Source organism: Podarcis filfolensis (assembly GCF_964270895.1).
Source record: "Podarcis filfolensis genome assembly, chromosome: 12".
In the NCBI taxonomy this organism is placed as follows: Eukaryota; Metazoa; Chordata; class Lepidosauria; order Squamata; family Lacertidae; genus Podarcis; species Podarcis filfolensis.
This window is the reverse complement of record NC_139614.1, coordinates 30,213,854-30,285,379: the sequence shown is the minus strand read 5'-3', so window position 1 is coordinate 30,285,379 and position 71,526 is coordinate 30,213,854. Positions and strand designations below refer to the sequence as shown.

The 71,526-nt window shown below is 42.3% G+C and overlaps 1 protein-coding gene across 2 annotated transcripts; it reads left to right on the top strand.

Annotated features, from left to right (window-relative positions):
- Positions 1 to 12,309: 12,309 nt before the first annotated feature.
- Positions 12,310 to 38,139, top strand: SDHAF3 (succinate dehydrogenase complex assembly factor 3). 2 transcript variants are annotated; one of them, XM_083578963.1, is made up of 3 exons: positions 12,310 to 12,447; positions 15,093 to 15,349; positions 37,816 to 38,139. In XM_083578963.1, the coding sequence occupies exons 2-3, from the start codon at positions 15,167 to 15,169 to the stop codon at positions 38,017 to 38,019; spliced, it is 387 nt and encodes a 128-aa protein (XP_083435089.1). In that variant the 5' UTR covers positions 12,310 to 12,447; positions 15,093 to 15,166; the 3' UTR covers positions 38,020 to 38,139. The 2 variants fall into 2 exon arrangements, with proteins under 2 accessions (XP_083435089.1, XP_083435090.1); XM_083578964.1 differs by having other exon boundaries at positions 12,383 to 12,650.
- The last annotated feature ends 33,387 nt before the right edge of the window (positions 38,140 to 71,526 follow it).

Below are 71,526 nucleotides of genomic sequence, written 5' to 3'. Positions count from 1 at the left end.
ACCGAGTTTGGGGATACCTGCTTAGGGCCTCATCACACCTAAATCCGGCCCTGCCCACCCCTTTCTAAATACATTCCATAGTAAGTGGAGATTTACTTTCAGGAAAATGTGCATTACACTGTGCTGCAAAGGTTGAGATGATTTCAAAGGGTCAATTTTAATCTGTGGGGAAAAGACGATACAGGCACATTTGAGGGCAACCTCATTTTTTGAGGTTATGCTGCTTCTGGTGTGTTACTGCAGCTACATAGCCCTCACAATACAACATGCAACTATTTTTTTTTAAAATGATATTTATTCAAAGTTTCAAAAATACATAGGTATGGGGGAAAAAAGAACAGAAAAATACAACAGAAAAATATATCAAAAAGAAAGTACAAAAAGAAAAAACAAGAAAAAAAAGAATAGAAATCCCATATTGCATCTTTTCATTGGTTGTTCCTTGGACCTCCTCACACCTCCCTTTCTGTATTCTAGCTTACTTCGTTGTTTCAGCAAATTCTTCCCATATTTCTCAATTTTTGTTTAAATAAATTATCTTAACAATCTATCTTATTTTTTAACTCAACATATCCTTTCCATCTTTTACTATATTCTATTGTTCAATTTACATTAATTTCTTTAACCTTATCTTGCCTTAAAAATCTTAAAATTCAAATTTTAAACCATATTTCTACATAACTCCTTAAATCCTTTTTACTAAAGCCAATTGGTTCCATTCCAGCATAATCCCTGATATTTCATTAGTGTTACACTAATTCCAAAAATAGGAAAAAAAAAGATTTTCCTTTTTATAGACTTTTTCTTTTTCTCTAGTTTTTATCCAACGTCCCTTCTTCCTGGTCTCGGGTTATGTCAGTCCTTTCTAACCATTGCATCCAGTCCATCAATCTGGTGATCTTATGTCCGAGGCCCTTAAGTCTCTTCTATGCCCCTTCTGCAGATTTTCTTGTTCTTGTTTGTGCTTACTTTCTTCCTCGTCTTTTGTTGGTTTCTTTCGTAGTTTCCTTCCTTTCTCCTTGGGGAGTGGGTCTCCGGGGAATTCCAGCCGGTAATAATCTCCATTTTCCTTCATCAAACTAGCCCATTCCCCGCAGTCCCACTCCCCGTCATCGTCATTGTAATCCAAAAAGTGGTTATCCGAAAGATAATTATCAACCTGTTTCATAGTCCCACCAGAATTAAGAGCTTCCTTGACTCCAGACGCTTCCAGCCACACTCCAAGTTCAATCTTCCAAAGCAGCGGCTTTTGCTCCTGCAGGACTTTAGGTCTCACCATTTGTGTTGCTTGGGGTACAGTCGCAGCCTCTTCCGTCTTCATCTGCCCTTGGACTTGCCCTGTCGAACCAGTTTCCTGAATTGGTCTCTGTATAGTTTCTTTATCCTTGTTTCCTGTTAAATCATATTCACTGGCTACAGCAGTCATCAAGTCCAATTTTTCATTCATCAAGTTCATCTTCGCATGCAACTGCTCCAGCAATGCATTTGTCCTGCCAAGGGCAGACACCAAAACTTCCTCCCAGCACATTTCTGTTCAAGGTCAAACGACTGGTCCCACGATCTCTATCTCGCAGCTGTAAAGTCACCGAATAAACTGCAACAGCAAACTGACAGGCTCCCTCTAGGGGACACAATTTCTATTTGTATCCATCTTTAAAAACGTATCCAACAAAAGAAAATTACTTTCGATTTTGAAATACTTTGTTTCTTTAAAATGCAGAAATGCAGAAAGCAGCGTTGAAGTTAGTTTGTTTCTCTTTTTTTTAAACTATCTGTCAAAGTGCTCCACTTTTAATCAATGGACGTCTCTGACGATTTCTGTCCTGACACCCCGTTCCCAGGTTTGGGACGATGGAAATTTATATTCCTTTACTCTCTCTACTGCAGGCTTAAACAGTCAAATCCCCCCCCCCTTTTCTCCTGCTTCCAAGAGGGTTTTATTGGTAGTAGATGCAGGAAATTTCAATCTTTAAGACAACTTTCCAGGCTATTAGATTGCAAGGTTTTTGCTTCAGTCTGTTTACAAAAAGCAGAAGGCGGACTTCCTGTTTAAGCCTTCCCGCTTCAGAGCCTAATTCACAAATTTCTTAATCCAATTTTCCGTTTTTACTCACGGGTACTTTGTTTAGAGTCCAATTGTCATCAGGAAAAAGTCAGCGCTCTCCAACGATGGCTGTGCGGCTTCCCTCCGTGAAAGTAGCAATCGGTTCGCTGCACCGCACTGCTCACACCACTTCGCTCCGGAGCCCCAAGGAGGGGGTTTCCCTGCGAGTAGGAGAGGCGCTCTTGGTGCTCTGCCGAACCCCACGTTCCCAGGCTCCTCCGCCTGGGATTTATAGCGGGTCCCCGCCTTTGCCGCGGCGGGAAGACCTAATTTCCACGGAGCCCATTCCTCCGGTCGGAGGAACTCCGCCATTCGTCGATGGCGCTGACCCGGAAGTCAATACAACATGCAACTAAAGACACTCCAGCTAAAAAGACATTTGAGTGGTTAAAAAAACCCTAAGGTTCCAGGATCATAAGGAAGAATTATCAACTGGGCTTCCAGATAGAGGCTTAATACTGTCAATGCGTAGTTCAGATATCTTAAACGAGTTTTTGGCCACAGTTGTTTTTTTTAAATTACCATTTTTAATTAATATTTTGTTAAGAAAGTTTCATTTATAAGTAGAGTGAGAAAAAAGAAAGAAAAGAGTGAATGAAAAAGAAAAACCTCCAATACTGTTACCTTACTTAATATACAGATGCGCATATTCCTATTATCCTAATATACATATACTTTTCAATAAGCTAATATATTCTGTGTAAAGTCATTCCAGATAGCATTGCATTTATCCAAATAAAGTCTGCATCTATAAGTTGTCCATTCATATGTTGCCAATGTTGTAATGTTGACAAGCCATTGATTAAAGCAACTCGTATCTCTGTTCTTCCGGTTACAGATTTCTAAAAATTACTGGGTTTCCTCCAGAAAGGATAAATCTGGATAACGTGGGGGGCAGGGACATGGAATGGCAGTTTGATGCCAATGATGTCACTGATGTCACTGGGAGAGCTATGATGTCAGAGGGGAGGGCTGGAGGGCTGCATTTGGCCTCCAAGTCTGAGTTTCCCCATCCCTGGTCTAGGGTGGCCAAGAAATGCTGTTTAAGACAGAGCTATATGCGGGGACGTGGGTGGCGCTGTGGGTTAAACTACAGAGCCTAGGACTTGCTGATCAGAAGGTCGGCGGTTCGAATCGCCGTGACGGGGTGAGCTCCTGTTGCTCGGTCCCTGCTCCTGCCAACCTAGCAGTTCAAAAGCACATCCAAGTGCAAGTAGATAAATAGGAACCGCTCCGGCGGGAAGGTAAACAGCATTTCCGTGCGCTGTTCTGGTTCGCCAGAAGCGGCTTAGTCATGCTGCCCACATGACCCGGAAGCTGTCTGCGGACAAACACCAGCTCCCTCGGCCCATAGAGCGAGATGAGCGCCGCAACCCCAGAGTCGGTCATAACTGGACCTAATGGTCAGGGGTACCTTTACCTTTTTATATGCAGGCTGCAATCTGGGATGAACTGAAAGGAAGCAAAACGGAATTCTTTCTTGACAATAGGATCACCAGGTTTTGTAAATGTTGTTCTAAAGGTACTACACTATGATCCATGGCCAGCACCAAAAACAAGTTCCAGTTAAAAATCAACAAAATACTCTTTTGCTGCTATAATAAAGAATGTCCACTAGGCGGCAAAAGTGGTTCTGCAGAGAAAGAATGGCTTTCTTCCCAGGAAATAAGTCTTTTGAATGCTTTTGTTGTTATGTAAACATTGGCACTTGTCTTCACTGGAAATGTATCACGATGATAGGAAGCTGCTAAGTTGACTTTTGATCCATCTCACAGCTGATCTTTAAACTCAACCAAGAGTTTTGTGCCAAGTTAAAGAATAACAAGATTTATCCCCGCATCAGCTTTCATGGAGTGGATTCCACTGTCATAAGTTGCAATGGCTAAGCCTGTTAAGCCCTTAAGGTGCTACTGATCTTGAGAAAACTCTATTGAGGATTGGTGCACGGACCACCTGAAATTGTACTGGCCTAACTCATACAGTGCTGTACTGACGAGAGAGGCTAAGGCTCTGCTACAATTTGAGGCAATGCAATAAATGGGTGAGCAAATATAGAAACAAAGGGAACCTAAATGTCTCATAGTTGGCTGTGCAAAGGAGAGGTTAGCCTGTTTTTATGTCCTCCCTCTTTCCACTGACGATGCTTGCATCTCAAAATCCCATCACTCCCGACAGCATAAGGGATGATAGGAATTGTAGTCCAACATCAAGAGGGCCCCACATTGGCTACCTCTATATTATGCTTTAAGGTGTGGGGTGAGGCCTTTTATAGCCTCAACCCAACATTTTGCCAAATGATAAAATGTATAATATCAGACCATCAAAGTGTCCCTATTTTCCAGGGACGTCCCTGATTTAGAGAAGCCGTCCCGGTTTCTGATGTGATCCCGGAATGTCCCACATTTCCTTAGGATGTCCCTATTTTCACTGGAGAAATGTTGGAGGGGATGGAATTATCTGACCCCCAAGCTGTCTGAAGGCAATCCTGTTTAGAGAAGTTTTTAAAAAAATGTTTAATGCTTTATTATGTTTGCATATATGCAAACTGCCGCTCAGTTGTGGCTGAGGCAACCCAGTTAGACGTGCAGGGTTATAAATAGTAAAATTATCATTATGGAATGGGACATCGCTATTTTCATCAGAGGAGAAACGGAGGGTATGCAATATTATATTTTATTCTTTATGAATATGCGAGGCGTCTTCTCCATACGTGTCAACGCGATCTGCAAACATATAATAAAAACAGCTGAAAATAGTTTTAGGATGGTTGTGATGAATTTTTGGCACAGGGTGACAAATTGCTGGGCAAACGCAGGGTTCGCTTTGAATTGAACATCGGTGCGTGTGCTGAGAATAGGTGGATGTTAAGCATGACTCTTGTTTACAAACGGAGCAGGGTAAATTTTCAGGTTCGCATCCATGGCCTTTGAAAATGTGTGCAGGCTGGATGTGCAGTTTGATCACTGAAGCAAATTGTATTTGGTGGAGTGGAGTTCAGCTGAGGGCGGTGTGTGGGAGGCCAGCCGAATGCAAGGGCAATGCGGTGGGCAAAACAAGCCAGATCCAGTTTCCATCTGCCCCGAAAGGTAAATAAATGAAATGTAAATATAGAAGTGTCAGCTGCGTGAAAATGCAAAGCCAGCATTCCACATTGTTCCCTGGTGTCACAGTACAAGCACTCTTCTGGCTACTGGCAGTAAAATAATTAAAATCAAACCATAACGGTAACTTCTGATATTTACCGTATTGGCCCGAATATAAGCCGCACGTGAATATAAACAGCACCTGTAAAATTGGGGGGGGGGGGAAATACCCGAATATAAGCCGCTCCATTCCTTGCTGCTCCTGGCTGCATACTGGGGGGTGGGATGGGAAGGGAGGCATGCTGCGTTGCCAGCAGCCATTCCCAGTCTTCGCTCTCTCCCTTCCTGGCCTTGGCGGAGAGGTTGGGGGACTATGTGTGGGGCGGGCGCCGCTATGCCGCGCTCCTGGCTGCACACTGTAAGGTCATGAATGTAAGCCACATTTTAACTTTTCACTGTCAGAATTGGGGGGGGGGTGAGGCTTATATTCAGGCCAATACAGTACTATACAGTGCAAACCTTGTACAGAAGCTGACCGTGAAGAGTCTGAGGGGGGAAAGAGAGAGGGCGACTGGTTAGTCTTCAAAATAACAGAAGAGGGTTTTTCATGTGTCACATTCTTCGCAAATCTGGGTCAAGAGATTCTGCTGCCCCCAAGTGACAGCAGGACGTAATCTTGGTGTGCCAAGAGATCTATCTATCTATCTATCTATCTATCTATCTATCTATCTATCTATCATCTATCAGGCCTCCTTCTGTGTGGCCAACATTGTCACACTGATCCATGCAAAGGGCTTAGAGCAAGAATCTGATGCAGAGAAACTTCAAATTCAGGTTACGCCCTCTGATGTTGCCAGATAAAACACCATGTTTGTACTAAACACACAGTGCTCTCGTGCTCTTGCAAAACATTACCTACTTAGCATGTGATTAAAAGTCACATGTCAAAATGGGAAATGAATTGTACAGGTAGAATAGAAGTATACTGCTGGCACCATAAATGACCAAATGTCTCATGATGGTGGTTTTAAGCTTATGTAGTGTACCCAACTTCACCCTGCTGCTTTGTGCAAATGTTTCACCATCCCTTCTTACATATCCAATCCCATGTGCCAGGCAGAGGGAAGATAGAGCTTTTAGGGAGGAGAGGATATTCCCTTGCTCATTTCTGTCCATTTCAAAAGATGCAAAGTGAAATGGACAAAATTATTATCCTGCATCTCTCCACTCAGTGGAGATGAGTGTTGCATTGCTGGAGTAAGTGGAACACAGAGAATTCAAATAACTAAGTGCAGAATTCAGTTTTCTTTTGTTAAAAAAAAGTGTGTGTGTGTGTGTGTGTGTTTGTGAAGGGAAGAGGGTCCATGAAATGATGTGGGGGGCAGATGCAGGAATACTTCATACATTGCCTCATTAATTTATGGAACTCACTGCCTCAAGATGTGGCAATTGATAGCTATTAAATTTCCTTGCAACATTTAAAATACGCTTTTCCCCAAACAGAAGGTGGAAGTACATCCATAAATAAAACAATTTCATATCAGATCTAAAATACACAGCATCATAAAATGTTATGAGTGATTTCTGTTGAAATATAAAAGCGATATGCAAGTTAGATAAATGGAAATGTGTTTTTTTCATGCGTTTTATTAGTTTTCTTACTTGATAAACTAATACATACAATAAAGTAACAACAATAATAAAATGACAACAACAAAAAAAACAAAACATAGAACCATAAATCTATAAATTCTTACACACAGCATTATGTCACCATAATCTTTATTCCCAATTCCTTTTCTTCTCTGATAGACTTCTGTCTTCCTCAAAGCGGGTCTGTTTTGTCTATTTGTTAAATTGCTTCTTTTATCATTTCATCATTTCTACTGTTTTCCACATACTATACTTATAATCCATTTTTTTTAATAATAATATTTATTAAAATTTCAGAGGAAATACAAAAATATGAAAAAGAGGAGAAGAAAAAAAAGAAAAAAATTAAGAAAAAGAAGACAAAGAGATACAAAATACAAAAAAATAAAAACAGTTAAAAACAAATCAGTCATTCCATATCCTATCTTTCATCTGCCTATTTCCCCGACTTCCTCACACCTCCCTCTTCTTGTATCCTGATTCAATCATTGTTTCAGCAAATCCTTTCAATATTTTAGCTTATAACCAATTAATTAACTCTATATATCCTATCCATCTTTCACCATATTCTGTTATTCAATTTACCTTACTTTATTTAACCTTATCTTACCATAAAATACCTTAACCTTATCTTACCATAAAATACCATAAAATACCTTAAAACCTAAATAACTTAATACTTATTTATCCTTATATCATTTCTGCTAAAGCCAGACAATTTCATTCCAACATTCTCCCTAATATTCATTAATTTTACACTAATTCCCAAAATAAAAAATTTTCTTTATAGACTCTTCCAATTTTCATCCAACGTCCCTTCTTTCTGGTCTCGGGTTATGTCGGTCCTTGCTATCCATTCCATCTAGTCCATCAACCTGGTTGTCTGATATCCGAGGCTCTTAAGTCTCTTCCATGCCCCTTCTGCAGATCTTTTTCTTCTTGTTTATTTTTGCACTTTTCCTTGTCTTTTGTTGGTCTCTTTCTTAGTTTCTTTCCTTTCTCCTTAGGGAGTAGGTCTCCAGGGAATTTCCACCCATACTCATGTCCATCTCCCCGCATCAGACCAGCCCATTCCCCACAGTCCCACTCCCCACAGTCATCAATATAATCCAAAAGATCTTTAACAGCATATTTCAAAATCTCTCCAAAGTTGAGAGCCTCCTCAGCTCCAAACTCCCTCTGGCCTAATTCAAGTTCATTCTTCCAAAACAGTGGCTTATGCTCCTGCAGGGCCTCAGGTCTCTCCATTTGTGTTGCTTGAGGTAGCACCGTAGCTTCCTTCATTATTATCTGTCCTTGCATTTGCCCAGTCGAACCAGTTTCCTGGATTGGTCCCTGTATGATTTCAATGTCAGTATTCCCTACTTGTCCACATTCACTGATTACAACAGTCATCAAATCCAACTTCTCGTTCATCAAATCCACCTTCTCATGCAACTGCTCCAACAAAGCACTTGTCTTGCAAAAAGCAAGCACCAGGACTTCTTCCAAACACATTTTTATTCAAGGTCACAGTCTGGTCCCACGATGTTAATCTCGCAGCTGTGAAATCTACAAGTGAACTGCACCAACAATTTGACAAGCTCCCTCTAGAGGATACAATTTCTATTTGTGTCCATCTTTTTAAATCATGTCCAACAAAAGAAAGTTACATTCAATTTTCGAATATTTTGTTTCTTTAAAATGCAACAGGCAACATTGGAGTCAACTTGTTTCTCTTTTTTCTTACTATCTGTCAAAATATTCCGTTCACAGTCAATGGACGTCTCCGATAATTTCTGTCTCTGACACCCTGTTCCCAGGTTTGAGACGGTGGAAACTTATTCTCCTTTACTCCCTCTCCAGCAGGCTTGAACAGTTTAATCCCCCCCCCTTTTCTCCTGCTTCCAAGGGGGTTTTAATGGTTATAAATGAAGGAAATGTCGACCTTTGTAAAGCGACTTTCCAGGCTATTAGCTTACAATATTTTTGCTTCAGTCTATTTACAGAAAGCGGAAGGCGGACTTCCTGTTTTGAACCTTTCCGCTTCGATGCCAAATTAAGATATTTCTTGATCCAATTTTCCGTTTCTACTCACGGGTACTTGTTTAGAGTCCAATTGTCGACAGGAAAAAGTCAGCGCTCTCCGGCAATGACAATGCGGCTTCCCTCCGTGAAAATAGCAGTCAGTTCGCAGCACCGTGCCAATCACCCTACTTCACTCCGGAGTCCCCAAAAGGGGTCCCCCGCGAGTAGGGGAGGCGCTCCTGGTGCTCTGCCGAACCCCACGTTCTCAGGCTTCTTCCACTTGGGATTTCTAGTGGGTCCCCACCTTCGCCGTGGTGGGCAGACCCAGTTTCCACGGAGCCAGTTCCTCCAACTGGAGGAACTCCGCCATTTCGCCGTTGGCGCTAACCCGGAAGTCCTATACTTTTATATATATATATATATATATATATATATATATATATATATATATAATGATATTTTATTCAAATTTCAAAAAAAGAGTTTACAAAAATAATAAGATAATAAAGAAAGAAAACAAACAATAAAAAATACAGAGTAGAAAAAAAGAAAATAGAAAAAACAGTAAAATAATGAGTCCATCTTTCAATGTCTTATTTTTCCTTCACTTGTTTCCCTGACCTCCTCTCACCTCCCTTTTTTGTATTCCATTTCGAATGGTTAATTCAGCAAATCCTTTCCCTCTTTGTTTTTATCTTAGTTCTTTATCTTAACATATTACAACCTTATAATTTCATCTATTTAATAAATCAATTTTTCATACTCCTTTTTAACATTATTACTAAGACCGCTTCATTTCATTCCAGCATCATTTTAACATTCATTAATTTTGCAATGTTTCTGTAAATAGTCCTTAAATTTCTTCCAGTCTTCTTCCACCGACTCCTCTCCCTGGTCTCGGATTCTGCCAGTCATTTCCATCAATTCCATATAGTCCATCACTTTCATCTGCCATTCTTCCAAAGCCGAAAGGACGCTCAGCTGCGGATATGCATGGAAGCGAAAGGAAAGTCCAATGCTGTAAAGATAAATACTGCATAGGAACCTGGAATGTAAGAACCATGAACCTGGGTAAGTTGGATGTGGTCAAAAATGAGATGGCAAGAATAAATATTGACATCCTGGGCATCAGTGAACTAAAATGGACGGGAATGGGCGAATTCAGTTCGGATGACTATCATATCTACTACTGTGGGCAAGAAACCCGTAAAAGAAATGGAATGGCCCTCATAGTCAACAAAAGAGTGGCGACAGCTGTACTGGGATGCAATCTCAAAAATGATAGAATGATCTCGATACGAATCCAAGGCAGACCTTTTAACATCACAGTAATCCAAGTTTATGCACCAACTACTGGTGCTGAAGAAACTGAAATTGACCAATTCTATGAAGACTTACAAGACCTTATAGAAGTGACACCAAAGAAGGATGTTCTTCTCATTATAGGGGATTGGAATGCTAAAGTAGGGAATCAAGAGATAAAAGAAACAACTGGCAAGTTTGGCCTTGGAGATCAAAACGAAGCAGGGCAAAGGCTAATAGAGTTCTGTCAAGAGAACAAGCTGGTCATCACAAACACGCTTTCCCAACAACACAAGAGACGACTCTACACATGGACATCACCAGATGGGCAACATCGAAATCAGATTGATTATATTCTCTGCAGCCAAAGATGGAGAAGCTCTATACAGTCAGCAAAAACAAGACTTGGAGCTGACTGTGGCTCAGATCATCAGCTTCTTATAGCAAAATTCAAGCTTAAACTGAAGAAAGTAGGAAAAACCACTGGGCCGGTAAGATACAATCTAAACCAAATCCCTTATGAATACACAGTGGAAGTGAGGAACAGGTTTAAGGATTTAGATTTGCTGGACAGAGTGCCTGAAGAACTATGGGTGGAGGCTCGCAACATTATACAGGAGGCAGCAACTAAAACCATCCCAATGAAAAAGAAATGCAAGAAAGCAAAGTGGCTGTCCAACGAGGCCTTACAAATATCGGGGGAGAGAAGGCAAGCAAAATGCGAGGGAGATAGTGAAAGATACAGGAAATTGAACACAGATTTCCAAAGAATAACAAGGAGAGACAAGAAGGCCTTCTTAAATGAGCAATGCAAAGAAATAGAGGAAAACAACAGAATGGGAAGAACCAGAGATCTGTTCAAGAAAATCGGAAATTTGAAAGGAACATTTCGTACAAAGATTACCATAATAAAAGACAAAAGTGGTAAGGACCTAACAGAAGCAGAAGACATCAAGAAGAGGTGGCAAGAATACACAGAGGAATTATACCAGAAAGATATGGATGTCTCGTACACCCCAGGTAGTGTGGTTGCTGACCTTGAGCCAGACATCCTGGAGAGTGAAGTCAAATGGGCCTTAGAAAGCACTGCAAATAACAAGGCCAGTGGAAGTGATGGTATTCCAGCTGAACTATTTAAAATTTTAAAAGATGATGCTGTTAAGGTGCTACACTCAATATGCCAGCAAGTTTGGAAAACTCAGCAGTGGCCAGAGGATTGGAGAAGATCAGTGTACATCCCAATCCCAAAGAAGGGCAGTGCCAAAGAATGCTCCAACTACCGCACAATTGCACTCATTTCACACGCTAGCAAGGTTATGCTTAAAATTCTACAAGGAAGGCTCAAGCAGTATGTGGACCGAGAACTCCCAGAAGTGCAAGCTGGATTTAGAAGAGGCAGAGGAACCAGAGACCAAATTGCAAACATGCGCTGGATTACGGAGAAAGCTAGAGAGTTCCAGAAAGACATCTACTTCTGCTTCATTGACTATGCAAAAGCCTTTGACTGTGTGGACCACAGCAAACTATGGCAAGTTCTTAAAGAAATGGGAGTGCCTGATCACCTCATCTGTCTCCTGAGAAATCTCTATGTGGGACAAGAAGCTACAGTTAGAACTGGATATGGGACAACTGATTGATTCAAAATTGGGAAAGGAGTACGACAAGGCTGCATATTGTCTCCCTGCTTATTTAACTTATTCATCATGCGAAAGGCTGGACTGGATGAATCCGAAGCCGGAATTAAGATTGCTGGAAGGGCACAAGGAGAAGGGGACGACAGAGGACGAGATGGTTGGACAGTGTTCTCGAAGCTACCAGCATGAGTTTGACCAAACTGCGGGAGGCAGTGGAAGACAGGAGTGCCTGGCGTGCTCTGGTCCATGGGGTCACGAAGAATCGGACACGACTAAACAACAAACAACATGAGCACAAGTAGTTAACCTTGCCTAGGGCGCAAAAAAGCCTGGCTCCTCCCTCTTGCAGGCGTGAGCGGATGCTGCCCTTTGGGGAACGCAATAAGGTGCAAGCGTCCTGATACCCAGCGCGGCACAGAGCTTTAGGATGGGTCCTTCTCTCTTTAAAAAAAGAAACTTACTCACAGCTCCCTCGGTCTCCCCTCCACCTCTGTCCCTCAAAGCGCAACGCAGAGGGCGGAGACGTCCTGCTCAGCCCTGCCCTCCTCCGAGGCGGAGCTAAGGCGCGATGCCGCCCCCCGGTGCTGCAGACTGACTGCGCCGGCTCCGAGCCACCCGACCCGGCTGCTCCTTCTCCGGCCTGCCCTTGGGAAGCGCCTTGCGGGTAACGAACTCGCGGCCCCGGGATCCCCCCGAAGGCGACGGCCTTCGCAGACCCGGCGGTCTCAGGATCTGGGGCTGCGAGTCTGCGACGCCCGCCCTTTCCTTGCGCGCGTTTTAGGATTGCTTCCACCCCTCCCGGCTGCGCGCCTTCCGATCTCTTCTGGATCCCCGCCGTTTGGTGTCCATAGCGGCGTCTGATCCGGAGTAAGCGCCCCACAGTTCAGTCTGCTGCTCCAGGGGCTCCTTGGAAACACGCTCTCCCGCAGCCCACTCGTGGTTTTGGATACGTTTGCTCGGGAGTAAGCCCCACCGTGATCCGTAGGGCTCACTCCTGAATCGGCCGCCCCTCGTTACGCAGCCATCTGCCCCACGCTTGCTTGGTAGTAAGTCCCGCTGGAGGTTGCTCCTAGGTAAGGGGTGTGCAGGATCGCAGCCTTCCATTGACCCGGGTGTCAGAAGGTAGAGTGAGAGGGAAGCATGGGTTTCTCTGAAGGGCATCCAAGTGATGTTGGACTCCAAGTCCCATTAGCCCCTCCCAGCGTGGCCAGTGGTGTGGGATGCTGGGAGTTGTAGTCCAGCAGCATCTGGAAAGCTGCAGATCCCCTGTCCTTCCACTAGGGGGTGGTATTAATTGCTGTTTAATCCACCCAAGCTATAGTTAAAACTGAGCAAAGGACAAACTTCCACCACTGCTTGATCAAACTCTGCTTAAGGATTATATATACGAAAGTGTGGTTAGAGTTCCCATTCTGCACATAGGAAACTGCCTTATATGGAGCCAGATGATTGGCAGGAACAAACTTGGTACCAACTGTGCTGAGTAAGTTCCCTTGAATAAAATTGGGGCTTACTTCTGAGGAGACATATATAGGATTGCCACCCTGAAACCTCTCAGATGTGACTGGGTTGGCACACAGCAAACCAAGGCACTTATTTCACAGGGTTTTGTGAGAAACTGTTCAGACCACACGAAAACCTAGTTCTCGGGAACAACAAGTGGAGGACAGTCAAACCTTGGTTCCCGAACAGCTCCGTTTTGGAACGTTTCGGCTCCTGAATGCCAAAAACCTGGAAGTAAATGCTTTTTCAGAAGCCTAATGTCCAGCGCAGCTTCCACTTGAGTGCAGGAACCAATACGTTTGGCAACCGAGGTTTGACTGTAGCAAAATGTGTTCATCTGCTCTGTACTAGGCCAAATTCACACCATACTTTTAAAGCACTATGGTGCCATTTGAAACAGTCTTGGCCTCCCTCAAAGAATTCTGGGAATGTGGATTGTTAAGGGCACTGACAGTTGTTAGGAAGCCTCTGTTCCCCTCAGCTATATTTCTCAGTGTGGTTTAACAAGCAATCCCACTGCACAGGGAGTTCTGGGAATTGTAGCTCTGCAAGCCCTAACAACACTCCACATCTTTTAACAAACTGTGGCTGGAAAAACCCTTCACTTAAAAACAAAGCCAAACCACCTCCTATTCACAGAGAACCAGCCTGATGCTTCTCCCTAACATGCTAGCTTTCTGTGTACAGGGATTTTGTTTTAATTTTGTGCAGAGACAAGCAGCCAAACACTTCATTCCGCCTTCTTACTCTCTCTCCACCCCACTGACAGCCTGAAGTGCTCCAGTCCGGACACAGGTTTCCACGTCATCCCTAGGCCTCTCCAGGCATTAAGAATGTGGGGGAATAACCATGCGGGGACAATGCAGTTATGGACACGAGCTCCGCCTCCTTCATTTTAATCACATTCTGAAGTGGCAAACCTCTTGCATCTAGGGGACTCCCTGAGCATTTTGGAGAGAAAGTAGATAGCAGTATCCTATCACTTTAAGCAGCCATGACCCCCCCCCCATTAATCCTGGGCACTGTAGTTTGTTAAAGGTGCTGAGAGTTGTCAGGAGACTCCTATTCCCCTTAAAGGTAAAGGTGAAGGGGCCCCTGACCGTTAGGTCCAGTCATGACTGAGTCTGGGGTTGCGGCGCTCATCTCGCTTTATTGGCCAAGGGAGCCCGCGTACAGCTTCCAGGTCATGTGGCCAGCAGGACTAAGCCAGAGCTGCGCCTGGAAATGCCATTTACCTTCCCGCCAGAGCGGTACCTATTTATCTACTTGCACCTGGACGTGCTTTCGAACTGCTAGGTTGGCAGGAGCAGGGACCGAGCAACAGAAGCTCACCCCGTTGCGGGGATTCGAACCGCCGACCTTCTGATCGGCAAACCCTAGGCTCTGTGGTTTAACCCACAGTGCCACCTGCGTCCCCCTATTCCCCTTACAGAGCTGCAATTCCCAGAATGGTTCAACAGTCAATCCATTTCCCAGAGTAGTGGAAAGGTCCCTGGCTTAGTGAGAGAGCATCTCCTTTTTTCCAGGTTCAATCTTCCACATCTCCAGTTAGAGCTGGGGAAAAAAATCCCTGTCTGAAAGCCTGGAGAGTTATTCAAAAGGATGGCTGGTTTCAGTTTGTATGTTGTTTCAGAAAGTGCAACTTAGATTTACCTTTTAAATGCAAACTCAAATCTAATTTCTCCCCTACCATCCCTAATTGTACCTTTAACACTTTCACCCCCAAGTTCAGCAGCGGACATTTAACAAAGCTGCCCCTTCTCTCTCCTTCATCCAACTTACTGGTCTTTGAAATTATTTCCCCAGGGCAAACATTGGCCCAGACGCAACCAGCAACACCCCCATAGTCCTGTTTAGCCTGGTGGCATTTCTCAGCGGTTATGCCAGGCAGCCTAAACCATCATGTATCCCGGGTAAGGACTTTGTACAGGAAGATCCTGCAGTTGCACCGAGCATTGCCACTGGAGTTGAAGACCCTGGGAGACCAGTATGTGAAAGATGAGTTCAGGAGACACAGATCTGTTGGTCCTGAAGAAGCTCAGTGCTTCCTGCGGGAATGGGAGGCAAGTATCTTTTCATCTTCTGCTGCCCTTCTTCAGTTTTTGGAGATGTGATTTGGGTCTGTCTAAGCCAAATCATGGTGTAGTGTGAATGCTTAAACATGCGGGCTCCCAGAGAGGAGGTTGCAGTTGCTTTGCTACCCCAGCAGTCCTTTTCGCACAGTGTGATGTGGCAGCCAGGTCAAGGTCCAGCTTAGTTCATCATCCAAACCCAGCTTCATTATTAAGCACTCTCCTCTTTAACCATAAGCTGTAGACAAAGCTTACTGTGTCATGTGAACCAGGCCAGTGTCTGCTGGCCTTTTGAATACTCCTGTGTTAGAAGTGCATCTGCTGACATTATTATTTATCTACACTTCAGGTGTTGTTTTGCCAATGAACTGCAAAGGATATTTGGTAGTCAATATAGGAGGGAAAATATATTTTTATTTGAACGGACTAGGAAAACCTCCTCCATTAGCAGCAACAATAAAAACCCCTCAAACAGTAAACCTTCTTACAACGAGAAATAACCCCAAAGGAACAATTCCAAAGGAACAATTCCCCACCAGACCTTCGCCCACATACAATACCAGATCCAGCCATAGACAGCCTCAACAGCATTTGATCCATCATCTTCTTCCTACTTGACCACATTGTCCTGCACTATTTGTACCTGCCTTAACCAGGTGGGGCTGGATGTCTCCACAGCCGCTACCTGTCTTGATTAGGGCTCCTAATCTGGGCAGTCAAACCCCAGCTGGGCTACCCTCAAGGGTAGGAGTGCTCCTGCAAGGACTCACAGGAAGGGTTGGCTGCGTAAGGCCAAACCTGCACCTCTTTGATTTTTTTCCTTCTGCTTTTTCCACTACAGGTGTGTAGAAAGCTATAGAACCACTATTCATTTTCAGATACGTCACTACTAATGACGCAAAGTCCTGGAAAGAAACCCAGAAAAATAAGGGAAAACTAGTCCCCCCCCCCAATTTCTCCTTCTCATTTTTAGTCACTGCTTATCCTGTCGAACTTATCCAGGGCCAACTAGGGAGTTTATGGCGGTGGGTGAGATTTGAACTCAGATCTCCAAGCCCAGTGCTTTCTTTCCTTTGGTTTTGCCATATGAATGTTAGAGGTTTCTATGCCTCTCTCTAGCAGTGTTGGAAACTGAGATATGAAAGCTAGGAGCTAAATGGCACCTTAAAACCAGGTTATGGGCGCAACAACAGAATGTCTAGGTGTGCTTTTTTATGATGAGAATACAAAGCTGAAAAGGAATGAACTGCAGCTAAAATATTATGTTCATTTTTCACATGGTCTAGTCCTTCCCTCTCCCACCGCGCTAATATTCTTAAGAGGGTCTCTTCTCTGGTCTTCAGAGTGTAACTGGAAGTGGGGAGGCAGAAAAAGGCCCTCCTTTCCTTCCACTCTGCAGTTTTAATCTGAAATCTTAGGCGCAGTGCTGCGCCCAGAGCTCAGAAACTGCTCGCGCTAATGAAATTCCCTGTTGCAAAATGCGCCTAGAACAATGGGAGTTTCGAACACTGCTCTCTAGCCAGGCAAGCAAAGGACATTTTTATAGTTCAAAGACACATTCTGGCTAGGCAAAAACACTCGCAGAGGGCACAAAGCATTGCATACCCTTCCTCCCAGCCTTGATTTTTTTGGTGTGTGGTTGTTTTTAGCTTTGAAATAGCCGGGAGTCTTGGTTAGCAGGCTTATTTTTTATGTTTTCAGGCTTGCTTTCAGATTAATGGGTCCTATCTTGAAAGCCACAGGGAAGTATTCATGCCAGAGGGAGGTGTACAAACAAAGTATTGTTTGTTTATGAGGAAATACTGCTCTTCAGGTAGATCCAATCAGCGGCATCTATTATTAGCACATCCTTCTTCCGATATAATACATGCTTACTTTTTAATTAAAATAATTGGCACTCTTTACAAAGAGGCAGTTGGCATGCGTGACTTGATCGTGGCTATTACCCAAGAGTGTTACTGAATTAACGTTGATAAGTCATGCAGCCCATAAGTCATGCAAAGCCCTGTGTGTGATAACTGCGTTTTGTTCAGAAATTAATGATAATGATTAAAAGTAATACTTAATTCTCTATGGCTCTGGTTTATCCTGACAGAGATGAGCACAGGCAAGACTTCGACTTGTGCGCTTCCCCTTCTCCCCATTTTTCTGGCATGGCCACTTTCGCTTTCATTTTTGACCAGCTATGGTTTAGCATTGCTTTTGATCCCTAGATTGTGGTTGGTTGTTAACTGTGGTTCATAAACCATAGCTTGGCAGATTTGGAAGACACGGCTAACCAAAGAATGTGCACAACCATTTTGAAGTTCAAAGGGGAGATTGTGCGGTTGTTGCTATAGTGATCTGCCCTGGCTTGATTTCTGAGTCAACATTTCTTCATCTGTGCAAGCCTTTACAGCAGGGATGGCCAAACTCGGCCCTCCAGCTGCTTTGGGACTACAACTCCCATCACCCCTAGCTAACAGGACCAGTGGTCAGGGGTGATGGGAATTGTAGTCCCAAAACAGCTGGAGGGCTAAGTTTGGCCATCACTGCTTTACAGGGTAAGAAAGTTAGATTGCTTTTTTGCCTGCATACTTTTGTTTCTTACCACTCCAAGCTGAAAATTCAATTGTTTTGCAGAAAAAGGACACTATGTAAGATAGAGTTGGCTAAAGTAGGCATGATGCAAAAGTGAGTGTACTGCCTGGAATTCTGTAGCCAGAGCCTCAACTTACATATTTAATAGAAATTATGCTGACTGGTCCATTGGTCCATGTGCATCCATATACAGTGGTACCTCAGGTTAAGTACTTAATTCGTTCCGGAGGTCCGTACTTAACCTGAAACTGTTCTTAACCTGAAGCACCACTTTAGCTCATGGGGCCTCCTGCTGCCGCCACACCGCCAAAGCACGATTTCTGTTCTCATCCTGAAGCAAAGTTCTTAACCTGACGCACTATTTCTGGGTTAGCGGAGTCTGTAATCTGAAGCGTCTGTAACCTGAGGTACCACTGTAGGTTCTATGCATTATTTCCTTTGCAAAAGGAACTGGGAGTTACTTAATATACTCCAGGATTTGTGCTGAGTGAAGAAATACCAGCCCCACTAAAGACAAGAAGCATTGCTCAGGTTTCCTTTTGTTTCTAAGAATTTTATGAAACTGGACACATATTTCCGTGGTTTTCTATGAAACAATAAGTTATACAATCCCCACCTTTTAAAATAGTCTCAGATCTCTTGTCGTGGAGGCTATCTTTAGACACTTTATTGTACACCTACAAGTTGTAATTATGTTATTCTTGCTCTCTTACTCAGCACTAAATGCTGAAAATGTGGAAATGGAAATGAGAACACTTTATTTGTTTCTGGATCATAGGTAGGCCCAAGAGAGGTTCCTGAAGGGGGGAAAAGGGAGGCGTTAATCGGCGGATGGAGTATCTGACAAGATAGCAGGCGGAAACCAATGTGGTACCCTCCAAATGTTGTGGACTCCAACTCTCATCTTCCTTGGCCGGTGGCCATTCGAGCTGAGACTGTTGGGAGTTGGAGTCCAGCAACATCTGTGTGCCTTCTCACATTGGCTTCTCCTGCCATTGAGGCTATCAGTCGTCATGCTTTACTGCGGTAGTCTTCAACTTTTTCAGATCCAGGACTTGCCTTTGACTCAAAGATGCATTTGGGAAGCCACTACTTAATTATTATTTTTACCACATATATATGAATAGTTGTAGTGCTGCTGTTGCAGTCAGGCTGTGACACCCAAGTAAGTAGATCCTGACCCACCTGTTGAAGGTCAGTGTTTGCTGCGCTGCAAACCCCAACACCCCTGACCATTAGGAAAGCCTAGGGCTTGCCGATTGGAGGTCAGCAGTTCGAATCCCTGTGACGGAGTGAGCTCCCGTTGCTCGGTTCCTGCTCCTGCCAACCTAGCAGTTCGAAAACACTCAAAGTGCAAGTAGATAAATAGGTACCGCTACGGCGGGAAGGTAAACGGCATTTCCGTGCGCTGCTCTGGTTCACCAGAAGCGGCTTAGTCATGCTGGCCACATGACCCGGAAGCTGTACGCTGGCTCCCTTGGCCAATAAAGCGAGATGAGCGCCGCAACCCCAGAGTCGGCCACGACTGGACCTAATGGTCAGGGTTCCCTTTACCTTTACCTTAGTCTAATAACATCTGAGGTCCCAAGGTTGAAGAGCCCAGGGGGTCAAAGCAAGGGAACAAAACACTGGAAAGGCATGGGAGTAATTTTTCTTGTGGTTCTGGTCCGGGAGCGATCACTTTCTGTTTCCTTAGACCAGGGTTTCCCAAACTTAGGTCTCCAGCTAGTCCAAAAACAGCTGGAGACCCAAGTTTGGGAAGCCCTGCCTTAGACAAACATAGGAAGCTGCCTTGATGCTATTGGTCCATCTTTCTCAGTAGTGCCTACACTGACTGGCAGTGGCTTTCCAGGGTTTCAGGCATGAGTCTTTCCCAGATTTACCTGCAGATGCCACTGGGGATTGAACCTGAGAAATTCTGCTTGCCAGGCAGATGCTTTACCACTGAACTACGGTCTGTTCCCAAGGCAGTGGGTGTTCCGAGGTCCCTAGAGATTAAAGAAAAGGACTTAGATTAGGACCGGCCCTGGGAGATGACAACCCCAGCTCCTGAACAACAGGAGAGTGGGCTTTTTAAAATGGCAGCTATGCCACCAAAACCAATTGACCAGTTTCTGCTAATGAAATGATGGGTCTTTAGCGGTGATGTTGTCCAATCATTGTGCTGTTCCTGGAGCTTTCCACACGGTGGCACCAACAGTCTTTGCCAGGCGTTTCACAGCGCTCATGAGTTGCTGGGACAGATGTGGCCAAGGCGGGTCACGGCAACAGCTGCTCTGGCCTGTCATCATGATCCGTAGCCCGGTGGGGTTGATTAGCACTGTTTTTGACCTGAAAAGCAAGCATTGCCAGATGCTTTGTTGTTCCAGCATCACCCAAAGGCTTCCATAAACGCGGAAACACTGGGATCTGCCTTCGACCAGATCAGACTTCCTGTCTGTTGTCTCCTCTGATCGGCAGGGACTCTCTCTCAGGCAGAGAGCCTTTCCCATTATCTATGATGCCAGGAGCAGAGAACCTGTTGCACTGACAGGTAGCACAGAGCTGAGTGAGGAACCCGCAGCAATCCAGATGCTTGTGGACTCCCAACTCCCATCCACCCCAGCCAACATGGCCAGTGGTCAAGGATGTGGGAGTTGTAGTTCCTCACCTTTGTGCTACTTGATCCTTTTAACAGGAGACACTGGGGATTGAACCTGAGACTTTCTGCATGCCAGGCATATGCTGTGCTACTGAGCTATGGCCCATCCCTATACCTTTTAGCTGTGATTCCTGCATTATAGGGAGTTGAACTAGATGACTCTTTGGGTCCCTTCCAACTCAACATTTCTTGGTTTCTGTGATTTTTAGATGCCCTTTAAAATAAATAAATAAATGAGTTGGCTCTTAGTATAGGCTTCTGTATGCAAGCATGTGTTCTTCCTCTGAACTATAGTTTTTTCCCTTATACAGTGACGCCTCGGGTTAAGAACTTAATTCGTTCTGGAGGTCCGTTCTTAACCTGAAACTGTTCTTAACCTGAGGTACCACTTTAGCTAATGGGGCCTCTCATCCTGAAGCAAAGTTCTTAACCCAAGGTAATATTTCTGGGTTAGCGGAGTCTGTAACCTGAAGTGCCTGTAACCTGAAGAGTCTGTAACCCAAGGTACCACTGTAACTGCAGCAGTCTTTTCATTTGAATACAGTTCGTTATAATAGGAATTAGGATGGAAGCAACGAAGCTAGGGTTTCAACATATGGCTTTTCCTAAGCACTTCGGAGGCTAAATAATGGCCATCATAGCTTTACCATGGTGCTAGTGTGTGTGTGTCTGTGAAAGAATTTTCCCTCTGGGAGATGTTTTTAAAAAGCTTTCTGATAGAGAAGGCTCCAAGGCGTCATGAAAAGGTCTCATTGTGATTTCAGTGACATGGTGGAAAATTCGGTTGCACCTCTGAGTGTACATGCCTAATATATATTTAGGATACAATAAGTTTCTTTACGCAGCATGGGCTCCATTTTGCTGCGGTAACTTTCATCATTTATTTCCTTTGTTTCGCTTCTCCCTTTTTCTGATTTTGCCATTATTAGAATAATGAGCCATTATTAGGTCTCTTGGGAATGAGTCTTCTTGATTTAAATCAGTTTTGAGCTGGGCTTATATCATTACACTTCATGGAAGAAAACTTTTTATTTATTTAGGATCAGACCTGTATTGCTTAATTTGCAGTTTCAGAGAGAGAGGGAAAGACAAAATGAATGTAATTAAATAATTTAGCCAATTACATTTTTTCTTTTAAAGAAATAATCTGTCAGTGTTCAGTTACTTTATGTATCATTTACGAAAAGAGATGTTTGGTTCAGTTTTCTTTTCACACGCACCTATTTGACTAAGAGTCTAGAACTCAAAAAGGATTCCTCTCAGCCCCATAGTGAGCGTGATGGAACACTAAGTACAATTTTCCTTGATATATTGCTGAAGGATTCACATGCCTTTGGTCAAAATAAAGACAGTAAGGGGGTGGATGTGGACATGGGACAAGTCTTGCACTTTAGAAGAAAACAATTGCTACAGTGGTGCCTCGCAAGACGAAATTAATTCGTTCCGCGAGTCTTTCCGTCTTGCGAGTTTTTCGTCTTGCGAAGCACGGTCAAGTCGCAACTGCACCTCTTCAAGCGGTTTTAAGAAAAAGGAAACAAACTCGCAAGACGTTTTCGTCTTGCAAAGCAAGCCCATAGGGAAATTCGTTTTGTGAGGCAACTCAAAAAACGAAAAACTCTTTCGTCTTGCGAGTTTTTCGTCTTCCGAGGCATTCGTCTTGCGAGGTACCACTGTATCTGCCTAGCTAATATATTTTATTGCAAAAAGTGATTCTAGTGGTCTTGAAAACTCAAAGCTGGGGACATGGGTGTGTGATCTATAGGTGGGATCCAGAGTGTCCCATCTGTGGAAGTAGGAGGACTCCCATTGGAGAGACAAGGAGCCATTTTTTTGCAGATTCTCCTTCCTCTGATAGCCACCCCCCTTGCAGCACCTCTAATACTGTTTTGGTGCCCCCTGCCCAACCCTCTGAAGCAGCTTTTCAGGGAGAAGACATACTTGAAGTTTAAATAAAATAAATACGTTATTTTATTTTTAATTGGATCCTTTTTCTGCTTATGTGTTTGCTTTCCTGTGCCCTCTTCAGAAGGAAGGGCAGGATATTATTATAAATGACGATGAATTGTCAGAAATCACCCCCTCCCCTACCCGGCACACAACATCCTTCCTCTAAGCAGGGGCATGATCCTGATTTAGTGGTCTGGGTCCAAGTTGGTGTAAACTACCGGCGAAACATATTACGATCCAAAGACGAACTATTTTCTTATCTGAGCATTAAAAGGATAATTGCTTCAATCCTTCACCTCTGATGTGTTTATGAGAATGCTTCAGTTCTTGTGTCTGTACCGGAGTCTTAGCAATATGCAAGCGCTTAGGGAAGAAAAAGCCTTCTGATTCAAAGGCAGCCGCTCTGCCAAAATTGGACTCCCCCCCTCCTCACAATCAGTGTCACAACTAGGTTTCAGTGATGGTATAAGAATTTAGTTGTCGGCTCTGTATCCCATTTTCTCAGATGCTCCTATCTATTCTCTTCCTTGCCTTGCGCTATCAAGTTCTCAAGAGCTGTCACTTTTACGTAGCCGTCTTCAGATTAGGGAGTGCTCTCTGTGGAATCTGAACGCAGTTCTAAAAGCTTTAATAGATACCTCTTTCTGAACTTTCTCCTCTGGTGTCAGGCTGTTTCCTGACTATTAGAGAAGTAGCCCTGCAATCCATTACCTTAGCAAAAAATAAAATAAAAAATAAGAGGATCTCCAAGCAGGACAGTCTAGCTATTACAGAGAGAATAACTCTTGACTATTCCATAGAGACAGCTGCTCCCCACTCTTCCTCACCACCGTATTAAGGACTGTGATTGAACGGCTCTTTTCAAGAGAATTCATGTGTTCTGTGCAGCATCAGAAACCCCAATTGCTTCTGGTGACAAGTAAATGTAATGGGAGAGCATTTAATTTGAACCGTCGAGTTTCACTTCAGTTGCATTAAATTCAGACGCCCAACATGGTACTACTGCATGGCAGGGAGGTCAATGGGAAAGGAAGCCTAGTATACGCCGAGATTATATTTTGGATGAAAAAGAACACTATTTGGATGAGGAAGACATTATTAGACCAGTGGTCCATCCAGCCAAACTTCCCCATCATTGGCTCCAACATGGGAGAAGAACATAGAGTTCCGCAGTTGTTTTTGGACTTCAGCCTCCATCACTCATGAACGTTGGTCATGCTGGTTGGGGATTATAGTCCCAACAACATTTAGGGACCCAAAGTTGCGGGAAGTCCGATCTATTCCATATGAATACATGAAGGTGCCTGGTCTCACAATGGCCAAGCAGGTGCCTATGGGAAGTAACAGCACATAGGTTGGCCAACACCTAGTATGCAGAGGCATGCTGCTTCCAAGAGTAAGGTAGAAAATAGTCACTTGTACTGATTGATCGCCTTATCGTCCTTGAATTTGTCTCTTGCCAAACTGGAACAGAGAAATCTTTTTTTAAAAAAAACTTTTTAAAACCCCATATATAAAAACTTGGCAATTCCTTATTAGACTAGAGAAAGACATAATGGATTGACACATTAATTGTTCCCTTGGCGGAGAATAAATATTTAATTTGATAGAGAATTAAACACATTTTCTCTCGCTTGGCACTTTGAAATAGATGATGCCATGTTGGATATTATTCATTTTGGGTTTAATTCATAGGTTTGAACGTGTTTGCATTTTATTTTTTTTAAGATAAAGAATAGCATTATATCGCTGCGTGTTTGACAGAAATAGCTTGTACAGGCACACACACCCCCGACTTATGCGCGGTTGACCTACGCATACATGCGGCGCTGGGAAAAAAATACATAAATTCCGAGCTGAAATGGCGGGAGAGGGCTGGGAAGTCCTTGTGGCTTGCGAGGAGACCATCCCCAGAGCCCAAAGACGACGCCAGTGAGCCAAAAAAGACTCGCAAGGCCTCCCCAATGGTGTGCAGGAGCTCTTGTTGCTGCCACACTACCCCGCTCAACAGCTGTTGGGCGGGAAGCTGCACGCTTACACGCATTTCACTCATGCACGCAGAGACCCGGAACGTAACCCTCCTGTAAGCGAGGAGTCACCTGTGCTACAAAGGTAAGTAGCAAAAGGCAAGATCACAGCAACATCACACAGACAACTCCCCCATCTGATGCAGTTTATGCAACACTCCTGATTGCCTACACTTGGTCAGGGGAGGGCAACCCGTGTTCCTCAAGATGTGTTTGGACTCCGACTGCCAGCATGGCCAGGGGTCAGGGATGATGGGCTCTGTAGTGCTGGCAGCATCTAAATGGCCACCAGTTCCCTCCCACTGCTCCACTCTGGGATTTTTTTTGGGGGGGGGACAAGGTCTTCATTCAAGAACCTATCCTCGCAACACTGACGCAAAAACTCCGCACATAGAGGAAGAAGAAGAAGAGGAAAATTTTGGACTTGATATCCCGCTTTATCACTACCCCAAGGAGTCTCAAAGCGGCTAACAATCTCCTTTTCCCTTCCTTCCCCACAACAAACACTCTGTGAGGTGAGTGGGGCTGAGAGACTTCAAAGAAGTGTGACTAGCCCAAGGTCACTCAGCAGCTACATGTGGAGGAGCAGGGAATCGAACCCTGTTCACCAGATTACGAGACTACCGCTTTTAACCACTACACCACACTGGCTCTAAGTACACTAAGCAAAAGAATGAAAGACCACTGCCCACTTCTTTCTTCCCCCACCTCTCTCCCCTGATTTTCTCCCCACCAACCTAACAGTGTCTGTGACAGCAGCGTCTCACACTGACCTGTAGAAAGGACTCTCTGAACTGGAAACAGATATGTCGTATGTTGCCTTGTTAGAAGTTGTACCAGGGCCAGGATTGTGCCTGTTTTCCCTGATCCTGACCTTTGCCATCTTTCTCATCTTCTGATCCGAGTCTATGTATACACGTGTTAGATTTCTGTGTGGTTCATGGCTGCTATTTTCCTATGTGCATAACTCTTTGGATCTGGACATGCATCTATCAGGGGAGATATTTTGTAGATGTTGCTTTATAGAATCCATTAGCAACTGAATTAATAACAAAGAACTGCATGTGAGCTTAATTGGTGGAAAACCGATAATAGTGTGTAATGGGTTTTAATTGCTGTGTGAATAGGTGCTTAGAATTTGGTTTGTGGTCTCTGCTTAGTGCCTTTGTTCTTTTGCCCCATCAAATGTGTTCAGAGTCAGCTCCACAGTTGGCGTCGTCATGCTCTTCTCCTAATTAGTCTATCCCATTGGTTAATTAAAGCTTCCCAGAGTGTAGTATGCCTTGCAGTGCCTGCCAGCCTCTATAAACATACCAGGTACATTCCCCCCCCCCACAATGTATGCATTTGTTTGCATTTCTGTCCAGATAGCATCGAAACAGTTCCTTAGAAACTGGAACGAAGGAGGTAATTCTGAGAGCGGTAGTGGTAAACATTTCTCCAGGAAGATAATAAAATTCCAAATTGATGACACTTTGGCTTTTTAGATAAAATTGTTTTGCAGATATTGTGTGCAAGAAAAACAAGTAGTCATATTTCTGCTTGTGTATGTGTGAATACATTACTAAAATTAATTCCCTGCAACTGTGTGTGAGTAGATATATATATACAAAACAGAAAAAACAAAAGTAATAACTAATTTCTTGTGCATAAAGGAGTAACCCAGAGGACTAGGTCTGCAGCATTCTGAGGCACATTAATTACACACACACATACCCCCTTGTGCAAGTTAATTGAAACAAAGCATGTTTTCTATCTTGCTCGTAATCCTGTACTCAAAACAAACACAAAAAGTCAGTTGATCCTTATGGTGTCGGAAGCCTGCAGCCAATGGAACGAATGATGCGCTTGCCACAATATATTGAGGTTCTACGAAAGAGAGTTATTCCAGAGCTGGAAAAGAGGTATCCTGGCGGTACTGGGATATTGCAGCAGGACCTAGCCCCCTGTCACACATTGAAATTGGTGAAGAAATTAATGACAGAGCAGCAAATACAGGTACTTGATTGGCCAGAGAATTCCCCAGACGTAAATCCCATTGAGAATTTGTGGGCTATATGCAAAAGTCGCCTCCATTCTGTAGACTATGGAGAAGCTCCTTCAGGCGCTGATTCAAGTGTGGTACAGGGATCCGAAAATCAACAGTGACTGTTGGAAACTAGTAGACTCTATGCCAAACCGTGTTAAAATGCTGCTTAAAAATAGCAGAGGTCATATCGGTTAATAATGTATGCATATGTGAGTTTGGTACATGTATATGTGTGTTTTGAACAATAAACTACATTGTTTCGATTAATTTGCACAAGGGGGTATGTAGAATTTGTTTCCTTGGAAGTAAGCGCCATTGATAGCAGTGGAAAGACTGATCACAGTCTTTCAAGGATTTGTGCTTGGAGTCAGTCCCTAACACCCCGTCAATCCTATGCACATTTACTTTGAAGGAAGAGGAAGTGGTTTAAAGTGCTGGAAGAAGCACATTTCCCGATGGGGAAGTTCTTCGTGCAGCCAATCCCAAGGGGCTCCCTGTCAGCGCTGCCAGGGAGCTCTGTTTTCAAAGGAACACCCAGGAGCTCCCTTTAACTGTAGTTGTGTCCATACCTGCCCCACACCTGGTGTCACCTGATGTCAGGTGTGGGGAGGTGTGTGGGGCAGGTGGGCATGGTTTATGTGCTGGGCCAACTAGGCTGCAGACCAGAGGTCCCCTACCCTTGCTATAAAGGTAAAGGTAAAGGGACCCCTGACCATTAGGTCCAGTTGTGGCCGACTGGGGTTGCGGCGCTCATCTTGCTTTACAGGCCGAGGGAGCCGACGTTTGTCCGCAGACAGTTTTTCCGGGTCATGTGGCCAGCAGGACTAAGTCGCTTCTGGCGAACCAGAGCAGCGCACGGAAACTCCGTTTACCTTCCCGCCAGAGCGGTACCTATTTATCTACTTGCACTTTGACGTGCTTTTGAACTGCTAGGTTGGCAGGAGCAGGGACCGAGCAACGGGAGCTCACCCCGTCGCGGGGATTCGAACCGCCAACCTTCTGATCGGCAAGCCCAAGAGGCTCAGTGGTTTAACCCACAGCGCCACCCGTGTTCCTACCCTTGCTATAGGCTATAACCAAAATGTTGGTATATCTAAGTGAATCAAAACTCATTAATATGACACGCCGCGCTTAACTTTTCTTAGTTCAGGGCTGCAAAGGTAGAGAACGCTTCATTGTATGAGAGTAAGTCACGTTGCTATGGCAGCTAAGGCAGAGGAGAAGAAGCTGAGATTTCTGTTTTATTTCTAAGAAGGTGTATTCATTTTAAACACTCCTTTATTTGCAGCTTCCAGAGCTACATAGTTTTTCAGGAGGCAGGGCTCGCACATTGTTTGATTGCTGTCAAGAGCTTAAAGAGTATTTGAAAGCTTTTCCTTTCTCGAAACCTAAGGGGGGGGCAGGCTTAACCTTACAACTTTGTATTGAAATCCAGGCGTGACGAATGGCCTCCTGCATATAAATGAATTAACATTTGCATAACATTTTATCTCTTTTGAGCTCTTCTGTGCTTCTTCCTAACGAGTAGTCATTATTGTGTTTCCTGTATATTAAGTTGGAAATTAGAAATATTCAGTATTTAACAGCATAATTTGTGTGTGTTTCACTTGGAAATGTTCAGTGGGGGTCCTGGCAGGGAAGGTGGGCTATAAATCTAATAATAAATAAATAACACATAGAGAAGAATGCTGCTTTGCTTCCCCAACGGGAAATCTATTGGGAAAGTGCAGGATGCTTGGAAAGGCAAATGATGTTTTGAATTGCTATTTCATTGTGTATGGCAGAGATGGATAATCTCTACAGATGTTGGATGACAACTCCCATCATCCCTGCCCATTGCCTACATAGGTTGGGGGTCTAAAGGGAGTTGGTGTTCAACAGTAGCTGGACGGTCACATATTCCCCATCCTTGGGGTAGATAAGTAGGGTTGACACATAACAACCTGGGTGCTGGACATACAGCCAGTGATGCAGTAGATGAGATAGCTGCATCTGCTTCCACCTGGCCCCTCCCTGGTCCATTCATCTGTCTCTTTCATCTTCATCTACTTTGTGTCTCTTGGCAAGTTAGGCAGAGGGATAGGTAGCAAGCCCAAAGAGGGAGTACATAGGAGTTGCTACAGCAGCTCATATCCTCCCGCATCAGAAATCTACAGGTGCCTAGGTAGGCATGCTATACAAAGCTCAAAATATTTGGCAATCCTATTTTTCTTTAATACAATGCTTTAAGAATACTTTAGACCAGAGCTTTGCAAATCGTTCATGTTGGTGACACACTTTATCGACATGCATCATTTTGCAACACAGTAATTCAGTTTTACTAGCAAACCGGAGGTTAAACTTAACTCCTTTCCAGCCCCAGGAGGAGCACGGCGAGCGTTTGTGCGACACACCTATACAATGCAGCTGACACACTAACGTGTCGTGACACCGAATTTGGAAAGCTCTGCTTAGGGGCAATCCCTTGGATGTGCACGTTGCAACAAAAATGTAACACACTTATTGGGTTTCTGTAGTCAGTAGGATTTATTTTTTTCATACTGTCCTAAAAAAAAGTCAGTGTTGCAATTTGATTAGATATCCTTCCCTGCAATCATTTCTCATGCATCTGGCCTCTCCCTGCAATGAATCTTTGTGACAGTAAAAGCAGAACTCAATTCTCTGTGGAAATAAAAGATTTGTTCTTGACAAGAGTGAGACTGAATACCGAGTCAAAGTAATATATGGATTATATGAGTTGAAAGTGCCATCTAGAATCAGTAATGTTTATATTTTGGATCTGGCAACTGGGAAGTAAGTAGTGTTGGCTTGGAAGCAGTATTTTCTTGGCACATTTAAAAACATACTGGAATAGGAGCAAGGGGTCCAAGTGCATACTGATAAATTTAAGTTTGGCCAGTTTAGGTATTCTAGTACAACAAACCTACTTGGGAAAAAAAGAAACCATCTTTTTGCGGTTAGGAAAGTGATGGGGAAATCCATTGAAATGTGTGGTATGAACAACCAACCAACCAACAGGAAGACTCAGTGCAAAACAAGATTTTACACAGGAGATGCAGGAATTGTCTTCCTGATCACAGGAAGCTGTGGTCATTCCTCCCCTTCTCAAGCAAAAGACCATCACGCAACATTAAAACAGTGTGCATATTTGCATGAAACGTGTAGTTAGACTTCAGCTGAAAACAAGGTGGTCAAAACAGTTTCAGTAGATCCCAAGTTAAATTTTAAAGGAAGCTCTCCTATTCTTTTTGCCAGTGCTTGTTGTGTACAGTGGAAATATTTTCACATGATTTGGGAAAGTTCTTTTACCCAATAAGCATGTGCTTATTTCTTTGGGTGAACACTCCCACAGGGTTTTCTGTCTGACTTGTTCAGTATTCTGGCGAGAGACAACTCAGCTGCTGTGTGTTCTTTGGCATTAGCATGTGGAATACTTTGAAATACCCAGAGTGCGGAAGTGATGCTTTTCAAAGCTCCAAATGTCTTTGAACTGCGCAAGCCTTTCTATCAATTGAATTTTTAAAAGGATCCCCAAATTAGTACAGTACTAGATTCATTCCCCCCCCCCCCCCCAATGGACTGGGAGCATCCAATTCCCTTTTGGTTTCTTTGAACATCCCAGCCTACAAGGATGCCATTCTTGCTGTTTCAGGTTGGAGAGCTTCATACCTGGCCTTACTTCTTGACTATGGAACACTGAGAACTAAGTTTCCTTCAGTACTTAGTTGTCATTGACTTCAGTTGCTCAAAGACTGAAAGTAAGAAACCTGATCATAACCCTTCTAGGCACCAGCAATCCTTTACAAGCAGTGGAACGAGAATTTGTTTGATACTTGAATTTCTGGGCAGATCCACACATTTTTTCTCACCCGACTCCTTGGAGGTATTGGTGGATTCAGACAACCTTCCCCACTTCCCCAATATATACTGATTTCTGTAGTTTCCTATGGGCAGGAGTCAAGTGGAGTTAGGTTGTCTGAAAGGCTCCCATAAGTAATGGAATCCATAGGTGCCAGAAAATGAAATAATACCTCAATTTACACCAGCTTGCGGTTGCAAGGTTAACGCTCATTTTCAAAATCATCTGTGATTTTATTCACAATTTTCAGAAGCGGCTTGACTGGAGGAGAACAGTGTTACTTACCGGGAGGCACAAGATGCTGGGCATGAGACCATCTATTTTTGTCCCTGCCAATTCATTTGCACTGCACTGACCTCCTGCCATTTCCATGCCCCATCTCTCTCCTAGTAAGCAGTAGCTACCCATCTGTCAGAAAAGTGGCACAGCAGTACTTGTGATAATTTTATCTGTACTCATGATGCAGATTAACCATAACTTGTTGGGCTCATTTAATCAAAACTGGAAGCAAAATGATCTGCATTGGACAAAGAGGAACTAGGATGGAGTACATGAGGGAGACTGGAGCTCATCTCTTCTATACCCTTGTTTGTGTTGAATGAGAAAGTGGTATTAAGTAGTCTCCCCCTTCCCATCATGCCGCATTGCTGATTCTCATAAGAAATAGTGTCCACGTATTTTCCCATGCGGTGTTGACTGATGCTGCTAAGGATCAAGGAATCAACAACGACACTTGTGACATGGTTTGATAAAGACTGTCTAAATGTGATGAGACAATCAACGTGGTTGGCAAATATCCACAGTGGGTGGATGGAGTGTGGTCCTTGTTTACTTAAAAGCAAAGGAAATAAACACACAGAAAAGCATTCCATCCTTTGCCAAAAGGGGGGGAGGGAACCCACTCACCCCGTGATACGTTTAATAGATTCATTTCACTAACAAAGGCAGCCTGAAATAACCTGATGATAAATTGCTGTTGGTGACTTGGTACAGGAGTTCAAATTGAAAAGCAAAGTAACTGTCAGTTCAAATTAGCTTCATTAATTGATTCTATAATTTGATCTACTTAAGTGTTTCTTTTGAAATCTTAATACATCCCTTTAAATTGCTTACGGAGTGTGGGCTGCTGTGAAGTTGTAGCCACTCCAAAAGTGAAAAGAAAATATAGCAAGTTAACCTGACGGGCTGGTAATGTTTCTAGCGTTTACTGTTATCAAAATACATCAGTAAGATGAAGGGCAATGAGGCTTATGAAGATTACAGAGGAATAACTTTGTTTGAAACAATTGCTTCAGAATGCATCTATTGACAGGATATATGATTAGTTTAAAAAGACAAGAGAATCAACATCGTTGGAAAGAAAGCTGCTAATAAAATTTCTTAAAGGTGCATCTTAAGAAAGTATTAGCCGAGCATACAATTATATAAAGGATATGATGAATGTATTCTTAAAATTTCTGGTGTCTTAGAGTAGCTGGGGAAACCCAGCCAGATGGGCAGGGTATAAATATTATTATTATTATTATTATTATTATTATTATTATTATTATTATTATTAGACTGGGATGGGGAAGAATTTTCAGGCTGAGGACAAGCTTCTGAGAACCACATGACCATGGTGGGTGATACCACTGGCAAAATTAATGTAGGGCAATGAATAGGACCATTGTCCACTCCACCCTCAAATCTCTCTGTCCAGACAAGCAAGAGGCGTTATCATTGTTCAAGGTCAGAGCCAGGCAAAACCATTTGATTAGGGAGTGGAGGAGGGCTGGGAAGCCGTGTGGCCATAAGAGAGTCACATAGACCAGTTAAAAAAGAACTGGATGGCCACATTTGGCCCCAGGCCCGAGGTTCCCGACCTCTGCTGTAATCTGTATGCTGGTATTTTTTATTTGCATTGATAGGAAGGATGTATCTTTATCATCTTCTTCCGCTTCACATACTTAAGTTACAGTATAAGTAAGTTAGCCAAAATTCAGACCACAGTTAGTTACGCACACATGCACAGAATAGAAAATAAAGAAGCAATGGGACGTAAGTGTGCATAACTGTGTGTGAGTTAATGGGGTTTATTGGTAAATATATACATCATGACTAGGGATTTAAGACTGATCCAGAATGGGTTTGGATAGAATACTTCGGGAATCAAACTGAACATACCAAAATGTAGTTTGCAGCCGATGGCCAACTACAGGTTTCTATAAACATTGATGCTTCTCTACCACCCATCATGTTTTAACTACCTGAAGTGTGAAGCTGTTTTCAACATGGGAAACAGCAGCAGATAAATAAATATATAAGGGGGGATAAACCATTACAAACTTTCGATAAATTATCTGTGAAAATAGTCAATAGTTCCTGCTTTTTAAATAAAACAAGTCCCTCGTTATCTCAATTGCTTCATGGCTACCATGGCAACAAACAGGAATATAAACAGAAGACCCTGCCATACTGCAATTATAACGCCATGTCTGTTCAATGCCACCATTACATATCCCCCTTAATAAATTCTGCTCTAATATTAGAAGCTGCTGGAGCAAAATACACAACTGCTTCTGTGTATAGGACACAAATATCACCAAGGAAATAAAGAATCATATGGACAAAGGTCAGATCTTGCCTAATTGACCTCAAGATAGGAGGAGAGAATATCAGGTAATGCAAAAGATGTCACACTCCCCCACACTTATAAATAAACTTAATTGAGTTTATTTAAAGATAATTATGAAAAATGTTGGTCAGAGATTAAGAGAGACTTGGATAGTTGGTCAAGATTAAAACTTTCATTGCTAGGCCGAATAGCTGCCATCAAGATGAATGTATTGCCAAAAATGTTATTTTTGTTTCAGACACTGCAGATTGTAGACAAGACAGAGTGCTTCCGGAAGTGGCAGAAAGATATCTCTAAATTTGTCTGGCAGGGCAAAAAGCCCAGAATCAAATTTAAAATATTAACAGATGCGAAAGAAAGAGGGGGCTTTGCCCTGCCAGACTTAAAGTTGTATTATGAAGCTGCAGCTTTCTGCTGGTTAAAAGATTGGTTACTTCTTGAAGATACGGATGTCTTGGATTTGGAAGGTTTTAATAATGCGTTTGGATGGCATGCATATTTATGGTATGATAAAGCTAAGATAAATAAGGCCTTCAAGAACCATATTGTCAGAAAATCAGTTTTTAATGTCTGGACAAAATATAAAGACTTACTGGAGAATAAAACTCCGAGGTGGCTGTCACCCCTGGAGGCTAAGGCTCGGAAAAGAGCCAATATGGAGGCCAATTGGCCAAAATATTGGGAGATAATAGAAAAGGATGGTGACAACTGGAAATTGCAGAGTTTAGAAAAGATGAGAGACAAAGTGCGAGACTGGTTACACTATGCTCAGATTAAAGAAGTGTTTAAAAACGACAAAAAGTTAGGATTCCAAGTGGAAAAGTCAAAGTTAGAAACTGAACTGTTAGAACCTAAGACTAAGGTACTTTCAAGAATGTATAACTTGCTGCTGAAATGGAACACACATGACGAAATGGTAAAATCAACAATGATAAAATGGGCGCAGGATATTGGGTATAATATTATGTTTGAAGATTGGGAAAGGTTGTGGACCTCTGGGCTGAACTTCACTGCATGTAATGCGTTGAAGGAAAATGTGATGAAAATGATGTATAGATGGTACATGACCCCTGTCAAACTGGCTAAAATATACCATTCGTCTGATAGCAAATGTTGGAAGTGTAAGGAAAATGAAGGAACATTTTTTCACCTCTGGTGGACCTGCCCTAGAGTGAAGGCCTTTTGGGAGAAAATATATAATGAATTAAAAAAGGTGTTTAAATACACCTTTACTAAGAAAGCAGAGGCCTTTCTCCTGGGTATTGTCGGCCAGAGTGTGTTAAAAGAGGACAGAACATTCTTTTTGTACGCAACAACAGCAGCAAGAATATTAATTGCCAAGAATTGGAAAACTCAGGAGCTACCCACTGTGGAAGAATGGCAGATGCAACTGATGGACTATATGCAACTAGCCGAGATGACCGGCAGAATTCGAGACCAGGGAGAAGAAAGGATGGAAGAAGACTGGAGGAAATTTAAGACTTATTTACAAAAATATTGTAATCTGGCTGAGTGCTGAATAGGATGCCAGTGCAGACAATTGTCTACCATTAAAATAGATTTAAAGTCGAATTATATGTCAAACCAAATTAAGATTATTAATTAAGATGAGTTAAATGATAATTTGCTTGAAAATAATTTAATAATGATGTAAGTGTATGCGGGAGGTGTGGGGGAGTCCCATGTAACAATTGAAAGATGTTAAATGGACAACGATAAGTGCTTATTTGATATATGTTTTATTTGAAAACTTTAATAAATATATTATAAAAAAAAAAAAATATAAATAAACTTAATTGGCTGGCATCGTGACCATCAAACACTGAGTGCAAAAGTAGTGGTTGTTAAGACTTTCTTCTCCTTCATGGAGCACTTGAAAAATTGCTGAGGGACTTGAAGGACTACTTAAATGATTTTTCTGCCTGTTGTAGCAATTGTAATGCGCTGGGCAAGAGCCTGCATGACATTCAATTGTATTTATATTGCTTCTTTTATTGATTGTATATTGTACTTTATTGTATTACCATTTGAATTCCTCAGACTTCAAATTATAGCACAATAAAATGCAATATAACAAATAAAAGAACCAGTAAAAGTGCAATTAAATATCAATATGAATATTTAATGCAAGGAATGTGCCATCTCCCGTCTTTGTCCACAAATCCATAGACACGTTGCAGATCATCTAAATAAAAAAGAGGTCCACGGACCAGTTTGGGAACCTAAAGGGTTTATTTTTATTTTTTAAAAGCCAGCTATTTGGTTTTTTTATTGAATTATATACTGCCCCATACCCAGAGGTCTCAGGGCGGTTCACAGAACAAAATCAAAATATAAAACCACAAAATATATAATCAAAATAAAACAACCCAATAACCCCCCCCCCAAAAAAAAACCCAACCCAACCCACCACATTTTAAAAGGGCATAGGATGTCAATCAAATCAACCAAAGGCCTGGTTAAAAAGGAGCATTTTTGCCTGGTCCCTAAAGGTGTATAATGAAGGCACCAGGCGAACTTCCCTGGGGAGAGCATTCCACAGATGGGGAGCCACTGCAGAGAAGGCCCATTCTCATGTTGCCACCCTCTGGACCTCTCAAGGAGGAGGCACATGAAGGAGGGCCTCAGAAGATGATCTCAGGGTCTGGGTAGGTGCATATGGAAAGAGGCGGTCCTTGAGGTATTGTGGTCCTGAGCCTTTTTATAGGTCAAAACCAGCACTTTGAATTGGGCCCAGAAACGTAATTGGTAGCCTGTGCGGTCGGACCGGGATCAGTGTAATATGCTCAAAATGTGTTGCTCTGGTGAGCAACCTGGCTGCTGAATTCTGCAATAGCTGAAGTTTCCAAGCCATATTCAGAGGCAGCCCTGCATATAACACATTGCAGTAATATAACCTTGAGGTTACCAGAGCATAGACAACAGTAGCTAGGCTATCCCTGTCCAGGTAGGGATGTAGCTGATGGAAGGCACTCTGGGCCACTGAGGCCACCTGAGACTCGAGCAGCAGCAAAGGATCCAGGAGTACCCCCAAGCTACGAACCTGCTCCTTCAGAGGAAGTGTAACCCCATCAAGAGCAGGCAATCTCCCACCCATCTGGTCTAGGGAACCACCCACTAACAGTGCCTGAGTCTTACCTGGATTGAGCTTCAATTTGTTGGCTCTTATCTAGTCCATTACCGAGGCAAGACACTGGTCCAGCATGTCCACTGCCTCACCTGCAGATGTAAAGGAGAAATAGAGCTGAGTGTTATCAGCATACTGCTGATAACACCTCTGGATAACCCCACCTAACGGGGTGTTAAACAATGTGGGGGATAGGATTGAGCCCTGCGGAACCCCACATTGAAGGTTCGATGGTGCTGAAAAACATTCCCCAAGCAACACCCTCTGGGAACGACAATCCAAGTGGGACTGGTACCACCGCAACGCTATAGGTTGTATGTGTGGAAAGGATGTTAAATGCATAGAGCCATTTAAAACAAAACAACAACAAACCTAGGGTGGTCCATGGTCTTGGATTTCCAGTGCTAAATTGAAAAGCTATTTCTGAATTGCAGGACCATAATGGCTTGCTTGAGCCCTGCATCTTTAAGGCCCCATTTTCCCCTCATGAGAAGTTTCATTTCTACTTTGGCTTTGGCAGTGGCGTAGCGTGGGGGGTGCAGGGGGGGCCGGCCGCATCGGGCGCAACATCTGGGGTTAGGGCAAATCCATGGGTTAGGGGGCGCAAATCCATGGGTTAGGGGGCGCAAATCCACGGGTTAGGGGGCGCAAATTACTTGCCTTGCCCCGGGTGCTGACAACCCACGCTACGCCACTGGGCTTTGGCAAAGTAATGAAACAATCCACAGATCTCATCAATGTTGCTCTGATACATTCATTCTAGGTTCAGCTTCAAGGGGGAATTTTTGCTTTTCATCTATACAGTGTTATTTGACTACAGTATGAGTTCACTTCATATTCTTTAAAAAAAATATTATTGACCTACATTGTTATTTTCACTATCAATATTTACTGTTTCTTATATTGTTTGGGGGTCCTGTTGATCTGGTTTATGGATTCTGAGACCCATTTTCCTGCCATTATATATGGTCTTGACAGCATGAATAGTGATCACAACTCAATGAAAAACAGTCCCAAATCTTACACTGGACTCTTGGTTCTACTCCCTCTGGAATATAGCCGTGATGGAGAAATTTACACAGAATCTGATATTTTGACATGGACTAGAACCCTCAGACACTTTTTACATGAATTCCTTTAGTTACATATACATCAGAACCATCATTTTCAAGACAACCATCAGCACTAGCCTGACAAATCTGGAACTATACTTGGCAACCAAATAACACTAACACTATTTATTTAACTCTTATCCTTGCTTTTCTTGCTTTCTTTCACGACCACACTTTGTTACCTAACCCATATGCAACTGTATTTATTTTATGTGCCTGTTTTATAGTTCTGCTTTTTTATGTTTTAATTTTCACTGGTTATTAAAATTGTTCCCTCAGCTTTGTATATATTCTAAAATGAAATAAAAAATCCTTTACAAATAAAAGGGAAAAGAATTTCCATCACCACCTCCTTCCAGCAGCTCCCAGGTTGTTCAAAAGAGTCCCTGCCCTTTAAGAGAGTGTTTTTTTAGGGGGGCTCAAGGAAGAGAAGAGCAAGGAGCTTTCATTCTTAGTGAACTTCCTTAACGTGGGTCCAATCCACAATCACTGAAGTGTTTCCTCTTTTTCTTTCTTTTTAGAACTATGCAGCGACGCTGTTGCAACAAACTAACCCAAAGGCACAGAACTCTACAAGTCACCCTCGTTTTGGATCCCACCTCCCAGAAGATAAGCTTCATGCCCTACGAGATGAACAAGTTGGGCAGCTCCAGGAACTGATGCAAGAAGCTACCAAACCCAAGAGACAGTTTAATATTTTGGATGACACAGATCACAAAAATTGACATATTACTTTGGATATGCTTTAAGTAGGGTGGTGGGGTTTTTTGTTTTGTTTTTGGTGCCTCTTTAGCTCTGTTTTGGAAGTGATTTTCAGCCCAAAGAATAAATGAAACTGATGTTCACCCTTTCTGTTTTATTTCAGCCTCCAGGGATATGTATGACAAATACACATGGCCCCATTTATCTTAATTACAGCCTAGCTAGTATTTAGAATAAAGGAACATTTTGGTTGTGTTAAATTTGTCAGATCCTGGGGTGGTGGTAATAGTGCAGGGATTAAAACTAATGTCTTTGTGCTAAGACTGGATTTTCTGGGCGAAGAACCCATTAGTATATATTCCCCAAATGATTGAACAGCCCTTCTCAGGGAACTCTGGGAATTGTTGCTCTGGGAGGGGAATACGGGTCTCCTATAATCTCTTAAGCACCTTTAACAAACTGCAACTCCCAGAATTATTTCGTGGAAGCTGGCTTCTGCAATGGACATAGCAGAAATGATTAGTGATTTGTTTTGAATGATCTTATTCGGAAGTATGTCAGCTTGTCAGAAAGCTGCATTAGTTATAAAAATATGCATGTTTGTGTATATACCGTATTTTTCGCTCTATAAGACGCACCAGACCACAAGACACACCTAATTTTTGGAGGAGGAAAACCAGAAAAAAAAATCTGAATCTCAGAAGCCAGAACAGAAAGAGGGATTGCTGCGCAGTGAAAGCAGCAATTCCTCTTGCTGTTCTGGCTTCTGGGATAGCTGTGCAGCCTGCATTCGCTCCATAAGACGCACACACATTTCCCCTTACTTTTTAGGAGGGAAAAAGTGAGTCTTATAGAGCAAAAAATACGGTATATATATATATATATATATATATATATATATATATATATATAATTTTGTTGATCTCTTGTCTGCTTTTTCATTCTATTGATCAACAGTCCGTGGACAAAAAATAGCAGTTATATCATTGAATCCAAAACTGCACAGTTCCTTACACAGGAGTTCTGCTCTAAGTTTTATGTCATGGGAGCTAATGTTGGTATTAATTTTTTCTCTCTTTCCTAATTACAAAAATCATTACATCTGTACTTAATTAGCCTCATATTTTTGTACTAATTATGTTCACATGCCATTGACTGCTGTTAATGCCTTTTTTGGATGGCGGCAAACGACATTTTTTATTTATTTATGTTCAGTTTGACTACACTTTCTGCCTCCTAAATTTGTAGCACAGCAGAACATGAGCCCTTTCAGGCATTCTGCATGTGCAGGTACCGAATGCATGAAGTAGCCAGTGATAATGAGTGGATAGCTTTGCCCCAGAGGCCTGTGCCTCTAGCAGGTGTGTGATTGGCTTCAGTCTGAAGGGGACTACATGCATACATATATCAGGATGGGGAACCAAGTCAATCTGGGTTCCCAGCCCCATGCAGGGAGGCCTAGTAGACTGGACACACATGATATATGGATGATATATCTGCTACAATGTTTTGCAGTAAATGTGCCTTCCCTCAAGATCCCCACTTCTGTCATACAGTAGTGCATCTTCCCAGAACAGAAGGTTGTATCCGGCTAAGTTCCACTCATTGAACTTAAGTCATAACCCATTGAACTTAATGGACTTAAGTTAGTCATCTCCATTCATTTCAGTGCGGCTACTCTGAGGATGACTAATATTTGGATAATGTGATGCTTCCCCAAGTCCTTCTGTTGTTGCTGTTGCCCCAGTTCCTTCTCAGGCAAACGAGTGAGTGAGTCAGTATGTTCTGTAGGATAACTTAGAGCCCAACAGCAGGTACTCGGACTGGATCCAGACTACAGGATTTATTTGCCATTATGAATAAGAAGGATGTTTCTTTGTTAATCATTCTTCAAACCTTTGCCTGCAGCCGCGTTCTTTGTTAAAGAGCATAGACGACAATGACGTTAAAGGTGCGTAAATACAGCATCTCTATTATTTTGATGACAGTCTTTGGCATCAGGCGTGAACAGATCAAGGTCCCCATTGAACGTTTTCAAGATTGACAGATGAGGCAAGATGAACTCTCCCACTCACTGTGCTGAAAATGAAAAGCAGGTGTGGGCTGGCGCGTTTTCGGTCACGATGACTGCAACTTTGCTGCGTGGCTGCCTTTATTTTATTTTGAGAGCTCCACAAATTGTACTTCTCCACCTTCCAATTGTCCTTTACTTCCCTGATAGCCCCATGGTGAGCCCAACTGTGTGAAGATTTAACCAAGGTCTTCATGATATGTTTTGAGTGTTCACCGTACAGAAAGTACCTTATAGTTTTCATATTAAGTCTATACCGGTGTAGCCAACCTTGTACCCTCTGGTAGACTACAACTAGGGCTTTTTTTTTAGCCAGAACTCACCGGAACTCAGTTTTGGCACCTCTCAGGTGGGCGCTGTAAGAGAACAAGGAAAGTATTCATGGTGAGTTCTGGCATCTCTTTTTCTAGAAAAATAGCACTGACTACAACTCTCATCAGCCCCAACTGGCATGACCAACGACCAGGGATGATGGTGTGGAAATTGTGGTCTAAAACATCTAGACTGTATAATGTTATATGTCCAAACTATAGACATATATGAGGCTCACATGACATTTGTCAGCTGCAGGGACCCATAAAAACAGACAGTGGCATAATATCCTAGAAGCAATAATAGCAAAGCAGATATTAGCAGAAAGCTGTAGCTCAGTGGTAGAGCTTCTGATTTGCACACAGAAGGACCAGGTCCAATGCCCGCTATTTCCACGTAGGGCCCTGAGCACATTATTTGTATCAGTACCAGACTTTTTAATAACGTGGTCCATGTCACACCCTGTTAAGGATTTCCAGTTATCTAACTATTATAACCTGGTTGCTAATAAAAGCTGGCAAAATGCTGAAAATGCAGGGTCATATTGTCCATAAGTAAAGATTAAGGTAAAGCCAACTCCGAGCCTTTTGTTATATTTTATTCAGGTATCTCTCTAATTTCTTTGAATGCTGCCTCCCTGAATGTGGCTACCTTTTCACAGGTCCACCACATGCACCCACTCCATGAAATTGCAGGGTGAGTGGGCCAGACAAACTGGAGTGAGGTGCCCCTTCTGCAGAATTTTCCATGCCCTCTCTTTCATCGAGGCTGACACTGATTTGAAGGGAAACTTGCCCCACATGGCAGCCCAGTCTGCCTCTTGGATAGAAGATTGCCAGTCTGACTACCAGATAAGTCACAGCCCATTAGCTGCACCCAGGTCCTGCTGGAGTAATATTTTATGTATATATCCTTTGAGACCGGCCCATGGTCCAACCTTCAGGAATATTTTGAAAACAATGAAGTTCAGAGCTCACCTGCATTATGAAAGTCTCATCTTTCAACAGGGAAATGTTCAAGCACCATGTGCCAGAGGATTTAACCACATTAGGCATCTGCATCACAAGGGAAACCAGAGTACATGATCTGAAATAGCAGTTGTATTACTATGAATTGCAGCAACATATTGAGATAAGGAAGAGGCGGCAAGAAAAAAAGTCTAACCAAAAGCAATTTTGAGGCATTGACAGGGAAAATAATAATAATGACCAGCTGGAATGGAGACAGCTCTGTCTGTTGGCCCAGCTACACATTATTTTATTGGACACATCAGTGCCTCAAATAAAATATTGTGCATTTAGGCCAACAGACAGAGCTGTCTCCATTCCAGCTAGTCATTATACAAACAATTATGTAACCCTAATATTTGATTGCATTTATTTGCCTATGCTTACTTCTTGTCCCCCTGCCGCTTCCTTTTAATTTTGTGTTGTGCCTAGTAGGTTGTAAGCTTGCAGGCCCCAAATTTTAGGTGTTTTTAATATGAAATTAGTAGTATTAGTATTTCTTTTCTTTTCACCTTTAAGTGAAATAGGCACATTTCTGCACCCACAACCAAGTGTATAAAGAAAATTCTGTATAAAGAAAATTCATCCTGTTCCTCATTGCCACTTCGAAGGCTGGCAGAAGTACATTAGGTATTGTCAGGGGCTTGTTGTATTCTTATTGTTTGAAGTGTTGGCCATCCACAGCATCTCACAAACAGCTTTTGATTTTCCCACCCTCTTTTTAAAAAAGCTGTGACAGGTGGGGCTATTTTTGAAACATAAGTCCAAAAGTCCTCCCAAGGGCACTGAACTAGTCATGCCTATAAATCTATACCAATATTATACAAATCCAAGGAATATAGATTCTTCCATGACTATTGTAGCCTTCTTTTTTTTTAAATGATATTTATTAAAATTTCAGAAGAAATTACAAAAGTAATAAGAAAATAGAAAAAAGAAAACAAAAAATACAAAATACAGAGGAAATAAAAACAATTAAAAATAAATCCATCTCTCCATGTCTTGCCTTTCATTTACTTGTTTCCCTGACCTCCTCACACCTCCCTTTTTTGTATTCCAGTTTGAATGGTTAATTCAGCAAATCCTTTCCCTCTTTGTTTTTATCTTAATTCTTTATCTTAACATATTATAACTTTATATTTTCATCTATTAACAATCCTTTTTTACATATTCCTTTTTAACATTGTTGCTAAAACCGCTTCATTTCATTCCGACATCATTTTAGCATTCATTAATTTTACAATGTTTCTGTAAATAATCTTTAAATTTCTTCCAATCTTCTTCCACCGACTCTTCTCCCTGGTCTCGGATTCTGCCAGTCATTTCCGCCAATTCCATATAGTCTATCACTTTCATCTGCCATTCTTCCAGGGTGGGTAGATCTTGTGTCTTCCAGACTATTGTAGCCTTCTTAGACTTTACCGACTGGTGGGGTCTGCGTTGCTCCCGGGAGGGAGAAAGGAAGTCAAATGACACCGAGGTTGATTCAGAGAAAGAGTTTATTCTGCTCTCCGGATAGCAGAAGGCACTTGCGTGGTCAGTTCACAGCAAGTCCAAAGAAATGAGAGATTCCATGCAGTATATATATCCTCCAGGCACCCTCCCCCTTCCCCAGGAATCCAGCCACGTAAGCTTATACACGTAAGTTGACATCACAGATTTTCCTGCTCCTGTACTCTTAACCATAAAAGGGTGTTCCTGTTCCTGTACTCTTGACCATAAAAGGGTGTTCCTGTTCCTGTATTCCTTATCTTGGGGTAAGAAGGTCACCAACTCTAAGAGTACTCCTGGCGCCATTCCCGGGGGGCTGACAAGGTCTGCGCATCATTGTGGTCAGGATGTAAGATAAGACCCAGATGTGTCATCCCTGCTCCACTTTGGAACTGACAAGGCCATTCATTAGGCATCACGGACTGATAAAGGAGAGAGCTTTGTTTATACAGCTGTGTTCTTGTTATACATTTGCTCAAGAGCTCAAGTTAATGGTTTTTAGCTAATGCACCCTTGGAGAAGGAAAAATGGGATTTTGGGGCCCGTTTCAGACTGACTGCACATTCAGATTTTAGATTTGGGAAACCCATTCCTTCACCACCAGGCAGAAGTGACCAGGGAATGCTCTGTCATCATTAGGACATTCCTTACTTTATATTGCCACAAGTTCAGAATGACATGCAAAAGATCTGTTTATTGCACTTTCCCCCCTCTTTTTAAAATATATTTCTATTAAAGATTTCTTAGTTTACAAAAATATGTGCATTGACCTTTTTTCAAGTTGTGTTTTCTACAGATCGGCTTCATTTCTTTCTCATTTCTTGTGAGACATTCTAGGATTAGAATTTCTGAGGGCATATTTGCTTGCGGCTCAGGTCAGCTTGACCTGATTTGCTAGGATGCATCTTTACACACACCTGATAAATCCACCTACAGCAACACTGATAGTAAATTGAATACAGTGCAATTAACTAAGGTAAAATAATCTGTAAGCTACCTCTGGTAGGATATTTATGTTTTTCATCCATTACAATTGTTAGTTCTACCTCCAACCCCTCCCAGTCTTTCCAGAGGACAGAATCTGAAACCAGCAATGTTTCAAAGAATACCTAGTCTTTCCTTTTATTATGGAAAAATAAAGATAGGATCCCGACTTAAGAGTGCAATCCTATGTATACTTAAATGTAAATCCCGCTGAGATCAATGGATTTTACTCCTAGGAAAATAGGATTAGGACTGCAGCTCAGTCACACTGAAATCAATGGGACACATTAGTCATGATTAATTGAAATCCTACTGATTTTGATGTTACTAAAGAACGACTAACTTTGTCTGGATCCAATTTAAAGACTTGCAAATTCTGGGATGATTTTTCTGGCACCTCATTTGGATATATAGTCTCTCTCGGTAAAAGTAATCTGGTTGGCCAAAATTATTGCACATGTCAGCACATCTATCTAAATCTGAAGGCATAGGAGCCCAGAATCTTGCTGCAGGTCTAGGGTTGGACTTGGGTCCTTTGACAGAAACTCACTAATTATCTTGCAGGTGCCCAGTGGGTCTATTTGCTTAATAAAATATGATCCTAAGGTAATCACTGTTAGCAAAGTCACTTAAATAATGCAAATGTCCAGAGAAAAAAATAACACTTTACTGATGAAACTGAATGAAAACAGTGTCTAATTTGAAGAGAAAACTTGTTTGTGATGAGCACAAACAGGAACACCATTGCTCTGCCCCACCAATCCCAAAGGGCACCAGCCATCACTGCCTCCTCTGGGTTTGAGTGCTAACTCCACTCTGCCAAAACCTTGGTATGAAGCCTGTGACACGGGCCCTGTTGCAATGGTTCATTTATTTATGGTTTATTCTTTCCTATTACTGAGTTTTATTTTAAATGTCTCATATTTTATTTACCATTTCTTTCCCTTCTCTTTCCCCAAGATTCCAGAGCATCAATATTTGAAAAAGTGTCCACATGTTTAATTTGTTGCCTTTAAAAAGTGAGCAGGCAAAATCTTAATAGCAGAAATAAACATCAACAGGTTTCTGTGGGTGTGTTTTGATTTCAAACCCATCTTTCTTCGAAGTAATGTTCCCAGGTTGGATTACAGTATAAAACAGGGTTGCCATTTGTCCCGGAAAAGTAGGACATGTCCTCTTTTGGAGGACCAACATGCCAATCTGGGCGGATTTTTTCATTTTAAAGGAAATGTCTGGGTTTGGGGGGATTTTTTGGGCTCGGGCTGCTTTGTACACCACGGCCACAGGCAGCCCTCTTTTTTGCTCTTCAAGATATAGCAACCTAGTATAAAATCCAACAACAATAAAATCATATTTTTAATGCTGGCAGGCCCATGTAGCTGTTTATAATTTTCTTGAGTAGCCAGCCATTTTGATTATAGTTTTGTATTGCTTTTAATGTCTTTTAGATCACTGTACACCACCCTGACATTTTGTGTGAGGGCAAAATATAAATTATTTTATAAGCACTTAATAAATATAACAGGTGAATTAAAAATAAAAACTGAAGGAGGCCGATGACGAAACAGAGGAGATAGACAACGAATTAATTCAATTCAATTTCTCCTGTCTTCCTTCAAGGGATAGGTGTCAGCTGTGGCAATGGAAGGCAACTTGCTCTTTCAGGATTTCGCAGGCTGGATTTCCTTTGGACATTCAGTCCCATGTGGAGCGGCCATTACATCTAAGAAAATCTCTTTAGGACCACAGCCATGGTTTAAGGTTAAAAAACAACAACACTTTTTAAACCATCATTTAGATAACTGGACTTCTGTCTCGACTTTGTTCTATTAGCTTTAATGGAGGAAACAAAACCATTCTTTGATTGTGGGCTATAAATTAAGTCACTTTATTGAAACAGTATTCTGACCCCCTCAATTTTCCTTTATTTACAGGAAACCAGTATTCACAAGTATCTATTTCAATTCATAGCCGTTATCGCACTCCTTCCACAAATCAAGACTCCATCTGCACATGGTCCAAGGTTTTTTTTTTTAATCAACTTGAGTCATTTTCTGGTGGGCCAGAGGTTATTTACTTTGGCAACACTGTAATGAAATTATGTAAACTAATTAGCTTCACAGCTCACCACATGGCAAAACGAGTATCTCTCATTTTGAGTATGAGTATCTCATATGCTACCATTCGCTTGTCATTTTGTTTTCGAATTGTCTGGAATTGCTAGGTAATACTGAGGGGAAAGAGTTCCTCTTCATTCACCCAAATAAGATGATGTTTGCGTCACTTTATTTGGATTCTAAACTCATTTGATGCACTAGATAAAAGTTTGCATATGACAGACTATACCTTCTTACAGGAAGGGGGCCATTCCTACTATTAGGCAGAGTGATCTGGCTGCCTCAGGCTGAAGATATTGAGTGCCATTAAAGAAGAGCAATTTGTTTAGTTAACTAGTTTTATTGCTGTAGTTTTACTCTCAGGGAGTAACGCTTATGGGATTTTCTGTCTTGGATACCATCATAACCTGACCCATCTTGAGGGAGAGGGGCACCATTTGCAATTCTGCTTCAGGCCACAAAATGCCTTGGGTTGGCCCTGCTATTGTACAGAAGTATCCAGATGCCCATTAAAGGCAGCTCAGCTGAAGTTCACTCATTTTGAATTTTCACGACTCAATAGGAACTGCTGAGTAATAAAGACCATCAACTGTTCCAAGGACTCTGGTGGAGGAAAGAACATAAAGTATAAGGTTACATCTTCCACATAACCTCTTGTTCTATTTCATTTTTTTCTACTTTACTTTGATTTGTCCCTTGGCTCTTCTTTCAGACTATACTGTACAGTACTTATATTTTGTGCGTAAGGCCAGGAAACACAACTAGCATTGCAGCAGGCTAAATATCTAAATGGAGATATAACAGAGACTCTCAACTGATTAAAGACTTTTGGATAGATTAAATAATGGCCTTTTAACTAGTAAACAACACCATTGTAATACAAGTCCCCTTTTCTGATGTACTGAAGAACGTATGAGATAACTTAGACTTCAATAAACCAAAACCACCACCCATTCTTAGCAGAAAAGACCACACTTGTTATGCTCTTTCACATTTGCATTCCTCATTACAGCAACATACCAGAACAAGAATAGCCTCCAAGTGTTTACAAGTGCCTTTAACAATCAACACAGCCAATTAAAAGTGACTTCCACCAGCTAATCAACTGAAGATGACAAGACAGAACAATTAAAGTATTCATTCCTCATAAACACCCAATACACATTTATACTACAAGTTGGTCCCATTTCAGATGTACAGTGGTACCTCGGGTTAAGAACTTAATTCGTTCTGGAGGTCTGTTCTTAACCTGAAACTGTTCTTAAGCTGAGGTACCACTTTAGCTAATGGGGCCTCCCGCTGCCGCCATGCCACCGCCGCGTGATTTCTGTTCTCATCCTGAAGCAAAGTTCTTAACCCGAGGTATTATTTCTGGGTTAGTGGAGTCTGTAACCTGAAGTGTCTGTAACCTGAAGCATCTGTAACCCGAGGTACCACTGTATTTCTGGGTTAGTGGAGTCTGTAACCTGAAGTGTCTGTAACCTGAGGTACCACTGTACATCCAACTCACAGGATCTGTACTGTGATGGGCGCCCCTCCCTGGCAACCATCTGCCCTGTAAAATAGGTTTGTTAGAGAAATATTGTCATATCACATGAAAGATCATATGGTGTCCCCCCCCCCAAGGACTTTTGGCCATGCTGCAATTCAGTGAAATTCAGAAATGCTCATAAGCTCATAAGTGCATTTGCTGAACTCCAGTACTTCCTTACAAACATGGATGTTCCAAGGTGCAGAGAGTCTTTATGATATGTGGTTCATTCACACACATATACAAGTTGAACCTACAATGGAGGGGCTCACAGCATTAACACCCCAAGAGGGCCTTGCTTCTTCCATAGCCACAGCCTTTGATTCAAACAGTAGTCAGGCATGGCTCTGTCTCTTAGCTGCCCAGCCTGCTTCTAGCTTCTGTTGTTGTTGTTTAGTCATTTAGTCCTATCCGACTCTTCGTGACCCCATGGACCAGAGCACGCCAGGCACTCCTGTCTGCCACTGCCTTCCGCAGTTTGGTCAAACTCATGCTGGTAGCTTCGAGAACACTGTCCAACAATCTCGTCCTCTGTCGTCCCCTTCTCCTTGTGCCCTCCATCTTTCCCAACATCAGGGTCTTTTCCAGGGAGTCTTCTCTTCTCATGAGATGGCCAAAGTATTGGAGCCTCAGCTTCAGGATCCATCCTTCCAGTGAGCACTCAGGGCTGATTTCCTTAAGAATGGAGAGGTTTTGTCTTCTTGCAGTCCATGGGACTCTCAAGAGTCTCCTCCAGCACCATAATTCAAAAGCATCAATTCTTCGGCGATCGGCCTTCTTTATGGTCCAGCTCTCACTTCCATACATCACTACTGGGAAAACCATGGCTTTAACTATACGGACCTTTGTTGACAAGGTGATGTCTTTGCTTTTTAAGATGCTGTCTAGGTTTGCCATCGCTTTCCTCCCAAGAAAAAGCGACCTTAATGATTCACATTTAGGCTATAACCAGGAAACCTGCCTGGCTATTCCAGCACTCGAATCCTTGCTGGAGCCAGGAATTAAAAAGGACTCAGGCATACGGCCTACCCCCGCCCCAAGCTAACAACAATATATTGACCAAGAGAAGAGAAGATGAGATAAAAATTATTGGGGAGATTCACTGCTTCATCTTCCTTCTTCACACAGAACATTGGGGGGTGGGAATTGAAAAGCTGTCTTCGCTAATTCCAGAGTTTAATTTCTGATTGCAGTCAATAATATATGTGTATTGTTCACCATCTGTACCAAAATCAATCAATTCAGCATGGAGGTGACATGCTGATGAAATGTCATGCTGCATTCATCCCAACCTTTTCATCAGAAACTCAGGATTGTACAGAGTGAAGTCTTTTCAAATCCTCTCACATAAAGCCTGCAATTATTTTATTACTCAATGTACGTACACGAAGATAAGTAATGATTATTCAGAGCACTCTTATGGACGAGAAAGTCAGTTAATGATCAGAGGCAGCTCATTTTGCCATTTTATGGAGAAGTAACATGAAATTATTTGTCTCTTCTGAACAATCTCTGTTCTCTGCTGTGATCTGATAATAGCAAGTTTCACTTGCCTCTCTGGTGAAAGACAAAAATGTATTAAAAACAGTGTTGGAGTTATTGTTTTACTGGTTAATCACCAGTTTTGCTAAGTTTAGACTTGAGTCATAATTTCTTGCCTGGAGAAGCTGAAACCATCTGCATGGATGATTCAGAGATGCTCCTCTGGAAGAAAGCACTGTATGCAAGGAGGGCCATAGAGGGGCAAAAGATCTCTTCTCAGGAGTATCAGCATTGAGAGATGGCTGGAGAGGTGAGACATTCTCCATCCTATGTAGGCATGCTGGCATATGGATGGGGGAGGGATCTGATTCTGTTCACGTTAATTGTGAACTTAACTAATTTGCTCGTTCCAAAACAATATGCAAACCCGAAACACAGGCCTCCTTTGCAAGTTGCACTTCTCTGAATTTTGCAATGCAGTTCTCCAGCCAAGTCATGTGTTCAGAAATGCACATTATTGGGTGAAGTGGGCATATAAACGCACATATTATTGGAGTGCATTATATTGGGTGGGGGGAGAGTTTCAAAAAAATGTGTATGCATACAAACATGGGAATATTAGAAGAAATTAATATTAAACACTGATGAATTTTCACAAGGATTTATTATTATTTTAAAAATGCAAATGGATGTGCCAATCTGGCAAAATGAATTTAAGATGGGAAAAATAAAAAAATTGAACTTGATGTAGTTACCCATCCTCATGCTGGAGACATGTGCATACACTATATAGCAGGGGTCAGCAAACTTTTTCAGCAGGGGGCCAGTCCACCGTCCCTCAGACTTTGTGGGGGGGCTGGACTATATTTTGGAGAGAGAAAAAACCACACGAATTCCTATGCCCCACAAATAACCCAGAGATGCATTTTAAATAAAAGGACACATTCTACTCATGTAAAACACCAGGCAGGCCCCACAAATAACCCAGAGATGCATTTTAAATAAAAGGACACATTCTATTCATGTAAAAACATGCTGATTCACAGACCATCCGTGGGCTGGATTTAGAAGGCGATTGGGCCAGATCTGGCCCCCGGGCCTTAGTTTGCCTACCCATGCTATATAGTCTAGTAGATTCACTGGCCCATACAATTAGGATTTATTTATTTGTGTCCATTTAACAGAGTCCTGTAGGTCAGGCATAGGCAAACTCCAGCCCTCCAGATGTTTAGGACTGCAATTGCCATCATCCCTGACCACTGGTCCTGTTAGCTAGGAGTGATGGGAATTGTAGTCCCAAATATCTGGAGCCAGAGTTTGCCTATGCCTGCTCTAGGTAGCTCATAAAACATAATAAAGCTACACTCAAAAATGGAATTCTATTAGTGCGTTAAAACACACATGCATGCAAACATCAACATAAATACAAATATTACATGATACTACGCTAGAGCCAAAGGATATTCTCCCATGCACTTTCTCATTTCCATTCCTATTTCCCATTTCGTATGTCCCCTTTGGCCTTTCATTTCATTTACTCAAGCAGTAAATTCATCACTATTCTTCACCAGTGGCCCACATAGTAAAATACTATATAACAGAACCTTCGCTTTCAGAATCCGGGGTATTTGAAATTATACTTGTCTAGATTTGCTTACCATCAAATCAGATGTGACTGAGCATGTGCTGATGAAATGAGAGGGACTGTATCCTTAGGAGAAAATAGGGATGAATGGACCAGTTTCTTTCCAGTCCATGCCCCATTCATTCACACAGATTTGTTCTGTCCCATTTCTCCATTGAGCTGCATTTAAAAACAAGTAAATGAAACTTTGCATTTAAATACAGTTTTAAATATGTACAGTTGAATGTGTTTTCGCTCAAAATATCCATGTTTAAATGCATTTTAATTGATGGTGGTGGGAGAACTGCACCAGAAAATTCATAAAATTAAGCAATTCTAAAATGCATTCATCTGCAAGTAATGTACATAATAGTGGAATTCACGAAAATTGAATGCCTCAAGCACCCTCTATTAGCGACTATTCAGCAAGGTCAGAACGGAAGTGTGTGTTTGGGGTGGGGATTATACAAATATTAATGCTCAGGGAGTTCCTCCTCAATGCTGGAGAATAGGCTTTGATTTTCTTTGTGACTCTTGGGCATATCGTTATTAGGCAAGCTGCATGATTCAGTTGCCAGCAGCAATCTGAGAGCAGAGAGTTACTTGTGCCTTTTGCTGCTGCTCAAGTTGAAATAAAGGTAGATTAATGTGGTACCTTGGGTTACAAACACCTCAGGTTACAAACACTTCAGGTTACAGACTCCGCTAACCCGGAAGTGGTACCCCGGGTTAAGAACTTTACCTCAGGATGAGAACAGAAATCACGTGCCAGTGGTGCAGCGGCAGTGGGAGACCCCATTAGCTAAAGTGGTACCTCAGGTTAAGAACGGTTTCAGGTTAAGAACGGACCTCCAGAACGAATTACGTTCGTAACCAGAGGTACCACTGTACTAGCTGTGATGCCCCAGGAGAGACTTTACCAAAAGGGCTGTATATACAGTGGTACCTCTGGTTACATACTTAATTCGTTCCGGAGGTCCGTTCTTAACCTGAAACTGTTCTTAACCTGAAGCACCACTTTAGCTAATGGGGCCTCCTGCTGCTGCCGCGCCGCCAGAGTACAATTTCTGTCTCATCCTGAAGCAAAGTTCTTAACCCAAGGTACTATTTCTGGGTTAGCGGAGTCTGTAACCTGAAGCGTATGTAATCTGAAGCGTATGTAACCCAAGGTACCACTGTATATGAGTGTAAACACACACACACACGTATCCTGTAACTTTAACAGGAGAGTGATCTACAGATTAAGGTTGCCCCTGCTGGGCATTCCTACAATGAACCCCCCCTCCTTGCATATCACACGCACATTCACAATTCATGCCCCAGTTTAATATTTCAGTGCTCCTGCCATTTAAAGTAGCTTCTGGCTGTGTTCTTAAATGCAAGGCTCATCCTGGAGTGAAGCAAAATGCATAGATATTGGGGATGATGGTTATTATTTATTATATTTATATAGCATCTCAGTCTACTTATCACTTATCATAGCTTAAGGGGGGGGAAATAAATCCCTGCCCTGAGCTGATTTCAGCCTATATTTGGCTTCTCTCTCTCTCTCTCTCTCTCTCTCTCTCTCTCTCTCTGTGTGTGTGTGTGTGTGTGTGTTCGCAAAGACAGAGGAACAAGCTGCTGTACAGATGCCCACTCTCTAGGAAATCCTTTTGATATCTAATTCCAGGGAGTCAGCCTTGTGCCTTCCAGATGTTGTTGGACTACAACTCCCATCAGCCCCAGGCAGCCAATGGTCAAGGATGATGGGAGTTGTAATACAACAAGTCAGAGGGCACCAGATTGGCTACCCCTGCCTTACACTTTTTACTTCAAACCATGGTTAGATCGTCTTAAAACAGCTGAATGACAGCAGTCCCTTGAAGGTATGAATCTATGGGAAGTCTGGAAACCAAGTTCTGCCGCTCAGAAGAGTTTTGTCATTTTTCTACTTTTGCACAAACCACCATGAACGCAGATGGACAATAGAACTATTCTGAGTAATACGAGCTCATGCCCAGCTTGCGTACAGAGTGTACCTCCAAGGAAGTGAAATGGAACATCTATGACATTTAACTCGGAGGCTCTTCCAACAGAGGGCCGTATAAGTGTCAGGCATACCAAATCAGTGCTTGACCTCGACACCTGTGGCCCACACAGAGGTAGCGCCAATCTCTGTTGGATCAAAGAGACTTTGGACCACTTTTAGCAAACCATTAATTCTGCCCCTCTAAAGAGAGCAGCTGCAGCAGCCAGGTGTGCTGAGCTGCTACAACCGATTTGAATTCAGTGCTCATTTCTGTGAGAGGAGTCTGACCCCTTTTCCATTATTCTCTTCAGTTTCGCTGTCCAAAGCAATTTGTGACTGGTGCTGTGCTTGTGCTGGGAATTAGATCAAGTGAACTCTGTCACCTCATTTTATTTTATTTTATTTTTATGGCAGCTTGTGGGGGTGGGCAGGTCCTTGGCCTTAAACACACACACACACAAAACAAACCACTGACAATTTTCGCTTGTTCTACCTTTTAACAGAATGCTACAGGAAGTAGAAAGGAATGAAAAAGAAAGATGGTGGCCTCATAATTTTTTATTTTTTAAAAAACTATCAATTCTAATAGGGGTTGGGGATGGCACAGGGTGGTGAATACTCTGCTGCTTCCGATGCCCTGGCAAATACAGTAAACGGTGGCTGTTGTTTATCCTTTTTTGCTGCACCAGCTCCTGGGTGGGCAAACAGAAGTGTCAGGCAGATGCCAGCAACTCCCTCAGCCGGTTGCCCAGGAAAGCACAAAGAAAAGGAATGTTTCTTACCATCCAGTTTTTATTCAATATTCACAGAGAGAGTCTTTGGAACAGCCTCTTGGGTAATGGCGTTGTCCGGAGTGAATCTCCACCTCCCTCTCTCCCACTTCCTCATTCGTCATCATCTTCATCACCCCCTGTATGGGTGCCGCTTACGCCCATTTGTCTCCAAGCTCTCTGCTCTCCTACTTTCAAGGCTCACCAGGTTCTTGGGGTGTGTATGTGTGTGTGTCTTGAATGCTTTTTAAAGAAACTGTGTCTGTCAGCTGCCGTCCTCCTGGTGCTTCTTCTTCTTCCTCCACCTCCTCCCATTATTTCCCAGCTTTCCCCCTCATCTCCTTCTGAGCTGCGACCTCCCTCAAACTCCTGTTGTAATTCTGAACTGTCTTCCTCTTCTCTGGAAGGGTCAGGCTGGGGAGGAGCTCTCCACCATTCCTCCTCTGCCCAGTCCCTTACAAGAGGGGGTTTTGGGCCCCTTGAAGAATCTCTGGTGATCCTCCCCAAACTGCCCCATTTTGGGGTTTCCCACTGGCTACTGCTTGCAGCAGAACCACTTGTGATAGATTCCTGCCTGCCATGGCAGAGGGCCCCCTTCCCAGAAGCTGGCAGATAATGTTCTGCATGCCACCCTAAGTCCTCCACTGGCCATCAGTATCTGAGGGCTAAGATTACACCCCAAGAGCACTGATGGATTGCCCCCTATTGCAAATTTCAGGACTGAATATACACTGCTGCAACACCATTAGATCCTTCAATAATGTATATATTTCAGTTATTTATAAGCTGCCTTTCAAGACGACAGACTTCCCAGGGCAGTTCATAATTAGTAGCAGATATATAATTCACTGGCAAACAAACATATGCTTCTTAACATATGTCTAACACTCACCCTCTGAAATAAATGGAACTTAAACGTATTTAAGTGCAGCAGGATCATGCTCACTACAAAAGCATGCTATTAAAATATGAAATTTGATATATTCCAACGATCCAAGGGCTGTGCCTTCCAACAGTCTGTTCTAATATGTGCATATTTCTGAGTATCCAGGCTATGATGGTGTATAAAAAGATTTTTTGAGGGAATTTGGTGGTGGTGGGGACATCCGGTAGGGCTGTAATAAAGCATTTTTAAAAATTTGCCATTTAAAAAAAATCCCCATAATTCATCAGCATTTTAGTGCGAACTTCTCCCAAACACATGCTTATGTAACTTAGTAACTAATGTACATATTTTTGCAAGCATTTTCCCCTAACAGTTTTTCTTTCTTTTTTTTTGTTATTTTCACTGATATACTCATTTTTATGCCTATACTAATACATGCATTTTGGTAAACACTGGGTTGCAATATTTGGATACACACACATTTTGAAAGATGGCTGTGTTTCAGTTCACGTATTGTACTGGAAGGTGCAAAATTAATAGACTTACCTATAAATGTGAAGTGAAGTAAACAGAAGAAGGGATGGTGCTATTGGGAGCTGAAAGCTGTCAAGGAAACAAAATAATCACCAGCATGCAGATATTTTTATTCTGACCCATCACCAGGGCAACTGGTGCACCTCAGGATTGCTTCTCACTCTTGCTGAATGTGAATTAATCACCCAGAAGTAGCAATTATCCTTGAATCAACATAAACACACACATATCCTATTTATCTACAAAAGAGAAGTGTTAATATTCCATTGTTGTTTCTGAATAAGATGGGATAGTTCTTTCTTGAGCAGATTGCTGCTGGAATTCCAAGGCTACATTCTCTGTGGATGGTATCATTCAGCTAGTTACCCTGTTCTTTCCTGAATCCCAAGCCTCAACAAGCTACTTTCATCTGTGAAATGTGAGGCCCATGCTTATGAATTACTTGAGAGTGCAACAGAATAACTATTAGCATTCAAATAGCCCCCACAAAGAGCAACTTCTGAAGCCACTGTTGTTATCCAAGACCTTCAAATTAAGCCCAAGCCCCATTCAAATGAACTGCATTTGTTGTAACAGCTGAACCATAAAATGACTTTCCCCGCACAGAAAATGTTTCAGTGTGTGATCACACAAAGGACACGCGTCCAGACCAGCGCCATTCCTTCTCATGAAATTTTAGTTTTGATTCTCCCTTTCCTGGTACTAATCTTTCCGCGTTCCTCATGTTTTCATCCTTTTCTTCTCATGAAATTGCAGGCCTCTGAACAAAGTTTATTAACAGGGTCAGCAGCGGTCATAGGAGCCAACTCCTAGGGGCTAAGGTCCCTTCAGCTCCTCCAATAAAATATTTGAACAGATCATCCCTCCCCCCCCCAAAAAATTGGTGGGTATTGCCATTCATATGGTGTGTGTGTGTGTGCGTGCAGCATCATCATGTTATTGATTATGTGGGGCGCAGCTTACTTGCCCCTCCTATTTTATTCAAGTTGACACCCCAGCACCAGACTTTTGGCATGAGGTTACAGATGGGTCCCAGTCTGGCACCACCATGAGCCCCCCCCATGTCAGTGACACCTCTGCTGCCCCACCCACCAAACACAACCCCCTACATTGTGCAGCATGGCTGTTTGCCTCTCACTTCAGCCCCCCTTGCTTCACCACAGACAATACAGAGACACAGGTCTAAACCACTGAGCCTCTTGGGCTTGCCAATCAGAAGGCCGGTGGTTCGAATCCCCACAATGGAGTGAGCTCCCCTTGCCAACCTAGTAGTTCGAAAGCATGCCAGTGCAAGTAGATAAATAGGTACTGCTGCGGCAGGAAGGTAAACAGTGTTTCCCTGCGCTCTGGTTTCCGTTACGGTGTCTCATTGCACCAGAAGCAGTTTAGTCATGCTGGCCACATGACCCGGAAAGCTGTCTGTGGACAAATGCCAGCTCCCTTGGACTGAAAGCAAGATGAGGGCCGCAACCCCATAGTCGCCTTTGACTGGACTTAACCTTCCAGGGGTCCCTTACCTTTTGCCTTTACCTTTTACCACCGACCTTTTACCACAGGAGACAGCACGGTGTTTGGCAAAGATCTCCTACTCCCCTCTTCATGGGGTTTGGTGAGGTAAGCTCTGCTTAAGGTGTCTACCTTAAGCAGAGCTTACCTCACCAAACCCCATGAAGAGAGCTCAGTAGAAAAGAATCAATAAATATGTGGCAGTAGCCACCAACTTCTTGGCCCTGCCTACAAACAACACAGGAAAGTACAGCTCAGGGCAGGAGTCTACAGAGAGCCAAATGAAGATTGGCCAGACCCTGAGCGGAAGCTGCCCCCTATTTTTCAATGAGGGAGGAGCTCAGTGTACAAGACAGGGTTATTTTCAGAGGCAACAGAGCTATCATTTCTGCAGCATTGCACTTAGACATAATGAAAAGAGCACACTCCTCGCACGGGAATTGAGAATTGTCTCTGAAGAGGAAGGGAATGTGTATACTGGTCTGGCATGAATGCCCAGCTGAAAGCATCCATGTGACTCACATGGAGACAGACAACCAAAGGAGACTTTCCACCTACCTGAGGTGCCAAGCTGACCTTGGAAGAAAGTGGGGGTAGATTTTTTACACATGAGAAGAGAAAGCTTATCTCATTACAGTAGACTGCTACTCCAACTTTAGGAAGATAGACCTACTGCTAGATATGAGATCATAAAGAGGCTATAGATGCATTTTGCCTGCTATGGAATAGCAGACATTGTATTCTATGATAATGGACCACAATTTGTGTCAGAACATTCCAAAAGCAGCAGGAATTTGATTCACCTGCCTATCCCCAGGGCAGTGGGAAAATTGAATCAGTCGTCAAAAAGGTTTGACCAAAGCCAGAAAAGCAGAGACTGATGCATATCTAGCTATCCTGGACCACTGGAAAACACATTCACAAGGTTTGAATGGGAGTCCAGCATAGAGAGCCCTCTTGGTAGTTCAGGAGCTTGGGGGAAGGCATGGGAGAAGACATTCTCTGTGGCAGCCCCTAATTTGTGGAACTCCCTCCCCATAGAGGTACTTTTGGCATCTTCTTTTTTTTTTTTTAATAAATTTTTATTAGAGTTTTACAAAAGAAAAAAGAAAAAATTTACAGAATAAAAAAAGAGAAACCACAAATAAAAATAGACAATACAAAAAAAAGAAAACACACAAAATACACAAAAAACAGCTAATTAAGAAAAAAGAAGTTAAAAAGATAAAACAAATCCATTTTTCTCTATATCCTCAAAGTCATATGCTTGTATCCTTGACCTCCTCACACCTCCCCCCTTTTGTGTTCCCATTTGCATACTTAATTCAGCAAATTCTTACCCTTTTTCAAATATCTTAACTTTGTGTCATAACATATTATACCTCAATATTTTCAACCATTTATCCATACATTTTTTACATAATCTTATTAACTTTTGTCACTAGTTACCACTTATTACCAATCCAAGCATAATTTTAACATTCATTAATTTTACAGTATTTCCGAAGATAGTCTTTAAATTTCTTCCAGTCTTCTTCCACCAACTCTTCTCCCAGGTCTCGGATTCTGCCAGTCATTTCCGCCAATTCCATATAGTCCATCAGCTTCATCTGCCACTCTTCCAGGGTGGGTAGCTCTTGTGTCTTCCAATACTTTGCGATGAGAATTCTTGCTGCTGTTGTTGCATACATAAAGAAAGTTCTGTCCTTCTTTGGCACCAATTGGCCGACCATGCCCAAGAGAAAGGCCTCTGGCTTCTTAAGGAATGTATATTTAAATACTTTTTTCATTTCGTTATAAATCATCTCCCAGAAAGCCTTAATCTTTGGGCACGTCCACCAAAGGTGAAAGAATGTTCCTTCGTTTTCTTTACACTTCCAACATTTATTATCGGGCAAATGATAGATTTTTGCAAGCTTGACTGGTGTCATGTACCACCTGTATATCATTTTCATAATATTCTCTCTTAGGGCATTACATGCCGTAAATTTCATACCTGTGGTCCACAACTGTTCCCAGTCAGCAAACATGATGTTATGACCAACATCTTGTGCCCATTTAATCATAGCAGATTTAACTGTTTCATCCTGCGTGTTCCATTTTAGCAGCAAGTTATACATTCTTGAAAGTGTTTTAGTTTTGGGTTCTAACAATTCAGTTTCCAATTTTGATTTTTCCACCTGGAAACCTATTTTTTTATCCAAATTATAGGCCTCTCTTATTTGAAAATAATGCAGCCAATCTCGCACCTTAACTTTTAATTTCTCAAAACTCTGCAATTTCAATTTATCTCCTTCTTGTTCCAATATTTCCCAATATTTCGGCCATTTGGCCTCCATATTGGACTTTTTCAGTGCCTTTGCTTCCATTGGTGACAACCACCTTGGGGTTTTATTCTCCAGTAGGTCTTTATATCTTAGCCAAACATTAAACAATGCTTTCCTGACAATATGAGCTTTAACCTTGTCGTACCACAAATATGCATGCCACCCAAAAACGTTATTGAAACCTTCTAAGTCCAAAATGTCTGTGTTCTCAAGAAGCAGCCATTCTTTCAGCCAACAAAATGCGGCCGATTCATAATAAAGTTTCAGGTCTGGCAGGGCAAATCCGCCTCTTTCTTTAGCATCAGTTAGTATTTTAAATTTTATTCTGGGCTTCTTGCCCTGCCAGACAAATCTAGAGATATCTCTCTGCCACTTCTTGAAACAGTCCATCTTGTCCAAAATTTGCAGAGATTGAAACAAAAATAACATCTTTGGCAATACATTCATCTTAATAGCCGCAATTCTGCCCAACAAGGAAAGCTTCAGGTTTGACCATATCTCTAAATCTTTCTTCACTTCTAACCAACATTTCTCATAGTTGTCTTTAAATAAGTTTAAGTTCTTAGCAGTCATGTTAACCCCCAAATATTTAACTTTCTTTACTATTGTTAGGCCTGTCTCCTTCTGAAACCTTTCTTTCTCAATCGGTGTTAAGTTTTTCTCAAGAACTTTAGTTTTTGACTTGTTCAATTTAAAACCAGCCACCTGACCAAATTCTTGAATCAATTCCAAAACCCTTTTCGAACTAGATTCTGGCTCCTGTAATGTTAAAACTAGGTCATCTGCAAATGCTTTCAATTTGTATTGCTTAGCTCCGACCTGAATACCTTTAATCAAACGGTCCCTTCTAATCATGTTCAATAATACCTCCAGGACTGAAATAAAGAGCAATGGGGAAATTGGGCAGCCTTGTCGTGTACCTTTCTCTATCTTAAATTCCTCTGTCACCACATTGTTAACAATTAGTTTAGCCTTTTGTTCTGAGTAAATTGCACTTATACCATTCTCAAACCCTTGGCCCACCCCCATCCCCTGAAGATTTTTCTTCATAAAACACCAAGAAATGTTGTCAAAGGCTTTCTCCGCATCTATAAAAATTAAAACTGCTTTGGTATTTATGTTCACTTGCAGCTTCTCCAAAATGTTAATTATATTCCTCGTATTGTCCGACAAGTGTCTACCCGGGAGAAAGCCTGCTTGGTCCTTATGGATCTCTTCCAATAATACTTTTTTTAACCTATTAGCCAAAATATCAGCAAATATTTTGTAATCCACATTAAGCAGGGATATGGGGCGGTAGTTCTTAAGTTGCGTCTTTTCAGACTCAGTTTTCGGTATAAGTGTAATATAGGCTTCCTGCCACGACTCCGGCGCCTTTTCCCCCTCTAAGATCTCATTGCAGACCTCCTTTAGTGGCCGAATTAACCAATCTTTCAAAACTCTATAATATTTGGAGGTTAAACCATCTGGTCCTGGAGATTTACCCAACTGCATATTCTGAATGGCACCCCTTTTGGCATCTTCAACAAATAGCTTCCAACAATTGCTGAAGACACATTTCTTTGCCCTGACTTTTGACAATCGAGGGGCATATATTTAGGACCCACCTTATTTCTGTGATTGTAAGTTGTTTTGAACTGTTTTTTATATTGTGTAGTAACCCACCCTGGGCCTTTGGATGAAGGGCGGTACTAAGTAAATAAATAAAGTTGGTGATCCACCCATTGGGGCATGTCCACAGATGATCAGTTTCTAAGAAAGGGTTGACTAGTATCCCATTTCAGGGAAGGTCTCTAAACTATAAACTACCTCTACATTGGCAACTTCCCCCCCCCAATAGCACTTATGTCAGTGTTCAACCCATCAAAGCCTACCTGAAGATGGAGGAACTTAAATGGTGATGGTAGGTGGACACAATCTACTGGGAAATTCTCTAGTGCAAGTCATACAGTGACCAAGAACTGTAGAACTTGCACATAATGTACTGATTTAATCTACAAAATAAAATGGTGATAGACAAGCTCTAATTTGTTACCCCCAGGAAAAGAGTTAAGTTATCAACTTTTGATCAGTGCTCACTGGACAGGAACAAATAGGATATGTTGTGTTTGATGCAGGAATTAATTCTAGAAACTACAGTTATACTCTCTTTTCCTCAAATCTTCCACTGCGTAACGGTATTTTCAAAATCACCATCTTCTTTTCATTTCATTGCTTTTCTCTGAAGCAATATAAAACTATTTCACAGGCAATTAAACACAGCATGACTGAGCAGGTGTACATAGTGATTTGCATGCAAATAACAGGAATGTATCTAAAATAATCTTAGGTTAATCTAATTTAATCAACCACCTTTGTTGCCAGGTACCTTTCACACTAGTTTTGATTTGCAAGCAAATTACTCTCCCAGGCAGGAAGGAATTATAGTAGCTTCTGCATTTGCAACTAATTGTCCTTTTTCATCTCATTCTTTTTCTTACATACACATGCATATATGATGGATAGATTAGCCTATTTCTGTTCCGTGCCAGTTTGGGATGCACTGAATCATAGACTTATTCCATCCAGGGTTGTTTCTGTTGTTGTTGTTGTTGCACATTTTAAAACAACAAGCACAATCTTGCATGCATTTGTAAACATTGTATACCTTTCCCCTCTAAAATATTGTATGATTTTCGATGCATTTCCCCATATACATGCATTTTTGTGTGCATTTCTAAAACTGAATTTCAGCTCAAGATTTGGAGAAGTGTGTAATTCAATCAATTAGGTGTGTTCTAGGTTGGTTTGCTTCAAATTAGGTTGCTTCAAAATGCAGACCAAACACACTTTCCCACCATCCCAAACATCATCTTTATCAAATATGCATGCACATTTTAGTCAGTGGGTTGCAGCCAATGTTACTCATACTCAGAGTAGACCCATTGAAAGTGATGAATATGACAAAAGGCTTCATCTGTACTGTGCATTCAAAGCATATTATATCACTTTAAATGATCATAGTTTACCCACAAAGAATCCCGAGACATGTAGTTTTTTTATGGCAGTTGAGAGCTGTTCGGAGGCCCCTGTTCCTCACATTAAGCTATAATTCTCAGAGCTGTTTAACAAACAATCCCTTTCCCCAGGGACCTCTGGAAACTAATTCTGTGAGGGGAATAGGGGTCTTCTAACAACTCGCAGCACCTTTGACAAACTATAGCCCCCAGAATTTTGGGGGTCAAACCATGACTGTTAAAGGAGGCCTCATTAATTTCAATTAGTCTACTTTGAGTAGAGATGAGGTGGGTATAACCCAATGCTGTTTACAAGTCACAACTCACTGAAACATCTAAATGACAGAATGATTATGAAGAAGATACAAAAATAAGGTCATACTTATCTTTTTCCCTTTACATCTCCCCAAAGTATGTGTGACAATATTGCAATTGTCCTTCCTAAGGTAAAGCTAAATCAAGTTAACAAAATGCGTCACATTTTGCTCTGAGCCAAGTAACTTAATAAAGCTCTGCCATTAATGCAACCTTTTGATTAATGTAACTCTTGATATTTGCCTCAAGATGTGTTATTTTCAACCTCGTGAGGGTAGTAAGGGTGGCAAACCTCCAAGTGTGACCTGAAGACTCCAGGATCCCTCCAGGTGGCAGGTGGAGAGCTTGAATCTCCAGGTGTGTGTGTGTGTGTGTGTGTATGGGGGGGGACTACAGCTGGAATCTACACACATATTTTAAAAAGCTGTAAAAATGCTTTATTTTAAAACGTTTTGAAAAATGCATTGAATTTTGCATAACTCACTTTCGCCATCTAGTGTCACATTTATATATTGCACTTTACAGCACATTTAAAACATTTTATTGGCAGCTGTATAGCTGAGTCCCATGTAGCTTGCAAGCTTCAGCCCAGGAGGAGCTAGCTGCAAATTATAGCACAGGCACTCTGATGTGGTGGGGACTGCTGCCATCCACTCCCCTCTCCCAATTAACCTCCATCTCCAGAAGCTGCCTCAGGTGACCTTCCCAAGTTTGGGCCCTGAAATCTCAGGGTCTGGGATGCTCGTGACCTGGAAATCCTAGAGGGAAGAGGTTGCTATTGATCTCTGTTATTCATCTATGGCATCTATGGCAAAACTGACTGGCTACCTACACATCTTGTTATAATCCTCTGACTGGCAGATCTGCATGGGATTGTCAGTAATTCACTTCTGAGATTAAGCCAAACAAACCTTGCCTTCAAAAGAAAGAGCTTCCGTTTTTGTAGGCTGGGGTGCAAAGTAAATGCAAACAGAGCCTTACAAAAGAAAATGAGAGGCATGTTAAAGGTAGAGAAAATCACGAGCTGGTAGAGAATGTGAGCAAAGCATCTTGTGAAATACCATGTCAATCTGGAAGGCTGCCCTTGATAAGGTTTGGATAAGTCCTATAATGAAATGACTCTTTTTTCTGATCTGATAAGAAATGAGTTGGGAAAATTAAACCCCCTTTCTGTTTCCAAAACTGGATATTTTTAAAATTTAGTTAATTGGCTGATAGAATATCTCCCCTTCATTTCCATCTCCCATGTTTTCTTCCCTGGTTTTTATGACTTTTTTGTGATTAAGTGCATAGAAAAATACATGAGAAGCTATTGCAAAATGCGTAGAGACATGCTGGCTGATATGTATAGATGAGTTTATTATTACAGGGAGCACAAAAGAATCTCCGTAGGAGACATCTGTGACTACTGTGTGTGTGTGTGTGTGTGTGTGTGTGTGTGTGTGTGTGTAGTGCAGGAACACAAAAACACCCACGTACGAACCACACACAAACACATGGGAAATCACTGATAGCCAGGCTGATGCATTGGAACTTCTATCTTATAGTGAAATGTTGAGATATTTCTGCAAAATGCAAGGTACAAATTTCAAGCAAAGAGAAATTCCAGTGGCACTGAACCTCTCCTCTTTAAAAATGATTTCATTCTGCTATCCTAAGCAATTTAAAGTGGGAAAAAAATATTTAGATTATATATCTGATTAATCTACCAGTTAAGTCAAGGAAGCTTTGCAGACCTGTCTGGAATCCTAATGTAGCCAACAGCTTGTGTACTTTCTTCCTACTATTCCCGGGGAGAAGCTGCTATCCAGCACTTTCAAGTTGCACCTCCTACTATTTTATTTTAAAATCCAGTGCCAGTTTCCACAAACTAGGTAGTTTCTTTAAGCATGTGAAAGGAATATTCTGCTACAAGTCCACTCATATAACCAATTCTGTGAATATATAAGGTTGCTCTTTGACTCCCCCCCCCCCCCCGGTTAAAGGAGATTATGTGAAGCCACTTCTAAAACACTACAATGACAATGACTTTGGCATCCTTGAAAATGCATGCTTGGATCATATTTTTTTTTAACTTAATTGCACGAAGACAATTAAGTAACCTGCAGGATGGGAGTACTGGGGACATATTTAATAAAGTTGAAGAGAATAAATTATTGCATTCCTATGTCTCGAGCAGCAGACAGATATTAAAATACTTCCCTTATCCGATTTCCAAAGTAATGATAAACCCCAGAGGGGTACGTTAGGTAAGTCTCTTGCAGCATATACAACAAAGGATGGCTTTTCAAAGACCCTGTAAGCTGTTGTAAACTCCACTGCAGTCAGTGGGACTTATTCCCAGGTATGTATGTATGTATGTATGTGTGTATGTATATATGTGTGTGTGTGTGTGTATATATATATATATATATATATATATATATATATATAGGGTTGCACTTTTACACTGTATTTGGCTTTCACTATAACCTATGGTTTATCATTACATAACCAAGTCTCAGGCTTGTGTACCCCCCCCCCCCACTTCTCCTCAAGCACAGCTATGAAATACATATCTGAAGCTTTCGACATTTTCACTTAATCCCAATATTGCATTACATCCAAACACTAAACAGCAGAGAATGATTAAGATAGTGGCTTATTAAAACAATATATGGTTTATTAAAACAATCCAGCTTCATAAGCCAAGATCCGGAGTAGGTTTGTTTCAATATACCTTCATTAAGACCATGGGTAGGCAAACTAAGGCCCGGGGGCCGGATCCGGCCCAATCACCTTCTAAATCCGGCCCATGGACGGTCCGGGAATCAATGTGTTTTTACATGAGTAGAATGTGTGCTTTTATTTAAAATGCATCTCTGAGTTATTTGTGGGGCATAGGAATTCATTCATCCCCCCCCCAAAAATATAGACCAGCCCCCCACAAGGTCTGAGGGGCAGTAGACCGGCCCCCTGCTGAAAAAGTTTGTTAAGACTAACAACAGTTTGTGAAAATTGAAGCATAACTCTTAATTGCAGTTAACTGAACTTCTGATCTCTTCATAGCTGTGCTGGAGGAGGGGGGAGGGGGCATTGTGAGGCTCAGTGGCGTAGCGTGGGTTGTCAGCACCCGGGGCAAGGCAAGTAATTTGCGCCCCCTAACCCGTGGATTTGCGCCCCCTAACCCCAGATGTTGCGCCCGGTGCGGCCAGCCCCCCCTGCACCCCCCACGCTACGCCACTGGTGAGGCTGAGGCTCATCTGAGCCCATAGCGTGTATATTGTCGGGTTGCCATATGTCTGGATTTTCCCGGACAAATCTGGGATACTGCAGTCAGCAGCAGTGTCTGGGTGGAAATCGGTAAAAATATAAAGGAAAATCTGGATGTATGGCAGCCCATGTTGGCAGTGCCGTTTCCCCATAAAAAACAGCTCAAAAACATATTTTTTGTGATTTTGCCCAAAAAGCTCAACAACTTTGGCCAAAAAGAAAAGCTCACTGATTTCCACTGTTTGAAATATGGCAAAACCCTAGTATATTGTATGTTGAGGCATTCTTTTGAGACCCGGTTCTTACTTACTCTTGCCACTAAGAATAATGGTGAACGAAGGACTGTCAGCTCTATGATGATAAACCAATTGAACAAATAGGTATTTTAATTGCTCCAAGCAAAGTTTTTAAGGCAAGTCAAAAACATGCTCACTCTTCTGTGACATTCTTGTAGGTGTTGTCCTACTATGGATCTGTTTACTCATTATTACTAATTATTGTGCAATATAAAACCCAGTTCAACAGTTGTGCTAGGGGAAGCCTGTTGCACAGCAGAAAGTATTGGGGCTACAACAATTTGTTGTTGCCAGGGACTGGACTGAAGGGGACGAGATTGAGGAGGAGGAATGATAGAGATCACCCCCCCTTCTCTTCCTGAAGCTTCCAGAGAAGAGGAAGGCAGTATTGAATTACAGCAGTGGTTTGAGGAAGATCACAGCTCAAAAGAGTTGGGCGAACAAAAGAGTTGGGAGGTTCTGGGAGAAGAGAGGGCAGAGACAGAGACAGAGCAGCCAGCTGTCACGTTATCACTGGAGAGTATTTCTGACCCCCCCCCCCTTCTCCCAGAACTTGGCATTCATTGAGAGTGCGAGAGCAAAGGATTCAGAGACAATTAGCCTCTGGCTGCCACTGTAAGGGAAGGAGTGGAGAGGAGCTCAGTTGGAGCAATGCCATTAACGGATACAGACTGCATTCTTGTCTCTCGATGTGATGATTGAATAAACTCATTGATAAGAACTCTTCTTTGTTTTTCTCTGCTTCTTGCTGCCACTGGGGGAGGGAGAGAATTCCCAGAACCTGACAGTTGTGCAACCAGACATGGCAACCATTTTGGCTTCCTATGCCTTCTCCTTCTTTATTTTTATATATTGTGTCTACACCCTACCTTTCCCTCCAAGGACCTCAAGATGGCATATATAGTTCTCCCCCCCCCCCATTTAATTTCCACAAAACCCTGTAAGGTAGCTTAGGCTGAGAGGCAGTGAATGGTCCAAGGTCACTGAGAGAGAATTTAAACCCATACCTCCCAGGTTCTAGTCTGGCACTCTAACCACTACACCACACTTCCCCTAGCGCAACTAGTATACCTTTTGACTCTCCTGAATCTTGCAACGTTCAGCTGCATTGGACGGCCCAGAGTTCTAGTATTATGAGAGAGGTTGAGATTTTCTTATGTTCTTAGGTGTAACATAGCAGGAATAGTGGACTGAGGGCTGTCCCTACATGTGTCTTACTATGATCAAATGCTGGTTTTTTACCGTTAACATTGGATCATTTCCCCCAAAGCGATACAATAGTTTTATTAAATTAGCACTAGCACAACCACTCCTAAAGATTCTTTATGGTTTCTACTGGAGGTCATATTGCGACATGGACAATGAAGTATAATTACAGAACACACTCTCTAGCTACACATCATTTGTATGATCGGCTGGCTACTGAGCTGCATAAAAAATGCTTTGAGCAAAATGTATACACTTCCTGTAAGATGAAGTGTTACTATGGCAGCAAACGATGTAGCTTACAGAAGTTCCTTCCTGGTATTCATGAATTCACTTGATTTTGTATTCATAGCTTGTTGCAATAAGAGGTGAAAAATATCACTGCATTGTATACACCTAAATCACTTCTGCTCCCACAGTGTGGCAAGCAAGAATTATTTTCCAATAGGGCATAATAAGAAATTACACAGAGTAATTTCTTAGCACACTGTAGCTTGCTTTGCTTAAGCCGTGATGGAACATTTCCACAGCAAAAGACTTTTGTGCATTAATCTTACTGGAGTTATGGAGATTTATTGGAGAATTCTTGCACACCAGGATTCAGCTTTGTCTTATGCCTATGTTACTCTAGGGAACTGGAGGCATAGCATAAAACTGTATGATACCACTACACATTTTGAATCCCTTTCTTGAGAAGTTATCTACCTGTGTAGTATAGAATAAGTTGGTAGAAGCAGGAGAGAAGAATAGACTCTACCAATACATTAAAGGTAGATGCAGGACCACATTTTAGAATATTCCCCTATATAGTGCTTTGCTAAAAGTAGAAATATCTCACAATAAGGAGAGGGCTGGCCTAAGTCATCTAAAAGTCATCTAAACCGACCCCTGGACGGTTAAGTCCAGTCAAAGGCGATTATGGGGTTGCACTGCTCATCTCGCTTTCAGGCCGAGGGAGCCGGCGTTTGTCCTTTCTGGGTCATGTGGCCAGCATGACTAAACCGCTTCTGGAGCAACGGGACACCATGATGGAAGCCAGAATGCACGGAAAAGCCGTTTACCTTCCCAACATAGCAGTATCTATTTATCTACTTGCACTGATGTGCTTTCAAACTGCTAGGTTGGCAGAAGCTGGGACAGAGCAATGGGAGCTCCCCCCGTCATGGAGATTCAAACTGCCAACCTTTGATCGGCAAGCCCAAGAGGCTCAGTAGTTTAGACCACAGCACCATCCATGTCCCTAAGTTATCTACCTCCAAGGAGCTTTATATATGGGGGAGTATTCAAAAATAGCAGTCTACCACCTTCCGAGGCAGCCAAAACAGCTCTTATTGTCAGAAAGGTCTTCCTAATGTAGGAAAGTAGACCTTCTGCAAACAAAACAGATGCTCTACTACTGAACTATGGCCTTTCCTGTTACCTGCTTTGGCCCTGAGAGGGCAAAGTGAGGACTCACAGGATATCTTGCTTGAGGACTTCACCCAGAGAGCTGAGTTCATTCATTTATGCACTTCATGGCCACAATCCAGCAAACAATTACTTACGATCTCATTTGCCTCTGTGGGACTGGGGCCAATTCATTTGGCAAGTCCCGATTGAGCTAAAAAGGGGAAGCGTGTGTAACTGAGTGCTAAATTTCATGGCGGTGTCTGGGTCACATTTATGTAATGGGCAGCGTGACAAACTACGTGTGTAAGCTCGATGTTCGGGAACACATTTAGAATCCATAATCAGGGCTCCCGCTTCCTGGATATCGGAAATCCACATATGGCAGATAAGGAACAAAGAAAAAGAAAGAAAACCATAACAAGATTTTTCTTCCAGGCTGTGCCACCAACAGCTCTTCTGGGAATAGGATGTATTACTCATTTTTTGTTTTATTGATGTTTATTTTATGCTCATCTCTCCTTTGTGGCTACAACTATCACACAGTGCTTTGGTTTCTGCACAGCAGAAGTAAAGCAATGGCGAATTGTCACTAAGCAGTTGATACAGGCAGAGTTGCTCAAGTCCGTGGTAATGTAATCCTTTGAAAATGAGCCCTCGCTATATTACCAGTGGATTGTTGCCCAGAACTGGCTCCAAGTTCCAGGGTAAGATGGAACCCTCTAGTAAACTCCTACTGACTAGGGATGGGGAGAAATTGGATTACTTTGTATTTAAAAGTGAATCTACCAAGTGTGCACCTCCCAAAACAATATGTGTGCCAGAATGCAGCCATCTTTTGAAAGTTGCGCTACCACTGAGCTAAGGTTTTCCTTCAAGTCCTCTTTGTCCTTTCAGGCCCTCGGCTTCCACCTGGGGGCTTATTGGAATTGCTGGAGTTATTTTCCAGCAGTTTGTAGGAAGCAGAAACAGAAACCTTTACCTGTTGTATTGTTCTCTCCAATCCCAAACCCCCGTGATTTTCCCAAATGGGAAACCTAGGCCCTTGTTAGAGGCTTCCCCTTTTCTGCTTGAAATACCAGTTTGCTATCTGATATGCCATCTATAGGACACAGCAGTCAGGAAGCTAGATAATAGTCATACCTCGTGTTGCGTCTGCTTCATGTTGCGTCTTTTCGTGTTATGTCCCGCGGCAACCCAGAAGTACTGGAATGGGTTACTTCCAGGTTCCGCCGCTTGCGCCTGCGCAGAAGTGCTAAATCGCGCTGCGCACCTGTGCAGACGCAGCGCTTCGAGTTGCGGGCATTTCATGTTATGCACAGGCCTCCGGAATGGATCCCGTCCATAACATGAGGTACCACTGTAACTTTACCCTCTTTCTCAAACTAGAACAGAATAATAACAGGAAACTCCAGCACCACCTTGTGATTTAACTATATAATGACAATATCCATGTACCACCTTTCTCAGTCACTTGGTCATATATAAGATACTAAGTTCATATATTCCATATGCACCACATTTGCTTTTGCTCATCATATTTTGCCTAAGGAAAGTGAAGCTCTTTTCACCACAGATTTCCAAAGGTTGCTGTAAACATAAAATGCCAGGCGCTGCATGCTGGCCATTTCCATCTTTATGATTGCTGCAAAAGAACGACTTTCAAATGTGCTTAAATAGATTTCCAAGGGGCATAGAATTTGGTTCAAGTGGGTAGCTAGATAAAATTCAAAACACAGTAATGTATCTTCTGGCATGGAAATTGCTTTGCCTCATGACGATTTGCAGCTCCTTCATAAATGTTATGGTTGTGTGGGCTAAAGAGAAAAAATATATATGCAAAAGTAATAAAGGTTTACATTTTCCTCAAGAGAAGCTGCTTAAAAAAGAAGGTTTGTTCATTTAAAAAGTACATCCTGTTCTTCTGGACCTGCAGGAATGCTAGCAATCATTATCAGTGCCAATAAATGTGAAACAAAATCAAGGCAATTAAACAACAAACAATGGGTAGCACTAAATGGAAAACACTTGTTCTTGTGCAAGACAGGACCCCAATTTTTCCCTGTCCATTGCAGTGCCCTGTGACTCTCAAAAAGCTGTTTCAGAGGGATGATGAATGCCCTCCTCCAGAACAGTAAGGACAGGTAGAGCCGGAAATATCCCCTGGAGTGACACTGCCAGTCAGTGTAGGGAATGCTGAGCCAAGACTTCAAAATGATTGCAGACAATAAGGAGCAGTCTTCAATTCGGTATAAGACAGCTTCATACATTCCTAAGCACGTGCTTGTCCTGTTCACTCTAACTGTTGCATCACACAGACTCCTTCTCATTTAAGACAGGGATGGGAAACCTCAGGCCATGGGGTCAAATTCAGCATTCCCATTGGGGTCTCTCTAGGCCACACACACCACCCCAGGCCTTGCTTCCTCTTTTTTGCCACGCTCCTCACCAGTCCTGTTCCTTGTCTTCCCCAAGGCTCAAATATGGCCTTAAGCCATGATCGTGGTTCCCTCTTCTCTCTGTGTGTGGAAAACCCATTGACTTTTGCATGGCTGGAATGTAGCCTACTATATAAAGGTAGCAGTTCCATCCATTGTCCCAACCACTTATATTTCTGGCGCTGCACGGCCACCCACAACACACGCACTGCCCCCCCCATTAGGCTATGCATGCCTTGGCTGGAAAAACATACTCCACCCCAATGTCAAAAGACTCCTGAAACTTTGGGGCAAGCCCAAATCATCCCCATACTCGGCTACAACTCTATTTTCTCCATTTATGAATCCCTCCAACTGTCTACTTCAACAAATAGCTCTTGATACAAACCTGTAATTTCAATTACTGCTTCTTTGTATGGCTCACAGCACAATGAAATCTCATCTTTGCGGTCCACTGCGGTGTGCTAATGATCTGTCACAGTGTTTGTGTGTGTGTGTGTGTGTATGTCTCAAAAGGGCGGGGGAAGAGCTGGGCATAAAATAAATCCAATCTGAGCTGCATCATCTCTTCCTTAGAAATGTTAGTGGCAGCTTCTTCTAATTATGATATTAACAACCAGGCTTAGGCAGATGGAATCCTGCCTACCGGGGCACCAGCAACCTATACTGAGGGCACAGAAGATTTCAGAACAACAGCACCAATATCCATAGTGTCAGTTGTCGTGGCTTGCTGTTCATGTACATATTATTAATTTGAATTTTTTCTTTTTTGGCGGGGAAGAGAGAGAGAAGAAAATTAGGTTTCTTAAAAAGAAGAAAAAGCCTGTTTTCAAATCATTTTCATTTCAGTTGTCTCAACTTTAGAGAGGAATTAAACTTCTGTATTATATGGAGAGTTGCATATAAAATTAGATTTTAAAATAAAAAAGCTGACCTCATAAGCTTATTTTATTGGATGTTGGACGTATATAGACTCTAATTCCAGCAC

Coding starts and splice junctions, on each gene's coding strand:
- SDHAF3 (XM_083578963.1), top strand. CDS start 15,167: ATGCCAGGCAGCCTAAACCATCATGTATCCCGGGTAAGGACTTTGTAC. Junction 15,350..37,815: donor GCTTCCTGCGGGAATGGGAG/GCAAGTATCTTT, acceptor CTTTCTTTTTAG/AACTATGCAGCGACGCTGTT.